The sequence below is a fragment of the Nicotiana tomentosiformis genome, chromosome 1 (assembly GCF_000390325.3).
Source record: "Nicotiana tomentosiformis chromosome 1, ASM39032v3, whole genome shotgun sequence".
Classification (NCBI taxonomy): Eukaryota; Viridiplantae; Streptophyta; class Magnoliopsida; order Solanales; family Solanaceae; genus Nicotiana; species Nicotiana tomentosiformis.
Window position 1 is genome coordinate 157,877,445 of NC_090812.1, and position 72,089 is coordinate 157,949,533.

A 72,089-nucleotide genomic window follows, 5' to 3' on the forward strand; every position below is an offset into this window, starting at 1 on the left:
AAACTTAGCTTTACCTAGGGCCGATGGCAGAGAGCCGGCGATATCCATTCCCCATTTCATGAATGGCCACGGGGATAGGACTGAGAGAAGTTGCTCTCCGAGCTGATGGATCATCGGTGCAAACCTTTGACATTTGTCACAATTTCGAACAAACGCCTTTGCATCTTTGTCCATATCGATCCAATAATATCCCGCTCCGATTATTTTTCGGACTAATGAATCGGCACCAGAATGATTTCCATAAGTACCCTCATGAATCTCACGTAAGATGTAGTTGATGTCTCCTGGACCTAAGAATACTGCCAATGGTTCATCAAATGTCCTTCGGTATAATATTCCATCCGCAGTCAATGTGAATCGAGCAGCTTTGGTTCGTAGGGCCCTCGAATTTTTATTGTCCGATGGGAGCTTTCCGTTCTCCAAGTATTCAATATACTTATTCCTCCAATCCCATGTTAAGCTTGTAGAATTTATCTCGGCATGACCTTCCTCGATCACGGATCTCGAGAGTTGAACGACAGTCCCCGAGCTTATCTCAGCTTCCTCGACCGATGATCTCAAATTTGCAAGTGCATCAGCCTCACTATTTTGTTCTCGAGGTACATACTGTAAAGTCCACTCTTTGAAACAGAGCAAAATTACATGTAGTTTGTCCAATACCTTTGAATTCTATCCTTTCGAACTTCGAAAGTTTTGTTTACTTGATTTACCACCCATAAAGAGTCACACTTGGCTTCAACGACTTCTGCTCCCAAGCTTTTAGCTAGCTCGATACCTGCAATCATGGCCTCATACTCGATCTCGTTATTAGTCAACCTAGTAGTTTTGATAGATTGCCTAATTTTGCTAACCGTAGGCGGCTTTAAGACGATGCCTAGCCCAGACCCCTTCCCGTTCGAAGCCCTGTCTGTGAAAAGGATCCATACCCCCGATGATGTACCCGATTTCAACAAGAGTTCCTTTTCGATTTCGGGTACGATGGTTGGTGTGAAATCGACCGCGAAGTCCGCTAAAATTTGAGACTTGATGGACGTCCGGGGTTGATATTCGATGTATCCACTGAGTTCGACGGCCCATTTGGCTAATCGGCCTGATAGTTTGGGCTTGTGCAAAATGTTACGAAGTGGGTAAGTGGTTAATACCCATATGGGTGACACTAAAAGTATGATCTTAACTTTCTAGAGGCGTTTATCAGTGCAAGTGCCAATTTCTCTAAGTACAGATATCTAGTTTCTGCTTCCCCTAAGGTTCAACTCACATAATTAATGGAAAATTGTGTACCTTGCTCTTTTCAAACTAGGACACCACTTACCTCGATTTTCGATACTGCCAACTACAAGCAAAGTTTCTCGTCTTCTTTTGGAGTATGAAGCAGTGGTGGGCTCGATAGATATCGCTTCAATTCCTCTAATGCATGATGGCATTCCGGGGTCAAGGCAAAATCATTCTTCTTTTTGAGTAGAGAGAAAAATCTGTGACTTCGTTCTGACGACCTTGAAATAAATCAGCCTAAGGCAGCAATCCATCCCGTTAGCCTCTGCACGTCTTACACATTATCCATGATGGCGATGTCTTCGATAGCCTTGATTTTATTGGGGTTGATCTCGATCCCTTGATTCGATACCATGAAGCCGAGGAACATGCCCGAACCGACCCCGAAAGCACATTTCTCTTCATGTTGTATTTCCTTAAAATCTCGAATGTTTACTACAAATGAGGCAAATGATCCTCTGCGCGCAGGGACTTAACTAGCATGTCATCAATATAAACTTCTATTGATTTACCTATTTTTTCCTCGAACATTTTATTTACTAGGCGTTGGTAAGTAGCTCCTGCATTTTTTAGCCCGAAGGGCATCACATTATAATAATATGTTCCATGCTTTCTGACAAATGAAGTCTTTTCCCGGTCTTCCAGGTTCATTTAGATTTGATTATACCCATAATAGGCATCGAGAAAAGTAAGGACCTCGTGGCCGACTGTGGCATCGATTATGCGATCGATGTTGGGTAGTGGAAAAGAATCTTTGGGGCACGCCTTGTTTAAATCCTTATAATCTACACACATTCTAAGTTTGTTCCCTTTTTTAGGGACTACAACTACATTGGCTAACCATTCGGGATATTTCACCTCCCGACTGGACCCTATTTTAAGAAGTTTAGTTACCTCGTCCTTTATGAATGCGTGTTTTACCTCGGACTAGGGTCTTCTCTTTTGCTTCACCGATTTGAACCTAGGGTCCAGGGGTAGCCGATGCGTCATTATATCCGGTGGGATCCTTTTTATATATAAATGGTACCAAGCAAAACAATCTATGTTATCGATAAGAAATTGAATAAGCTTTTTCCTAAGTTCAGGGGTTAATCCCGTTCCCAGGTATACCTTTCGTTCGAGCAAATGCTCGATTAGAATGAATTGCTCCAATTCTTCAATCGTTGATTGGGTAGCGTCAGAATCATCAGGAACCACGAAGGATCGAGGGATCCTTTTATCATCATCCTCGTCAATCTTCTAATTTTCTGGTTGGGTTGAAGCTGACATCTGTGATTGTTATTTGACATCTCGTTCCCCTTTAGAGTCTGACCCCTTTGTTGACGAAGGTGAGGATATCGGAATTGCTTCTTCGACGGCAAACATTTCTCTCGCGGCCGGTTGTTCTCCATACACTGTTTTGACTCTTTTCGATGTTGAGAATTTAAGAACCTGGTGTAGGGTCGAAGGTATAACTCTCATGTTGTGGATCCATGGCCTTCCAAAAAGGGCATTGTACCTCATGTTGCCTTCGATTACGTGGAACTTCATTTCCTGGATGGTCCCGGCCACGTTTATCGGCAGAATTATCTCGCCCTTTGGTGGTTTCATAAGCCATATTGAATCCGTTAAGAACTAGGGTTGCGGGTACGACCTGGTCCTGTAGACCGAGCTGTTCTATAACCTTCGATCTAATAATGTTGGCTGAGCTACCTGGATCAATTAACACACGCTTAACTTTAGTTTTATTCATAAGTACGGATATTACCAGTGCATCGTTATGAGGTTGCATGACTCCTTCTGCATCTTTATCATTAAAGGACAAGGTTCCTATAGGTGCGTAATCCTGAGTTCGATGTCGCTTTTCTCTCATAACTGATGTCTTAGTGCGTTTAAGCACCGACCCTTGAGGGGTATCGACGTCGCCGATGATCATGTGGATGATGTGCTGTGGTTCATCCTGTTCATTTTGTTTGCCGAAATCCCTATTTTTGAAATGGTTTTTGGCCCTGTCGCTTAAACATTCTCGAAAGTGCCCTTTATTGAATAATCGGGCTACCTCCTCTCTTAGTCTCCTGCAATCTTCCATTCTGTGGCCATAGGTGCCATGATATTTGCACATTTGATTAGGATTCCTCTGGGAAGGATCAGTCTGCATGGGTCAAGGACATTTAGTGTCTTTGATGCATCCGATAGACGACACGATGGCAGATGCATCAATGGTGAAGTTATACTCCGATAAGCGTGGTGCTTCCTTAGGTCCGGTAGGCCTGTCGAACCCATTTCCGTTCATCAGCCCCTGAAACCCTTGACCTCGATCACTTTTGTTGCCTTGTCCGGGGTTACGTCTCAATTCATTGATTCTGTGGTTTCCACTATACGGTCGGTATCGGTCCCTGATCGGACCTTGTTCTCGATTAATATCCCTTCTAGCAGCGAGTTTAGACCCCAACTGATCGCCATCGACTCTAATTTTTTATTGGTACCAATTATGCACGTCTGCCCAAGTAATAGCTGGGTACTCGATCAGGTTATGCTTCAACCGCCATGAAGCCATCGAACTTCGTTCGTTCAAACCTTGAGTGAAAGCCTGAACAGCCCAATCGTCTGTGACTAGTGGCAGATCCATTCGTTCCATTTGAAAACGAGATACGAACTCCCTTAGCATCTCCTTATCCTTTTGTCTTACCTTGAACAGATCCGACTTCCTGGTCTCGACCTTTATGGCCCCAACATGTGCTTTTACGAAGGAATTTGCAAGCATAGCAAAAGAATCGATAGAATTAGATGGTAAATTGTGATACCATATTATTGCTCCATTTGACAGGGTTTCACCGAATTTCTTCAATAATATGTATTTGATTTCATCGTCCTCTAGGTCGTTCCCTTTGATGGCACATGTGTAAGAGGTGACATGTTCGTTGGAGTCGGTAGTTCCGTTATATTTAGGAATCTCGGGCATTAGGAATTTCTTTGGGATCGGTTTAGGAGTCGCGCTTAGGGAAATGGCTTTTTTACGAATTGTTTGGAATCTAAGCCCTTCAATATCAGTGGTTCCCCTGGATCTAATCAACCCTGGATTTATGTGTTTCCACCTTTTTGTCGTTTTCCTCGATCCTACTTTCACCTGATTCTATTCTTTTGGTCAGTTCTTCGAACATCTTAGCAATTTCGGGATTTGTCCCCGACTCTTGCTCATTTGACCTTACTATGGCTGGTTCCATTCTGTGGGCGATTTTTCGGAGTGGACTGGGCTCTTGCCTGCTCGGTATCTGGGTTTGACTCTGTAACTGAGCTACTGCTGCCTATTGAACTTGCAACATTTCAAAAATCATGCACAAGCTGACGCAGTTTTCTTCGACGTTATGGGTTATTCTCAGATCGAGTGCCACCATGAATGCTATTTTCAGGTTCAGAATATAGGTTTGCCTCAATGGCTACATGCGAATTAATGTCTAATGGCACTTCACCTCGAGCTTCAACGGCGTCGACAAGCAGCCTTTCGGTCCTGGGCGTCAAGTTGTTATTCTCACCTTGAAGACCAGCTTCGTTGTCGATAGGTAAGGCCATTTAATTGATAGCTCGGCGTTGCTAATCCGAAATCAAAGACGCTTCCGGAAACAAGAGTAAAATGGCGTGTTTTGCAAATTTGTACCAAGTAACCACTGTTATCCTTAGCTCCACGGTGGGCGCCAAACTGTTTACCCGAAAAACGGATAGAGTTAAATTTGTACGTAGTTCTAAGGGAATATGGTATAGCTTGACACTAATCGTAAGAGTAAAATGGAAATATCGAATATTGATTGCAAAGAATGAAAAATAAGCAAAGTTGGAAAGAAGATGATTTATGGATTAAGCAAGATGATTCAATCTATATAGCTAAAAAAAGGATAACTCTTCAATATAGGAGTGTATGATCTCTCAGTTACCATGTATGTAGAAACTTGGTCCTCTACAGAAATAATAACCAACCCATTTATAGTGGAGGGATCCTACTTTAGATACAATTAAAAATACATAGTGGGAGATCCATAATAAATCAGCTTTTTCAAAATTCCTGCCGGGATTCTCTCCCCTAGTGCGGTTTCCACGGCTCTTGTCTATGAGCTCGATATTGACTCGAGCTCGATATCGACTCGAGCTCTCTATCTTAACTCGATTCTGATTCGGAGCCTTGTATTGATTCGGGGACAGTGTTGGTCGGTCTCTGCCTCGTAAGCTCGATAACTTTATCATAGTTCGATTTGGATTCGAGCTCAATAATGATGTCGAGCTCGACATTGATCGGTCCCTATGGCTCGAAGCTTGATGACCTGATTTCGGACCTCAACCTGGTCTTCGATTCAATGCATTACCATTTCGACCAGTTCGTACGAAGGACTAACCGTTTTTTACCGTATATAGAAATGTTTGTTAAAGATATAACGTTAATCAGATTCAACATTTGCAAGAACTCATAATCAAAAATACTTGTGAATACTGAATTACTGAAATAGTATTTATTCCCAAACGGATGAGTTCGAAACCCCAGATCATTATTGTTGAATTTTAAAAAAGCATCTTTCTTAGCGGTGTGAATCATTTTTGAGAGAATCACATCGTGTTATGATATGAAGTTTGCGAATTCAACCCCTTACTTGATCATTCCTAGCCTAGCTAAACAAGAGTCTCAAATTCAAGCCCAGAGTATAGAAAATATTATGGTAGGGTGCACTCCCCATTTTATAGTCTTGCACAACGCAAACTAGAATAAGTCGGATCTAAAAGTGGGTATCGGACATTCTCCATAATCAAAAATATTGGTTTAAGTCATTCTTATTTCTAAAGTACTAATATTTAAATAAAATTGTATATCGTCCACCTAAATGTATTTGCGAATATGAGTAAAACTTCTATTAATTTTCATATTGCGCATACATTGGTGTTTACCTCAAAATTGAATAACAATTGAATTTGTACGCGGTTTAAAGGATACATAATATAATTTAACACGAATAATTAAAGAATAATAGATAAATGAACTAACGATGAAAAAAATAATCAAACCACTCGCAATGTTAAGGACATGACTGATCTTGGATTGCATAATGAGCTCGTCCTCGATTGTGCCCTCAATTTTGTAACAGTCCAGCCCGCTAGGAAAAATGATATTATCCGCTTTGGGCCTGGGCCCTCATGGGTTTAAAACGCGTCCCTAGGGTCTAAAATTTTTTAACTTATATACCCAACATCACTCTTGTGTTTTGCCGATGTGAGACTCTGTCTAAAGTCTGAGGTGTTACATACACCCCCTATTATGGACTCAACGTCCTCGCTGAGGTTTGCCCCATCGCATGGTTTGCCCCGCCTAACCGGGATTTGCCTAAACTCAGTTGAACTCTAACTCACCATCGGCAAGGCTGACACAAGAGTGACTCTGATATACCATCTCTAACAACCCAACCCGCTAGTGATATTGTCTGCTCTAGGCTTGGACCCTCACGGGTTTAAAATGTGTCACTAGGGTCTAATGCTTGTTAACTTTTATTGCCTTAGAATGCATGTTAAATTGTGTCAAATTAAAGGAAAACTTCCCATTTATATAGTATGAGAGTTTCAGCCCTAGTATAAGTCTAAAAAGGTAAAAATCTTCCTTTCCGCTAATTGTTTATCGATAATTGATATCGAGTGTGATTAGCATCGTGACATTCGATTGAGAGAGGGTATCACGGGCCTCTATCTATCATGCATAACCGTTCATCGTGTCTCCCTAGGTCTAGAACTCACACTCGACTCGAGCGCGTCGCTTTTTACCATGTCCGATGTCGGATATACCATGTATTCTTCTGGAGTCTCGATACAAAAGGCCTTTGACCACGACTACAATCTCCCGGTTATGTGCTCCCCCTTCGTTCTCTCATCGAGGTAGACATTGCCCCAATTTTACTCATACACAAATAGTCCCCTCGTTTTTCGGAGAGTAGATTTATCGAAACGACGGGAAGCGATAAATGACCACCGCTTTCTTCTTTCGTACGCCACGACCAAGTTGTTGGGTCAACGAAAGCGTCATATCAGTCACGTCGTTCTGACTTCGGACACAACGTATTTTAGAGAAACTCTAAGGACTCGTTTGGCCATAGATTTTGCGAAAATAAACTTGGGTTTTATTTGACAAACACATGTTTGGCCATAGATTTTGCCTACATTTTGGCCAAATCCCAAATCCCAAAACCATCTCAATAGCTGGTTTTGGGCCAAAATATCACAATTATATTTTTTAAAAATTTCCCCAAACTTTTGTATTTTATAAAAGAGCCCACCATTTATTATTTTGTAATGATGTTGCTTCGTCTTCTCGGTCATCTGATAGTGTATCATGTAGTTCATGATAAAAATAATAATTTTGTATCAAATTTATTTATGGTCATGGCTATGGTTTGCGAATGGTACTGTTGAATATTTGTGATAGTTATAGAACTTGTCGGTATAAGTCATGTTTCATGTTTTTCCAAACCAAACTTCACCCAAAACAAATGTCCAAACACATTTTCATCTTCAAATCAAACTTCACCCAAATCAGATTTTTCAGAATAAATTTGGGAATCTATTGCCAAACGCTAGCTAAGAGTTGATTCCTAGCCTAGCTTAACAAGAGTTTCAAATCCAAGCCCGAAGTATAGAAAAACTTATGATAAGGTGCACTTCCCTTTTTTATAGTCTTGCACAACGCGAACCAGAATTAGTTGGATCCTAAAGCGGGTACCGGTCACCGGGTGGATAAAGTAAAAACCCACAAACCTTCTCCAAAAGCAAAAATATTGGTTTAAGTCAATCTTATTTCTAATGTACTAATATTCTTTTTTTTTAAAAATCGTATATCGTCCACCTAAATGTATTTGTGAATATGAGTAAAACTTCTATTAATTTCCATATTTCATGCTCCTACATTGGCGCATAAATTTTTAATGTCAAAGTGAGATGTCTTGCATCTACTAATGTTCTATACAGATTGTTCAAACAGAGATATTTCCCTTTCATCCTTGTCCTTACTTAACCATTAAAAAGAGAATGTATAATCAAACTCTAGGATGGCTAAGGATAATCACATTCTGTAGTTGTTTTGGTTTATTTATAAATTAATTTGTTAAAATGTTACAATATGAATAATTTGCCTACTAGAGTATCAGGGTTTGCCCTTTTGATTGCGATTATAGAAATTGTGAATAAGTTTCTTTTGAAATGTTTGTCCCACATAAGGTACAGGATCTAAAAAAATACATTTGATGGATGTCCGAGCATTGAGAAAGTAGGACGCTTTCATTGGAGAAAGGCCATGCGGAGATACCATATATGATCAATAAATCTCCGATTGTGAAATCGTATCAAAGCTCTATGGCTAACATGTGCTCTTTGGACTTTTCAAGATCCATAGTTAACTTACCCACTTTGGACTTTTAAAACTTAGCAAACTGAAACATCTTGGTAGCCAAATGAAGGAAAATAACTGATACCCCATTGGTAGTGATGAGCGAGAGCTGATCAATACCTCATTTTATTGGTTCATAAGTGAACAATATTACAAGTAACATTACATGTCGTAGTACTTCCATAGTACATAGTTCCTAATCTATTCTCAAAAGTGCGCATACTGCTCTGATGCCCCGGGACACAACATAAAAAAGTGTTGGCATCTGAAAAGAGCAGTCTAGAAGCTTATTGATGCAGGTGACATTACCGTGCAAAATCCAGTCGCAATAGATACTAGCCAAAGTCCTTTGTCTGTTCATAATGAGATGCATATAGTGGGTATGATTTTTGTTGAAAAGGAATATGAGAACTCTTCTGAGCTCCTTGGAGGGCCACTTGCCGTAAAGTTTTCAGTGCTATCAGTCTCGGTTCTAGAAGTTGATCTTAAGAATGTGTCGGCAAAAGGGACCCAAAAACTATTCGATGAGGTCAATGTGATTGAAATTGGTAATGGTCTTGGTAATATTGATGTGGAACTCAGTGACTAAGATGCCGAGCTTGGTAATTGGAAAGACATTCCTTTCTTGGCTAGCTAGGAAGGAGTTTTGGTGGTTTATTTTGTTGTCATTTCTGTTTATCCGGGTTATTTCAGGGTTACAATCCGGATATTGTCTTGTAACTCAAACCCTTTTATCCTTTTGTTTTTCCTAGTTCGTTTAGTTGTAGTAACTCATCTAGTGTTATCTAGGATTGTTCCAGGGTTGTAACCCAAGTTTATTTTGCTTGTTTTTGTTGTTCACACTTTTTCACCATCAGTTTAATGTAATCTCCGTTTTCTATTATTTCTTGTCCGTTTTGTTTAGTTCTTTTTTTTTTCTTTTTATAAGTCTTTCCATGCTGACTCTAGTGACATGACATTCATGCGTAATTCTCAGCCTGGTCTTAAAAGTTAGTCTAATCATGAAACAATGAAACAAGGTTTGAAGATGACACGAACATTTGAGGGAAATAAGAAAAGATTTGGACATTTTGAGATCATTTAAAGCCCTAATTGTGTGAAACTGGGGCAGATAGTTTGGGAAGTTAATAGGATGACAAGAATTTGTTACAAGAGAGTGCGTCCCAGACAGTTGAAGCAAGCAACTCTGAGTTCAAGTGTACCTCAAGTTACAAGATAAAGCCAAGGGAGATTGTCCCAAACTGATGGAAGGTGTCCATTGCGAAGAAGAAATCACCCAACGAGAGTTTTGTACTTGACAAGGCATTAAAACGATGGAGAGCATATCTGTGATATCAATGTCGATGCTGCAAAAGAAATGTTGTGCATAATCTTCATTTTTCCTCCTCAAGTTGCATGTGTTGTACTTGGCATTTTCATAGATTGGGAGACCCTCTTTCAACTACCCAAACACTTTATACCCGTCGGTACCCTTTTGAGCTTATGCTAATTTCTTTGACCTCCCCTCTTTTGGAATCAAGTTACAGTAGTAAAAAAAAAATCCATGTCCCCATAGGTTTGTTTTAGAAAGTTCATTCCAAAAGAAAAATTCAAAAAAAGGATTAAAAAAAAGAAAAGGAGGAAAAAGAAAGAAAAAGAAAAATAGCAACAAGAAAAAGTATTCTTTTGAACTACGTTCGACCTGATTCTTGTCACCACAAGATACGTAGGCAGCCTTACGGTTCGGACGCACCAAATAAAATATTTTATAATCCCACGAAGTCAAGAGCGGGCAGTTTTCTTAGAAATTCCATTTCAAAAAAAAAAATCAAATTATCTTGTTTAGAAATTGGGGCAAAGTTTAAAATGGATTCCAAAAGTTGTAAATAAATTAACCCTGTTCTTTTAATTATTTTGAGCCTTCATGATATTCTTTCTTTCTAACCTCTTCCAAAAGCCATGTTACAGTCCAAAAAAAGACATCTCAGATAATCTTTGAGAGTGCCGAGATAGACATGCTAGGAGCATATGATGTTTGTAATATGGTCAATGCCTTGCCATCTGCAGAATAGGAGAAGATAAGAAGAAAAGAACAATATGAGAGAGTCTTATTGATGAAAACCCTCACGAGCACCATAAGACGACGGTGAGTTGAGAGAAAGAGCAAAATGAGAGAGTCTTGATGGTGAAAACCCTTCGGGCACTACAAGTCGAATAAGGATCGTGAATCAAACAGGATAATTAGAGCATTGAAGCCCAGTTTCACGACTTAGAGGTACAACAAGATTTGAAGATCAGACTTGCGTGACAGATCATGCCACTTAATCCAAAATGCATGTCATGGTCATTAGAGTTGGTATCTACATTTGATAGGCATCTACTTGGTAATTTTCTTGTTAGATGTCATCTTTTTCCATTGTCCCTTTTCTCTGTTTTTCTTGCTTTGTTAAATCCTCTTGAGTCTGTTTTGTCAGAACAAGTGAGAAATGACTTCAAAATTCTCTACCAGCTTTCCGATTTCACAAAGTGGTGTTTTGGCTAGCACATCAAAGTGGCATAAGTCAGAAAAGAGCAGTATGCGCACTGAGTTGGCGACAATTGACGTGCTTCGGGATTCATGTGAAATTTAAAGGTTGGGTAAATGTCAATTCATGAGCACAATGCAAGAGATAGAAGGTATTGATTCTGAACGGATCAGCGGTGTTTTCTGTGGCAAGGGTTGGCAAATAAAGTGGTTAGTCAATAACAATCAAGGTCTTCCAAGTTGAAATCAAAGTTATCATGCCAAGTGTAGGAGCAATCACCCTCACGATCAAGGCCACAAACCAACCACCATGTTTTAAACTCACAAGTTTTCTTTGTTTGAAACAAGGACGAAGACTATGCCCAAATCAAAGCTCGAAAGCTTGAAACTTTCGGGTGTCGTGCCCAGATTTTGTCAGCACAAAGGCTGTTTGAGAAGGTTTATACCTTTTAGACATCATCCATAGTTGAAAAGAACCGTACCTCCTAGGCAATATCCCTAGTCGGAAGAGTCTTTAGCTTTCTTTGAGTTCAGGGGTCCCGCCTGAAAAATAGGGTCAGTCTTTAATTCTCTTAAGTTGTTAATCTTAGTTTTTCCTTTAGTTCAGGGGACCTGCCTGGAAAATAGGGTCAGTTTTTAGTTCTTAGTTGTTAATCTTTAGCGCTCCTTAAGTTCATGAGTCCCACCTGGAAAATAGGGTCAGTTTTTATTCTAGTCAAGCTCAGTTTATAGTTTTCCTTAGGCTCAATCTCACATCTAGGAGACGCACTTCCTAGTTTGCGTTTTTCAGTTTATAGGAGACGCACTTCCTGGTTTAGGTAGTTTGAGTTTATCTTTAGGAGACACACTTCCTAGTTTGAGTCATTCAAGTGTCACCCCTAGGAGATGCACTTCCTAGTTTGGGGCATTCAGGTTTTATTTTTAGTAGACGCATTAGTGTCAAAATTTTCTTGGTTTTACTCACATGAAATGCACATCCTAGTCAAGTCTCTAGTTTTAGTCTCATCATTTCATCCTTCATCATCGCATAGGTGATTTACAACTTTGCTAACAACTCACGAATCTTCCTAGTGCAAAGTGGGGCAGAAAATTTTGTTTGTTTTGTTTGTTTTGATTGCAGGCACCCACTTGGAGAACGAGGGTCAATATTTCAGAAATCAATTTTAAGTTCAAATCAGAGAACCATCAGGACCCCACCTGAAGAACAGGATCAACTTTTAATTTTCAAGTTCAAGAGGCATCAGGAGCCCGCCTGAAGAACAGGGTCAACTTTCAATTTCTAAAATTCAAGTTAAAGAGGCATCAGGAGCCCGCCTGAAGAACAAGGTCAATTTTTAATTTTCAAGAGGCATCAGGAGCCCACCTGAAGAATTGGGTCAACTTTCAATTTTTAAATTCAAGTTAAAGAGGCATCAGGAGCCTGCTTGAAGAACAGGGTCAACTTTCAAGTTCAAGTTAGAGAGGTATCAGGAGCCCACCTGAAGAACGGTGTCAACTTTCAATTTTCAAGTTCAAGTTAGAGAGGCATCAGGAGCCCGCCTGAAGAACAGGGTCAACTTTCAATTTCCCGTTCAATTTAGAGAGGCATCAGGAGCCCGCCTGAAGAACATGGTCAACTTTCAATTTTCAAGTTCAAGTTAGAGAGGCATCAGGAGCCCTCCTGAAGAATAGGGTCAACTTTCAATTTTCATGTTCAAGTTAGAGAGGCATCAGGAGCCCGCCTGAATAATAGGGTCAACTTTCAGTTTTCAAGTTCAAGTCAAAGACAACAGGATCCCTCCTGAAGAATAGGGGTAACCTCCAGTCTTTTCAATTCAAATCAGAAGTAGCGCGAGCCGCCTGAAGAACAAGATTTGCAAGTTCAAGTTTATTTCAAGTGCATGTAAATCATATGAGGGTTGATTCTTATAGTAAGCATAGGATATGATCACTAAACCACAGTTATCCTTAGCATAAGTAAGTGATCAAATATACTAACATCAGATCAGAGGATAACAAGACTATCTGACATCAAAACCTAATAGCAATAGCAAAGCAGTAAAGCTAAGTAAGAAATGTATCGCAAGACCTATGTCATATTTGTACTATGGTAAAACACTATTGCTCAATAGAGCAGCATGAATAAATTCAATGCACCTACTTTTTTGAAAGATCAACAATGATGTTTTACTTCAACCATGTCTCATTTAACATAAGAAACCTCAATCCCGAGCAGCCAAGTTACTTGTATCCAACAAAAACAAGTAAAGAGATAGAAAGATGCAATGACGTGGAGAATATTTCCAATCAAAAATATTAGAGAGAGAATCTTCACCCGAAGTTTACAGATAAACTTCTCTTTTTAGTTCAATCTTTCATTGCAAAATAAAGGACACTTATATAAACTAACACAGGTAAGTGCAACTTTTTATGCCTCATATACATAGGATATGATTGGAATTTCTTTTGTTATTTGGTATGAGATATATACTATATTTGACTTTTAGGTTATCAATATATCTTAATTGTAAATCATATGAGGGTTGATTCTTATAGTAAGCATACACATTTCAGTTTTTTCACATTAATTAAAGTCCTCTTACTCTTAAATATTTGAAAAGAATCAGGCACAACCTGTCATTCCTGACCATATTGTCGTGAATCTTAGAACTTTAATTGTAATTTCATCTTCATGCTTAATGTTTTCACTATTAAAAATATATTAAACAGTAAGAAAAGGTAATTTCGTTTTTGAAAACCTAGGAATGAAGAATGTTTTTATAAGAAATATTTTACTATTTTAATGAACTTTTTCAGCATGAAAACAAAGATGCTTAAAGAGAAAAAGAAAAAGATTGAAAAAGAGAAAAAAATAAACATATTAATCCTTGTCCTTTTCTCTTTTTATGACGGTCGACTATACAAGACAAAACAAACGTAGTAATAATAATGAATGGTCAGAAATTATCTACGGAAGAGAAAATGTTTACTCTCGAACTTTTCAAAAATATCGTTAGTTGCATGCGGGATCCTCCAAAAGTAATGAATTTTTGAAGGATTCGACACGGTGCGGTAGCATTTTGGAGAATCCGCAACGTAAATTTTGTCTATAACACACAACTAGTATACCATACTTCTTTATATTATCTAAAAATTAATACGTAAAATAATATTTTCTGCAAAGATTATTTCAAAATAAAGTAATATTTGTTTAAGACACCTAAGGTTTTTAATCCTTATGGGCAAAAAATCTCATACTAGAACTGCTAATGTGCTTCTTCTTTTCTCAAGCTCTAATAATTTCTAAAACATGATATTAAGGAATTTAAAGATTTAGCTGTATTTTTCAATTGATTTTCTCAAGCTATGCTGAAACTGTCACTAATAAAATTAGCTACCACATATAATGGATCAATAATTTTTTGAGATTAAAGTTAAAGCCACCCTTAATTATTTTCCTACCATTGTTTACAACTTCAAAGAGGATATTGCAAAAAAATCATTTACAACCTCACAGAAACTTGAACTTAGAAATTTCCATAATTTCTAAAACATTTTCATGATATGAGCAACAGGCATACCTAACACATACCCAGCAATTTACATCATTTCCTCTCTGTCCTCTCTTGCCTCAATTATTCAATGAATAGTTAATTCCATTACGAAGTCTTTGTCTTTTTGTTGGTTAAAAAGTCTTGCTTTTTGAAAAGAAAGAAAGAGAGAGATATAAGGTCTTCTAAGAAGAACAAGTTACGTTTGCTAAAGCACGGACACAGCTAGCATATACTCTGAGCATTCTTTTTCATATTACTCTTAAGATTGAACTGGTAAAACTAAGACTATTTTTAAGATTGAAATATTAATCCTCTCCAAGTTCTTAATCATTTTGTGATTTTCTTGTTTTTCTTTGCAGCTTTCAGAAATGGAGATTGGCTTAGCAGTTGGAGGTGCATTTCTATCTTCAGCTTTAAATGTTCTCTTTGATAGGCTTGCTCCTCAGGGTGAGCTGCTCAAGATGTTTCAGAGGCAAAAGCATGATTTTCAACTCTTAAAGAAGCTGAGGCTGACTTTGCTTGGTCTTCAAGCTGTGCTAAGTGATGCAGAGAATAAGCAGACATCAAATCGATACGTCAACCAGTGGCTTAATGAACTTCAGGATGCTGTGGACAGTGCTGAAAACTTAATGGAGGAAATCAATTATGAAGTTCTGAGAGTTAAGGTGGAAAGTCAGCATCAAAATCATGCAGAAACAAGCAATCAGCAAGTAAGTGACCTCAACTTGTGCTTGAGTGATGAATTTTTTCTTAGCATGGGATGGGACAGTTGGAAGAATCCAAAAAGGTAGCAACTGTTCCCATGTATTTTCAAGGTGATGCAAAACTCTAGTGGCGAGTCAAATACAAAGCCATGAGGGCCGGCGAAGATACTCTCCAAACATGGTCAGAACTGAAGGTCGCCATACGCCTGAAATTCTTCCCCGAAAATGTGGAATACAATGCACGGAGAAAGTTGCGTGAACTCCGCCACACCAGGTCGATGCGGGACTACGTGCGTGAATTCTCCACACTCATGCTAAACATATGGGATATGGGAGACAAAGACAAACTGTTCGCATTCATAGAAGGTTTGAATCCTCAGGCTCGTATGGAGATGCAAAGACAACGGGTAGATACCCTGCCCAAGGCTATTCAAGCTGCAGAGTGCCTTGGGGATTATCAGTTGGAAACTCAGAAGGATAGGCCCCAGCCGCCTGTCCGAGGGGGATACAATGGGAGCTCACCTAGCAATGGTGGTCCCAATAGAAACAGAGGAGATCGAGGTGCATCCAAATCCAAGGCTCCTTCCTCAAGTAGTACTAGTGCTGCATCAGTCAACAACAATCAGGGAAGAAAGCCCCCTTTCAGAATGCTGTCATTGCGGCGGGGAACATTGGAACAATCAATGTCCCAATACACAGATTAATGCTCACCAGATTGTTGAAAATGAGTCAGATACCGATGACTCAGACGGTCCCGAACAAGTAGGTGCCTTCAATGCATTTGTCAGCTCCATTCATGATACCTTGGCGGCAATCGGTGCCGGTAACCCCAAGAAGAACGCATGCCCAATCGTCAAGAAATGGAAAGGAAAGGCGGACGAGAGGCCTCCCACAAAACAAAAGAGGACCTTAATGTTCGTTGACATGAAAGTAAACGGCAGACCTATTCGGGTATTGATAGACATGGGTGCTAGCCACAACTACCTAGCCTCAACTCAGGTGCTACGCCTCGGTCTAGCAGTGCAAAACTACAAGGGTCGTGTCAAGGCTATCAACTCTTCATCTCAGAAAGTGAGTGGAATAGCCAAAGAAGTGCCAATGAAGCTTGGCCCATACAAGGGAATATTCAACCTACACATAGCTATCATCGATGACTTCGAACTGATAGTGGGATTGGAATTCCTCAGGCAGACCAACACCATCCCGGTACCATATGCCAACATGCTCCTAATGATGGGAGACAACGGGGCCAAACCCCGCACCATACCGTGCATACCCATGAAGATGGCTGCTGGAAACATCACAACCATGCAGTTAAAGGAGGGAACCAACAGACTTGAACCTACGGTTCTAGCTGCCCTCAATATCATCAAACAAACATCAGATCATAGGCGTCCAACAGCTCATGGCGCCCCTCATTGTGTGAAGACTTGTCAAGCATTCCAAAAGGACAAGTCGGATCACTCAGCACAAGCGGGACTCTTGGAGCCGCTACCTATCCCACAGAGACCTTGGGAAAGCATTTCCCTGAATTTCATCACAGGATTACCCAAGGTCGGAAATCATGCAACCATCATGGTGGTAGTAGACCAATTTTCCAAGTATTCTACCTTCATCGCATCCCCACAGAACATATCGGAGAAGATACAGCTCGGCACTTCTTCTCTCATGTTGTTAAATATTGGGGTATGCCCAGCAACATCATTAGTGACTACGACCCACGCTTCACTAGCAAATTTTGGACCCAACTTTTCAGTTGCCTCAGATCCAAATTGAGTTACAACTCAAACCATCATCATCAGCAAACATATGATCAAACAGACCAGTTCAATGACAGGCTGGAGGAATATCTCCGCCAATTTGCAACCGGGTCACAAACACATTGGGTGAAGCTTCTAGATGCTGCTCAGCTGTGTTTCAATTCAAAAAAGTGCACCCATACAAACAAAAGTGCTTTTGAAATTGTTACCAGACAGCAACCGCTACTCCCACAGAATGTGAATGCACCAAACATGCCAACATCTTATAGAGCCGTTAGTTTCTCGATAGAATGGGAGCAAACTTTGAAGATAGTGCATAGCTATCTTGTCAAAGCCCAAGACAGGGCAACGAGGTATGCTAAACAAAACCTTTGCTTTGCCCGACATCAAGCAGGGGACAAAGTGATGGTAAGAACCCCGGGGCGGAACTTGGTTGCAAAGAGGACCCAAGATCCTCGCCTATTGCAAAAATACATCGGACCCTTTCTCATTGAAAGGCGCATCGGGAAATCCACATACTAGCTGAACACACCAGCCTAGTGGAAAGTCCATCCAGTCTTCCATGTCAGCCGCCTTTCAGAAATATATGAAAGATCATTTAGAAAGCCACCTCACAACACGAGGGGAACAGACCTTCCAACCAGCAAGAGCCTAATCAATCATCATCATCCTGCAAGTAAGGCTCCGAGGACGTTGCCAACTCATGTGGGGGAGAATGCCATGGGCTGCTTTCCATCATCGACCCATGACCCTTTGGACGCGCCCCGTGGTGTCCCGGCAAGCCTCCCAACGCTTAGCGCCACAGTCGACCCCGTGGTCTCGGCAGCGCCAAGTGACAAGCGCGTATGCGCCTCTGTCGCCTCACCGATAATCAGTGCCAGTGGCTGGCGAATGCAATCAGCGCCGTGCGCACAAACCATCATGTTGCCAACAGCGCCGCACACACAGATAGTGCCCCGCGCGCAGACCCAATGCCAAGCACCAACGCCTAGCCGCTGGCAGATCCAAATAGTGCCGCGCGCACCAACAACAATGCGCGCGCAGACCCTAATGCTCAAGACAAAGTTGCTGCCATCGGACTTGCTTCCATAGAAGACTAAGTCCTTTTCATTGTAATTATAGAGTAGTTTTATTTCATTCATTTTCAGTGTGCTTCTACAGCTTTCTTAGGTCAACTCATGTAACTTTGGTTTATTTTTTTAAGCATTATTAAGGGGGACCAAAGCATTGAAACATTCAAGCATTCAAACAATTCTTTGTACTGGTGTCTCTCCCTCCCGACACCGCATTGCATCTTGTAATAGCTTTCATCGTCAATTGCTCATTTTTCGTTGCTCAATTGCTCACGACATTGGTTTTCCCGTACGGCACTGACAATCTAGTCTAGCGTACGGAGAGGAGCTCAGTTGGCGCATAGCAACCGCACTGACATTAGTTGCTTAGCCTTACGTCGCCCTTCCAAGGAATTTCAGGAAGGCGCCGCGTAACAATACTAATGGTATTATTTTTTGTGGTTAATTTATGCTTCTTTTGGAATGTATTGCTTCTACACTGTTCGAGTAGCATGTCACCAGAATGATTTTTGTTGGATAAGATGAGGTCATTGGACCTAGTATGGATAGTATCGTAATTGATTACAACAAAGTTGGAAGGATAATATTAGAAGTCGGCTTAGAAATCGGCTATAGTTCTTGTCGAAGGAGGGAGAGTTCCATGACTTGTTGGTCTGATAAGTAGTTATGAGTTTCTGTGTGTTTCTTTCATCATTGGCAGTGTACAAAGGTTCATAACAAGATTTTAGTTGATATGAGGTTTGTTACTGGTGTCGAGTTGGTTATCGAGCAGCTATTGCGGTCGGAAGTTATCGCTATGAGTATTTGAGTTATCGCTATCGAGCAGCTCTTAGGTTTTGGCGGAATACGTAGCTTGGTTGAGTTAGAGGGATCCAGTCCTGACGGTTTGGTTAAGTGCAAATGGATGTCGGAGAGTTCTGGATGGTTTCTACCATGATTTGATATGTATATTTCCTACTAATATGTGGGACATGTTACGTATTATGATTTCTTTAGGATGAAACCAAATGGAAAGGTCTTGGCTAATCGAGTATGTAGTTTCTTGCGACTCGGAGTAGGTTTTGAGATTTTTGTATCTTTCATATGATGGCATAATGGGTGCGGCATGTTGTGTAGTATTGAGAAATTGCAGGTGCAAGGTCACAATTTGGTTTTGAAGTGAAGCTCATGAAATTCGTAGGTAGCATAGACAGTTTCAGATGACCAAGTAATGATGTTACTATTTGGTATGGCTTGATGAGGGTATACATTTCGGGAAGGGCAATGTGTTTGATTTATGGAAACTTCATTGGTTCGACGACACTCTCCTGGTTGATCGACTGCTGATGTTCAAGTTTTGCCTTGTAGCACAGATGAATTTTTTTGAAGTATTCCTCGTGGGATGATCGTGTGTGAGAGATGTGTTAGACATTCGGGAGGTGGAGATGGGATCATATATGGTGATTCGTTTGTTCTATGGATTTGAAGACTAGGAGCTCTCAAGAACATATTGTATCATGGTTGTGGACTGTGAAGTCATGGCCGAAGCTAGCCAGATGATAGTATATGTTATGATTCAGTCATTGTGGAACATCATGGCATTATTTATCTATTTGTGGGTGACTAGAGCTGATTTGGGGTCCATTGGTAGGCCCAATTAGGGTGTGTATTATACGCTGAGTCTAATTGGTTGGCTCTATACTGCTATTGACGAGGGATGTGCCATTCGATTGTTGTTGAGCTTATTCGTGTTCTGAAATGATCTGTGGGTTACTCTTCTATGCTATGAAGAGTTGTGAATTATGGGTTATAAGCACACATGGTGCGGTTCTATTGGGTCATTATAACGGAATTTGAGCGAGATGAGTATTAGAGTATTGCATGATTGATGGCGTATTGGTTATGTTCTTTTAGCATTTGTATGGCACTGTGTCATTTTCCTCTCCATGGTTATGGTAATGCACTTTGAGTACTTGATGTCGAATTACGCGTAGTTATTGATTTTGAGCAGGGTGGCTTGAGGTATATGCCATGGATCAGTGTTTGGATGGGGCACGCATTGCAGCGATATTATGTTGAGGTATAAAATTGCGTTAGATTCGTATGATGGTCCTACGAGGTGTGATGGATTTTCAGTATTTCGTTGTGGTAGTACTTGTTAAGCTTGCGAGATAGTTCTATCGTTTTAGTCATTCTTTTTCATGATTTGAGTACATTTGGATTGTTGCTTATTGCTGCACGGATTGCACGAGTTGTCGCTTTAGATTGTGTTGATGTAGCATGTCACCAGAATGATTTTTGTTGGATAAGATGAGGTCATTGGACCTAGTATGGATAGTATTGTAATTGATTACAACAAAGTTGGAAGGATAATATTAGAAGTCGGCTTAGAAATCAGCTATAGTTCTTGTCGAAGGAGGGAGAGTTCCATGACTTGTTGGTCTGATAAGTGGTTATGAGTTTCTGGGTGTTTCTTTCATCATTGGAGGTGTACAAAGGATCATAACAAGATTTTAGTTGATATGAGGTTCGTTACTGGTGTCGAGTTGGTTAGCGAGCAACTATTGCGGTCGGAAGTTATCGCTATGAGTATTTGAGTTATGTGGTATATCATGTGATTGTGTCATGGTCATGGTTATGGCTTGATATAACTTGTTCAGACTTATACAATGTGTATATGCGAAGTTCGGGTCTTGTAGTAATTCCGGATGTTGGAAATTCGATACTGTGGTTTACAGACTAAGGATGGAGTAATGATATTCAGTTGTATGGTGTGGTCGGGCCTAGTTGAAATAGGGTGACGTGGGATCAGCCCCGAATATGTGCATGGTAAAATTATATGGCGGTTTGATGGCCTTGGGAACAACTATTGGCACGTTCGATGACGAACATATGTTTAAGTAGGGGAGAATGTAACGACCCGAACAGTCATTTTCATTTGCAGGAAATTCTCTTCAGAGTAAGTATTTGAGTTATGGTACTTTTGGGATACACAAAGAGGAAATTCAGCGGCTTATGAGCCTTAGGGTAATGTGGATTATGCTAGGGTCTCGCATGGTAAATTTTGATCGAGGATTGTGGTATTATGGCGAGGAGAAGAATCAATTTGAAGGTAATTCAGAAGGAACTTGGAGAAATAGGACAACTTGGTAGTAGGTTGGATTAGCGTGGTAATGGGTAAGATCGGTTCTTGGGTGCTTATGATGTGGTGAATTTATAGACGTGATACGTGGCTATCCTCTTGGGTTTTGGTAGCCTGCGTAGCTTGGTTGAGTTAGAGGGATTCAGTCCTGACGGTTTGGTTAAGTGCAAATGGATTTCGGAGAGTTCTGGATGGTTTCTACCATGATTTAATATGTATATTTCCTATTGATGTGTGGGGCATGTTGAGTATTATGATTTCTTTAGTATGAAACCAAATAAAAAGGTCTTGGCTAATCGAGTATGTAGTTGCTTGTGAATCGGAGTGGGTTTTGAGATTTTCGTATCTTTCATATGATGGCATAATAGGTGTGGCATGTTGTGTAGTATTGAGAAATTGCAGGTGCAAGGTCACAATTTGGTTTTAAAGAGAAGGTCATGAAATTCGTAGGCGGCATGGACGGTTTCAGATGACGAGGTAATGATGTTACTATTTGGTATGGCTTGATGAGAGTATACATTTCGGGAAGGGCAATGTGTTTGATTTATGGAAACTTTATTGGTTCTGCGACACTCTCCTGGTTGATCGACTGTTGATGTTCAAGTTTTTCCTTGTGGCAAAGATGAATGTTTTTGAAGTATTCCTCGTTGGATGATCGAGTATGAGAGATGTGTTAGATATTAGGGAGGTGGAGATGGGATCAGATATGGTGATTCATTTGTTCTATGGATTTGAAGACTGGGAGTTCTCAAGAGCAGATTGTATCATGGTTATGGAGTGAAGTCGTGGCCGAGGCTAGCCAGATGATAGTATGTGTTATGATTTAGCCATTGTGGAACATCATGGGGATATTTATCTATTTGTGGGTGACTAGAACTGATTTGGGGTCTATTGGTAGGCCCAATTAGGATGTGTATTCTATGCTGAGTCGTATTGGTCGGCTCCATACTGCTATTGCTGAGGGATGTTCCATTCGGTTGTTGTTGAGCTTATTCGTGTTCTGAAATGATCTGTGGGTTACTCTTCTATGCTACGAGGAGTTGTGAATTATGGGTTATAAGCACACATGGTGCGGTTCTATTGGGTCATTATAACAGAATTTGAGCGAGATGAGTATTAGAGTATTGCATGATTGATGGCGTATTGGTTATGTTCTTTTAGCATTTGTATGGCACTGTGTCATTTTCCTCTCCATGGTTATGGTAATGCACTTTGAGTACTTGATGTCGAATTGCGTGTAGTTATTGATTTTGAGCAGGGTGGCTTGAGGTATATGCCATGGATCAGTGTTTGGATGGGGCACGCATTGCAGCGATATTATGTTGAGGTATAAAATTGCGTTAGATTCGTATGATGGTTCTACGAGGTGTGATGGATTTTCAGTATTTCGTTGTGGTAGTACTTGTTAAGCTTGCGAGACAGTTCTATCGTTTTAGTCATTCTTTTTCATGATTTGAGTACATTTGGGTCATTCTATTGGGTCATTATAACGGAATTTGAGCGAGATGAGTATTAGAGTATTGCATGATTGATGGCGTATTGGTTTTGTTCTTTTAGCATTTGTATGGTACTGTGTCATTTTCCTCTCCCTGGTTATGGTAATGCACTTTGAGTACTTGATGTCGAATTGCGTGTAGTTATTGATTTTGAGCAGGTGGCTTGAGGTATATGCCATGGATCAGTGTTTGGATGGGGCACGTATTGCAGCGATATTATGTTGAGGTATGAACCTGTGTTAGATTCATATGATGGTCCTACGGGGTGTGATGGATTTTCAGTATTTCATTGTGGTAGTACTTGTTAAGCTTGCGAGACAGTTCTCTCATCTGAGTCATTTTTTCATGATTTGAGTACATTTGGATTGTTGCTTATTGCTGCACGGATTGCACGAGTTGTCGCTTTAGATTGTGTTGATATAACATGTCACCAGAATGATTTTTGTTGGATAAGATGAGGTCATTGGACCTAGTATGGATAGTATCGTAATTGATTACAACAAAGTTGGAAGGATAATATTAGAATTCGGCTTAGAAATCGGATATAGTTCTTGTCGAAGGAGGGAGAGTTCCGTGACTTGTTGGTCTGATAAGTGGTTATGAGTTTCTGTGTGTTTCTTTCATCATTGGCAATGTACAAAAGTTCAGAATAAGATTTTAGTTGATATGAGGTTCGTTACCGGTGTCGAGTTGGTTATCGAGCCGCTATTGCGGTCGAAAGTTATCGCTATGAGTATTTGAGTTGTGTGGTATATCCTGTGATTGTGTCATGGGTCATGGTTATGGCTAGATACAGCTTGTTCAGACTTATACAGTGTGTATATGCGAAGTTCGGGTCTTGTAGTAATTCTGGATGTTGGAAATTGGATACGGTGGTTTATAGACTAAGGATGGAGTAATGATATTCAATTGTGTGGTGTGGTCGGGCCTAGTTGAAATAGGGTGATGTGGGAATAGCCCCGATTATGTGCATGGTAAAGTTATACGAGGGTTTGATGGCCTTGGGAACAACTCTTGGTACGTTCGAGGACGAACGTATGTTTAAGTTGGGGAGAATGTAACGACCCGAACGATCGTTTTGAGCATTTGCACTTCGCTCTGTATTTTGGGGGAACGAGTAGTTCCGTATGATGTATTAGGACTTGTGTGCAAAATTTGAGTTCATTCCAAGTTGATTTGATATGTTTCGGCACGAGTTTTTGGAAGTCAAAAGTTCGAAAGTTCATTAAGTTTGATTTGAGGTGTGTTTCATCGTTTCGATATTGTTATGCGTTATTTGAGGCCTAGAGTAAGTCCGTGTTATGTTATGGGACTTGTTGGTATATTCGTACGGGGTCCCGAGGGGCTCGGGGTGAGTTTTGGGTAGAATTAGATTGTGTTGCGCTCGTTTTTCTTATGTTTCGAAGTCGTTTCTTTAAACATAAATGGTACCACATTGAACAAATGAGCTCCTATTTCTGTTTTGGTTGAAGCAATAGATCCGTATCGTAATTACGGATCCGTAGCAAAGAGAATCATCGAATATGGACATCGTATGAGGATTTCATGGTCATTTTGCTAAGAATTGGGTTGCCAGATTTTTCAGATTAATTACGAAATTGCTGTTGACTTCGTATTTAAAAATCTACACTATTTCCAAATATTGAAACCAACATATCTCCTTCATTATAAGGTCAAATGGAGTGATTCAAAAGCTTATCTTGGCTGAATTTCACAAGGAATCCATTGGAGGCATCAAAAGCAAGTTTTGGGATTATTTGGCAGCAAAATGAGGCAGAAGAGCTGGGCAAAAGTACTTAATATCGAAGGTGTGTTCATTTGGTCATATTTTGAGTTGGGGATCTCGGATTTGGACAATTTTTGGAGGAGACATTTACCATATGGATTGGGGTAAGTGTTCTATACTTGAATTTAGTTATATTTCATGAATCAATCTTCGTTTTTAGCATTTGATTGATGATTTCAAAGTGAAATTTGGGGGTTTTGTCTAAAATTTTATAAAGTAAAATTTTGAGTTTTGAACAACGATTCGGAGTCGGATTTGAGTGAAAATAGTATGGTTGGACTCGTAATTGAATGGGTTATCGGAGTTTATGAGTTTTGTCGGGTTCCGAGGTACGGGCCCGGATTGGGCTTTTTGGCCGATTTTGGGCTTTTGATTAAAGATTCGACCTTTTTCGATTGAGATTGGTTTATTTAGCATTGTTTGATGTATTTGATTTGTTTTGGTTAGTTTCGAGCCGTTCGGATGTCGTAACGCGCGGGATGACATTTTTGGAGCATCGCTTGGCTTGCTCGATATTGAAATTGGCTTGTTCGAGGTAAGTAACTCTTATAAACTTAGTGTTGAGGGTATGAACCCCCACAATATGAGTTAAGTTATTGGTATTAAGGTGATGCACATACTAGGTGACGGGCGTGTGGCGTGCACCCTGTGAATTGGGACTCTGAGGATCCCATGCCACTGTATATTGCCCCTATCTTGTTGTTATCTGTGTCTCTACCATGTGATATAGTAATTAAGATGTCATCCGTGTTAGATATCATGTTTAGACTTATGCCGATACTTTTTGGACCCACTGAGGTTATTTCTGCTGTGGAATTATATGCTTTCATTATTTTATATACTCAGTCATACACACTCATATGCATATCATATCTCAGTCTCTGTTGTTATTCATTCTGATGTTTATTTATGGAATCAGGATGCACGTCGTAGCATATTTATTTATGGGATTGGGGTGCACGCAACAACATGTTTATTTTTGGGAGCGGGCTGCACGCCGCAATATGTTTGATATAGGCCGTGGGCCTCATTGATTTATGCCATGATTGGCTTGATATAACGCTTGGGTTGTAGGAGCCCCTCCGGAGTCTATACACACCCCGAGTGAGCGCAGGTACCTACCGAGTGATGATTGCCCGAGGGACTGTATTTGAGTGATATTTGCCCAAGGGGCTGTATACGAGTGATGTTTGCCCGAGGGACTGTATATGAGTAATTGGGAGGACTGAGTGACTGAGAAGACTGAGTGAATTGATGATCTAAGAGCTTGCATATGGTTTTATCACTGAGTTGCATCGCATTTGATATGCACATTTGACATACATGCATAGAAATACATTTTTCCTCTTGTTATATAGTATGATGTCATTCATGACTTTTTACACACATTGGTATGTGAGTACAGAGAGGTGTTTTTACACTTGATATTTGGAAAGAAAATGAAACTTCTTACTTATTGTTGAAAGGATTTTGAGAAACATCACAGTTTCCAGACTTACTTGTATTTTTGGCATTTTCGGCAAAAGAACTGAGTTTCACTAAAATATTTGAAAAGCATACCTATTTTTCTGAAATTGTGAGCGGGTTGAGCCCCTTTTACTTCTGAGATACCTCTTTACTGCTTGTGCTATGCTGATGTGAACTGTTGTAAAATACCGGTATGAGACCTGACCTTGTGATAACACGTCACTGCTTTCAACCTAAGGCTAGGTTTGTTACTTACTCAGTACATGGGGTCGGTTGTACTGATACTACACTTCTGCATATTGCGTGCAGATGTTGGCTGTTGTTATTGTTGTTTTCAGTGGTTGCTGGATTTGAAGACATACCTACATTCCTGTTGCAGCTGCCTCTTTTGTTCGGGGTAGCCTTAGATTATAAAGCTCTGTTTATGTACTTTTCAGATAAACTATATATTTATTTCATTTTCGCTTTGTAAACTCTATTCTTAGAAGCTCATAATTTGTACTATCAGTCTTTGGGAAATGTTTAAAAATTTAGATAATTCCTTTGTTTGATTGTGTTATTACTATTATTGGAATTGGACAGTTATTAGTTGGCTTACCTTGCGGATTGAGTTAGGTGCCATCACGACTAGCGAATTTAGGGTAATGACAGAAAAAGGGGGACAACATGAGGAAAAGGGGGATCTTTTGAACAAAGAAGGAAAAAGAGCCACCTGATAAGGAGAAAATGGAGCAACTAGGAAATGTTTCTTGGACGGTAGCTTCACCGCGTATTTCCTTCTTTTTTTTTCATTTTGTTTCCTTTATATCAAACTACCAAACCACCTTCTTTAAAAAAAAAAGGGGGGAGATGGAGAAAAATCGGCTGAACATCCATATAGTAAGCTGAAATTCAGAGCTTAGTGAAACTTTTTGAGAACAAAAATCTCTCATAAAATACAAACAGTTCTTGACTTGGTTGCGCTTTTCTCTCCCTCGAGCTTTGTGGAGTTTTAAGTTTTATTGTAGGTTAATTTTCTGGTTCGCTTTGGGTCTTGACTTGCTGTTGGTTGATGTTGCTGGTTGAGATTGTTGTCCACTTTGAATCAAAGTTTTGCATTTGTTTTAGCTTCTGCTTCTAGGTACTTTTTCAGTCTCTTTCCTTTAATTAGTGTAAACTTTTATTTGACTGAATGAAGACATGAAAAATGTTTGATGTATTTTAACTGCTTCGCCACGTTTGTCTGATCCTTTTTATTTGTTGTTTATGTATGAACGGAGAAGTCTCGACTCCATGATTCGGTGTTTATTAGTCTGTCAAGCTAAGAGTATTGAGTTATGAGATTGGTTTGTGTTAGTAATTTATTACTGTCATAAATGCTTAAAGAATTAATTTATTGAGTCTTAGACATCATGTTTGTCCTTGTACATAAAAATTGAAAATCAATGCTATATGGTCAAAGTGAATAGATTTACGGGACTAGGAGTGATCATTCTGTTTGAGCCATTGGATCATTTATTTGGAAATTAAAGTTAGTGAATAATTTAGTTATTTTTCGTTTTCTTTGTTTTTTTAGTCATTCTTAGTAATTTTCTTTCTCAATGAATAACATATGGATATTAATGATGGCCAAATTAAGTCCAGCATCCCGGAACAGATAGCATAGTGGCTGGCTCCTTTTTCACATACTAATTTAGTCTAATAAGTTCAATAAGTGTTTTTTTACTTGATAAATTAAATCACCTTTTAATATAAAATGCGCTAGGCAAATTTTCGGCGCGGATATGAGTATATAATTTTCTTCAAATGTCTCGCTCATACTTGTTGCATTTTTAATGATATAAATAGTAATAATAAGTTAATCCTTGTTATATAATAGATTATACCAGATAACCCGAATTAATTTTAATAAAAGTATTGACATGCTTTAATTAACTTCGTGTAGGCTGGTGCGAGAACTAAGGTGTCGGGATACTCGTCTTGGTGTAAAGTGTAAGCTAGGGTGAGGGATGCTTGTCCTAGTTTGAGATTAATAAAGTCATCAACAATAAAAGCGGACATAGGCAAAACATGAAAAACAAATAAAGCACAGTTTATCCAAAATTAATTCAAGCCAATTTTAGTCAATAAACGCGACCGTTCTAGAACTAGGGGACTCGGGACATGCCTTACACCTTCTCCTCGATCAACAAAATTCTTTACCCGGAGCACCCCAAAAAAAAGTGACTTGGAACACCCAAAAGCTCAATTTCAAGTGGCAGACTCTGTAAATAAAATAATCATTATTCAAGTTTGTCACTTTAATTGGAAAAACTTTTTTAGCCTTTATTCATAACATACATATATATCTTTTTGGAGTAAAAAAGGGGTGTGACAGCTGCAGACGTCAGTTAATAGCAAACATAGCGGTAAGAATTACAAGCTTGAAATTAGGGATCGTTTGGTAGGGTGTATACGATTTTGTCCATTATTAAACCTATTTTCAAAGGTTAAAATAGACTAACTACATTTTTCTAAAGGCCTTCGTATTTTTAATATAGTATAGATAGAGCTCCAATCCAAAGTGACGAAAGAACAATGAGGAACGAGCTTATAGTAATAGAGAAGGCATATGATAGTGAGGCTCTATTAATTGTCTAGAAGGAAATATTAAGCAGGATATTATCATATTACAAGTTTACATCTAAACTCGAGACAGTATTTAAATAGCGGCATGAAAAAATCCCTTTTGTGCAAATCTCGCCCCTTTCTATTTGGCTAATAGATCCAGCATGGATAAAAGGTCTTTTTAACGTCAATTTATATGAAGTTAATGAAAAAATATATTTATCAGTTTATTATCTTATTTTTTTTGTTTGAAAGGACAATTAACGGTGAATCTAATAAATAGTATTCATTTCATCCGTTGGGGTGGTGTATATAAATTCACGCATACTCCATTATGAGGTCTTTGTCTTTGTCTTTCTTTCCTTTTTAATAATTGAAGGGCACTAACGTCTCAAGACAAAAGACCTCCAAGTCTTCTTCAAAACCTTATCATGGTCCCTTTTTGGGTCCATATACTTTGTCTGACATCTTAATTAATCGATTTTCAGTCCTGAGTATAAAAGCAGTCAAGGGAGGAAACATAAAAATTTTACGAAGCGGCATATTACTCACTTTTTAAAAGAAAAAAATTTAATTGATACCCAATTTCTAAAACATTCATGATATGGTAGGTCCAATTATCACTACAATGAGCTGTAAAAGTAAATGAAGCAAAATGCACACTTAACACATACCCTACAGAAATTTATTTTAGGCTCTTTCATTTCTACAATATCTTTCCTCTCTTGCCTCAATTATTCAGCTGAGTAATGAAAAACAAGACTCCATTACGAAGTCTGTCTTTTTTGTTGGGTAAAAAGTCTTACTTTTAATTGCAAAGAGAAAAAAAGGACAGTTTTGCTTCTTTTTTTTTAAATTTCTGTGTCAGCTGTAGACGGTAGTTAAGTAGCAAACATAGCTGTAAGAATTACTAAGCTTGAAATTAGGGGTTGTTTGTTAAGGTGTATAAGAACAACATCGAATATGGTGTATTAGTAATACTGAGATTAGTTATGTTAGATTAGTTATAGTTTTCCTCTGTTGCCTCAATTATTTAGCTGAGTAATGAATAGTCAAGAAACAAGACTCCGTTACGAAGTCTGTCTTTTTGTTGGGTGAATAGTCTTACTTTTAATTGCAAAGAGAAAACAAGGACATTTTTGCTTCTTTTTTTCTACGTGTTAGCTGCAGACGGTAGTTAATAGCGAATATAGTTGTAAGAATTACAAGCTTGAAATTAGGGGTTGAATGATAAGGTGTATAAGAACAGTATCGAATATGGTGTATTAATAATACTGAGATTAATTATATTGAAATTAGTTATGCTGAAATTATTCCTTATCTATTGTTTGATTTGGTGTATTAAAGATTTTGAAAAAAAAGTCATGTCTTTATACATACTTATCTATGTGCTAAAAATCATAATATTATCAAGCGTCATGATTGTTATATATAAGAGTAGTACCGTTCAATACATATTGGTTTTAGCACGGAAGTGATAAAATTAAGACTATTTTAAGATAGAAGCATTAATCTCCAAACTGAACTGGCCCAATTAATCTGCATTTATGTCGTGTTCGAAATTTCCATGTTCGGACTAATTTGTATTCACGCTATAAAAAGCCTCGTATGAATATTTTAGCGCTTACTAGTAAAGAGGACTGCATTCTAAAACTCGAAACTAAAACATTTAATTTAGTAAAGACCGAAGGAACTTTACTACTCCCTCCTACTTTGGATTGTTTTTGTGCAATCCATCTCTTCTTTTGTAGGATTCTTTTAAATTATTTTTTAATCCTTTATACTCCACTACTCAAGGATTGATTGTGGTTCTCCGTCTAAAAAATAAATGCTTGATATAGTTTTCCAGTTATTCTCACGAGTGTGACTCAGATTTCCATTCATTACCTTAAATTCAAAGCAATATACGATTACATCGATCTATTTCAGCCCAATAGTTAAAATTGGAAGGCTCACCCAACGCATACCCCAGCAATTTACATCATTTCCCAAGTAGCCTGTCCTCTCTTGCCTCAATTATTCAATGAATAGTTAATTCCATTATGAAGTCTTTGTCTTTTTATTGGTTAAAAAGTCTTGCTTTTTGAAAAGAAAGAAAAAGAGAGATATAAGGTCTTCTAAGAAGAACAAGTTACGTTTGCTAAAGCACGGACACAGCTAGCATATACTCTGAGCATTCTTTTTCATATTACTCTTAACATTGAACTGGTAAAACTAAGACTATTTTTAAGATTGAAATATTAATCCTCTCCAAGTTCTTAATCATTTTGTGATTTTCTTGTTTTTCTTTGCAGCTTTCAGAAATGGAGATTGGCTTAGCAGTTGGAGGTGCATTTCTATCTTCAGCTTTAAATGTTCTCTTTGATAGGCTTGCTCCTCAGGGTGAGCTGCTCAAGATGTTTCAGAGGCAAAAGCATGATTTTCAACTCTTAAAGAAGCTGAGGCTGACTTTGCTTGGTCTTCAAGCTGTGCTAAGTGATGCAGAGAATAAGCAGACATCAAATCGATACGTCAACCAGTGGCTTAATGAACTTCAGGATGCTGTGGACAGTGCTGAAAACTTAATGGAGGAAATCAATTATGAAGTTCTGAGAGTTAAGGTGGAAAGTCAGCATCAAAATCATGCAGAAACAAGCAATCAGCAAGTAAGTGACCTCAACTTGTGCTTGAGTGATGAATTTTTTCTTAGCATAAAGGAGAAGTTGGAAGGCACCACTACAACATTGGAGGAGTTGGAAAAGCAAATTGGTAGACTTGGCCTAAAGGACTATCTTGTTTCTGGTAAACAAGAAACTAGAGTGCCTTCAACATCTTTGGTTGATGAATCTGAAATCTTTGGCAGGCAAAATGAAATAGAGGAATTGTTGGGCCGTTTATTATCTGTTGATACAAATGGTAAAAGTTTGAGAGTAATTCCTATTGTTGGAATGCCTGGGCTTGGCAAGACAACACTTGCTAAAGTTGTTTATAATGATGAGAAGGTTAAAAACTATTTCGATTTGAAAGCTTGGTTTTGTGTGTCTGAACCATATGATGATTTCAGAATAACAAAAGGTTTACTTCAAGAAATTGGCTCATTTGACTCAAAGGACGATAACAATCTTAATCAGCTACAGGTCAAATTGAAGGAAAGCTTAAAGGGAAAAAAATTTCTTATTGTTCTGGATGATGTTTGGAATGACAACTATAATGCATGGGATGACTTGAAAAATAATTTTGTTCAAGGAGATGCAGGAAGTACAATCATTGTGACGACACGTAAGGAAAGTGTTGCCAATACGATGGGTAATGAGCAAATTAGCATGGATACTTTGTCTAGTGATTTCTCTTGGTCTTTATTCAAAAGACATGCATTTGACAACATGGATCCTAAGGAACATCCAGAACTTGAAGAGGTAGGAAAACAAATCGCAGCTAAGTGCAAAGGTTTGCCCTTAGCACTAAAGACACTTGCTGGCTTGTTAAAGTCCAAATCAAAGATTGAAAAGTGGAGAAGCATTTTGAGGAGTGAAATATGGGAGCTGCAAGACAAAAGCATATTACCAGCGTTGATGTTGAGCTACAATGATCTTCCCGTGCATTTGAAGCAATGCTTTTCCTACTGTGCAATATTTCCGAAAGATTATCCATTTCAGAAAAAACAAGTCATTCAGTTGTGGATTGCTAATGGTCTAGTACAAGGGTTGCAAAAAAATGAAACAATTGAAGATTTAGCCAACCTATGCTTTCTCGAGTTGCAATCAAGATCACTTTTCGAAAGGGTTCCAGAGTCTTCTAAAAATAATGCAGAGGAATTCTTAATGCATGACCTTGTGAATGATTTGGCCCAAATTACATCTTCAAAACTTTGTATCAGGTTGGAAGAATACCAAGAGTCTCATATGTTGCAACGAAGTCGACACCTATCATATTCAATGGGATATGGTGACTTTGAGAAATTGAAACCTCTCGACAAATTGGACCAGCTGAGGACATTGCTTCCAATCAACAGTATAGAGCTCTATGGTCCAACTCTAAGTAAGAGGGTGTTGCATAATATATTGCCAAGACTAACATCCTTAAGGGCACTATCATTGTCTGGTTATGCGATTGTGGAGTTGCCGAATGTCTTGTTTATTGAATTAAAGCTCCTAAGATTTTTGGACCTTTCTTGGACAAAAATAGAGCAGTTGCCAGATTCCATTTGTGTACTCTATAACTTACAGACACTTCTCTTATCATTTTGTGAATTCCTTGAGGAGTTACCGCGGCAGATGGAAAAGTTGATAAACTTGCGTCACCTTGATATTAGCTACACTCCTCGCTTGAAGACGCTGCTACATCCGAGCAAGTTGAAAAGCATCCGTGTGTTATTGGGAGCTAAATTTCTTCTAGGTGATCGCAGTGGTTCGAGAATGGAAGATTTGGGTGAACTACATAACTTGTATGGATCTCTATCAATTCAACAGCTGGAAAATGTGGCGGATAGAAGGGAAGCTTTGAAGGCAAATATGAGAGGAAAGGAACATATTGAAAAGTTATCATTGAAGTGGAGTGTAAGTATTGCGGACAGTTCACAAAATGAAAGAGACATACTTTGTGAGATGCATCCAAATCCAAACGTTAAAGAACTCAAGATCATCGGATATAGAGGGACAAATTTTCCAAAATGGCTAGCTGATTATTCATTTTCTGAGCTGGTTAAATTGTCTCTTAGTAACTGCAAGGACTGTTATTCCTTGCCAGCATTAGGACAACTTCCTTCTTTGAAATTCCTTACCATTAGAGGGATGCATCAAATAACAGAGGTGACTGACGAATTCTATGGTAGTTCGTCCTCCAAAAAGCCTTTTAACTCTCTTGAGCGACTTCTGTTTACAGAGATGCTGGAGTGGAAGCAGTGGCACGTACTAGGGAATGGAGAAGAGTTTCCTATACTTCAGTATCTTTCAATTAAAAATTGCCCCAAGTTGATTGGAAAGTTGCCTGAAAATCTTTGTTCTCTGACAAGTTTGAAAATTTCAAATTGTCCGGAACTCAATCTGGAGACACCTATCCAACTTTCAAGTCTAAAAAAGTTTGAAGTTGAAGGTTCTCCTAAGGTTGGAGTTCTTTTTGATGATGCTGAACTGTTTTTGTCTCAACTACAGGGAATGAAACAGATAGTTGAATTATGCATAAGTGATTGTCAGTCTCTTACCTCCTTGCCTCTTAGCAGTATGCCAAATAGCTTGAAGGAAATAAAGTTAAATTATTGTGGGAAATTGAAATTGGAGTCATCAGTTGGCGATATGATTTCTGGAGGAAGTAACATGTTTCTGGAGGAATTGGAACTTGAAGGATGTGATTCTATAAACGAGTTGGTCCCACAAGCAAGCTATTTGAGTGTAAGCAGTTGCCACGGCCTTACCAGGCTTCTGATTCCCAACGGAGCTGAAGATCTCATAATTTATGGATGTGAGAATCTTGAAATATTTTCGGTGGCTCAAACGACGTCGTTGCATACTTTGGATATTAGCAACTGCGATAAACTGAAGTCGCTGCCAGAACATATGAAGGAACTCCTTCCATCTCTTAAGGAATTGGAACTGTTTAATTGTCGAGAAATAGAGTCCTTTCCTGAAGGAGGACTGCCCTTCAATTTAGAAGTCCTTAAGATCTGGGATTGCAAGAAACTGGTGAATGGGCGAAAGGAGTGGGGTTTACAGAGACTCCCCTGTCTCACAGTGTTAAACATCATCCATGATGGCAGTGACGAAGAGATTCCTGCTGGTGAAAATTGGGAGTTGCCTTCCTCTATTCGAACTCTTTGGATAAAAAATCTGAAAACATTAAGCAGCCAAGTTCTCAAAAGCCTCACCTCTCTTGAATATCTAGATACTTTTAATTTACCTCAAATTCAGTCACTGTTGGAAGAAGGGCTTCCCTCATCTCTTTCTCAGCTAATATTATCTGGCCATGATAAGCTCCATTCACTACCGACCGAAGGTCTTCGGCGCCTCACCTCGCTTCAATGCCTAAATATTCAAAACTGTCATCAACTCAAATCTATTCCAGAATCAGTGCTGCCCTCCCTCTCTCTGCTGCCTATCTGTCATTGCGGTAATCTCCAACCTCTTCCAGAATCAGCGCTGCCTTCCTCCCTCTCTAAGCTGTATATCTATGATTGCCCTAAACTCCAATCTCTTCCAGTAAAAGGGATGCCCTCTTCCATCTCCCAACTATCTATTTACTGCTGCCCATTGCTCAACCCACTCCTAGAATTTGAGAAGGGGGATTACTGGCCAAATATTGCTCATATTCCCACCTTACATATCAATCAGGAATACCTGTGATGATTAAAACGAAGGTGTTCTAACAGATGTAAGTTTTTCTTTTTCTTTTTTTCTTTTCAAGTAGCTTTTTATTTTTCGTTACTTCTCTTTGCTTTTCTGTTAATTCTTTTCCTTTACAACTCCTTACTCAGTTGGTGAAAGGAAAGTTGTGCTGAAATTCTCTATTGAATAGGCAATGACCTCAACTGTGATCTGTCATCAGAATGTAAGTGAAGAATCATACTTCTCTTTTGTGTGTAATTTGCCGGCATTAGTTCTCTTTAATCAGTCAGTGAAAAGGGCTAGTCATTTCTCTTAAGTCATCCACTGCTCTTAACTGTCAAAACGTTTTACATCCATTGTTTTGTGTATAGCTCAGATTGACACTAAGCTATACGTTTTACACGTTTTATGAAACTTGATTTGCTTCGAGTAATTCTTTCTCTACTGTGGATTAATCTTCATAGATTTGATATAGTAGTTTAAGGCTTCACTCTCTTACGGTTTATTTGTTTTAACAAAATCTTCTTCTTAAAGATTTTCACTTGATTGCACCACTTCCAGGTTTACTTTCCAACATATCTTAACAGATCGCAAATGCAATGTTTGACGAATGAAAACCAGTTTGCTAGGAGTCTCTCTAATGAATCAATAAGTATTTGTACTCTTTTCCAGTTAAACCCGACCATGAGCAACTGATATTCTTGTCTTGATTAAGAAGAATGATTCATCCTACTGTGTGAAGTTTCATTTCCAGTAGAAACTAGAAAGAAAGAAATTTGATGGTATGTCAGAATGATGTAGCTCCCCACTATTATAGATGTTCAATTTGCTTCCTATGACATGAATTATGTTTTGCTCTTCATTAAACACAGAGCTCTATGCTAAAGCTCCATATAGAAATTATATTTCAGTGTGTGTGTGTGTGTGTATAATCATCCGAAAGTTTTAGGAAATAGTTAAACTTGCATTGTCAGGAGTCGACAGCAATACCGCTTCAGATATTGTCTCAGCTAGATTGTTTTTTTCATTAATGTAAGAGTAATTTTGCCTAACTGATAGCAAAAAGAAGTGTCCCTTTTCAGCATTCATGTGATGCTAATTTCTCTCTCTTTCTGTAGTTATTTTTCAAGTTTTTACTACTTACCTTTGCTTGCGTGTTAATTCCTTTTATTCGTTATATCTTGTTAAGCAGTATGTAGCGTCTATTTGCACTGTGAAGCCGAGGAAGCGTCTTTGCTCCAAATGAAATTTGAGGTTAGCTGTCAAAAGAGTTACTTATATGTTGCAACTGCAGAAATCTTTATACATTATGACAAAAACTTATTATAAATAGGATTTAATAATTTGCTCTAGAAAGTAGTTAGCAAAATGTCATATTGATAAACTACTCATCTTTTACCCTGCACAGATAATTGCAATTCATGTATTCTTGTCATATATCTCATTCTTCGTCTTACTTGATTAATTTTAGTTCATGTATTCCTTGAACTTTCATCTCAATAGAAATTCATGTATTCTTGTTCTTTCCCCTATTCAGTGAGTTGAGCAAGGAGGAGGTGGTTTAGAGTAATGCACATGTCCACTATTGAATGCGAAGCTCTAACAGAATTCAAAGGTATACGCGACACAAAGTTTGTCTCCTATCTATAAAAAATAGAAAAGTTTGCTTCCCAATATGATTATCGGATATCAACTTAGCAATTATTTTTATCAGGATTTGGGTAACAATATGCAAGCTATTACCGCTCTTAGCTCCATTGGTGATTGGAAAGTTGTGCTGACATTCTCAATCGAATGGACAATTACCTTGAATGTGGTCTGTCAGCAAAGTGTAAGTGAAGAAAATTACTACTTCTCTTTGATCACTATTAGAAAATATTGTGCAAAACTTTAATAATTTGCTCTAGAAAGTAGTTAGCAAAATGTCATATTGATAAACTACTCATCTTTTACCCTGCACAGATAATTGCAATTCATGTATTCTTGTCATATATCTCATTCTTCGTCTTACTTGATTAATTTTAGTTCATGTATTCCTTGAACTTTCATCTCAATAGAAATTCATGTATTCTTGTTCTTTCCCCTATTCAGTGAGTTGAGCAAGGAGGAGGTGGTTTAGAGTAATGCACATGTCCACTATTGAATGCGAAGCTCTAACAGAATTCAAAGGTATACGCGACACAAAGTTTGTCTCCTATCTATAAAAAATAGAAAAGTTTGCTTCCCAATATGATTATCGGATATCAACTTAGCAATTATTTTTATCAGGATTTGGGTAACAATATGCAAGCTATTACCGCTCTTAGCTCCATTGGTGATTGGAAAGTTGTGCTGACATTCTCAATCGAATGGACAATTACCTTGAATGTGGTCTGTCAGCAAAGTGTAAGTGAAGAAAATTACTACTTCTCTTTGATCACTATTAGAAAATATTGTGCAAAACTTTAATAATTTGCTCTAGAAAGTAGTTAGCAAAATGTCATATTGATAAACTACTCATCTTTTACCCTGCACAGATAATTGCAATTCATGTATTCTTGTCATATATCTCATTCTTCGTCTTACTTGATTAATTTTAGTTCATGTATTCCTTGAACTTTCATCTCAATAGAAATTCATGTATTCTTGTTCTTTCCCCTATTCAGTGAGTTGAGCAAGGAGGAGGTGGTTTAGAGTAATGCACATGTCCACTATTGAATGCGAAGCTCTAACAGAATTCAAAGGTATACGCGACACAAAGTTTGTCTCCTATCTATAAAAAATAGAAAAGTTTGCTTCCCAATATGATTATCGGATATCAACTTAGCAATTATTTTTATCAGGATTTGGGTAACAATATGCAAGCTATTACCGCTCTTAGCTCCATTGGTGATTGGAAAGTTGTGCTGACATTCTCAATCGAATGGACAATTACCTTGAATGTGGTCTGTCAGCAAAGTGTAAGTGAAGAAAATTACTACTTCTCTTTGATCACTATTAGAAAATATTGTGCAAAACTTTAATAATTTGCTCTAGAAAGTAGTTAGCAAAATGTCATATTGATAAACTACTCATCTTTTACCCTGCACAGATAATTGCAATTCATGTATTCTTGTCATATATCTCATTCTTCGTCTTACTTGATTAATTTTAGTTCATGTATTCCTTGAACTTTCATCTCAATAGAAATTCATGTATTCTTGTTCTTTCCCCTATTCAGTGAGTTGAGCAAGGAGGAGGTGGTTTAGAGTAATGCACATGTCCACTATTGAATGCGAAGCTCTAACAGAATTCAAAGGTATACGCGACACAAAGTTTGTCTCCTATCTATAAAAAATAGAAAAGTTTGCTTCCCAATATGATTATCGGATATCAACTTAGCAATTATTTTTATCAGGATTTGGGTAACAATATGCAAGCTATTACCGCTCTTAGCTCCATTGGTGATTGGAAAGTTGTGCTGACATTCTCAATCTAATGGACAATTACCTTGAATGTGGTCTGTCAGCAAAGTGTAAGTGAAGAAAATTACTACTTCTCTTTGATCACTATTAGAAAATATTGTGCAAAACTTTGTACGGTAGTTTCTTCCAATAGATCAGTTAAAAGAACTAGTCATTTCTGTTATCAATTAAATCATCTAGTGCTATCAACTATCAAATAGGTCCATTTTGTTATAGCCGAGGAGACACTAGTTTTGTGTATTATACAGTTCAGCCTTGATTTGCTCTGAGTAAAGTTTTGCTGCATTAACATTCATTTTCTCTACCAAGTTCTTCAGCTTAAAAAATTTCACTTGATTGCACTACTTTCAGGTTTTCTTCCAAACTATCATGACAAATCACTAAGTATTGTTTGACCGAACGGGAAATATGTTGCTAGAAGTCTGTCAAATCGATCAGTAAGTTTTTGTTCTCTTTAAATTGAAAGTTTCTCCAAGTTGATTGGGAAGTTACCTGAAAATTTCAAAATGCCCTGATTCCTGAACTCAATTTGGAGACACCTATCCAACTTTCAATTGCAAAGAAAAAAATGAAAGTTGGTTCTCCTAAGCTTGGAATTCTTTTTGATTCAAAATGTCATGTTTCATTCCTCTTGATTAAACACAAGTTCATTTGCAAAGAAAATTTAGATATATCATTTGACACTTATTTTTAGAGATCAGTTAACATCACACGGAAGATCTTACACGGAATAACATTTTGTTTGATGCTTCTATGATTAAAAATTTCTCATACCAAGTTTCCTTTCCAATCGCCAATAGTCACATGGATTTTTCATTTCAACATGATGTAGCTCTCTGATGTGGAGTGTGGATGAGTTTCTATTTGTTTTCAAGATATCAAATTTCAATGCTGATTGGACTCAAAGATAAAACTAAAGCAGTTTTATGTGAATTTGACAGTTCCCTACAGAAGGTAAATATTAGCATCAAGTATGGTATGTTTGGATAACCATCTCAAATATAAAGAAAACATTCTGGCTGCAGTTGAAGTTTCACATTAAAGGTCTGTTTCTCAGTTTGAGAAATAAAAAAGGCTGTGCGAATATTAAGTCTTATGTTGAGCATTGACGGTTTTGCCTAAAATTAAAGGAATAGATCATGTCCTGTTTGTGCATTTACAATATCATCTTCTTTGTGACACAAACTTTACTAAAGGCGAGTACATACTCAGGATTGCTTTAATCAGCATTTAAATTGATTGACGATCACCTCATCTGGTATGCTGACTGAAGTTCTGCCCTCTTATTAACTTGCCTGTGATATCCTTTCCCTGGTAACTGGATGCACTGCAAAGAAGAAGCAAAGGTTCTAATACAACTGGTCAGATATATGAAAAAGATTAAAAGGTCCAGATAAAGGCAACCTCACTTTCTCAGTAAGGTAGCCAAATTGATAAGATTGGATAAGATTTTGATTGTCTGCTTCCGTTATTTAAGCACGTGTTATATCAAATTGATTTCAAGTTCATGCGACTGTATTTGATAGCACAGACTAAGATTTTATCAGTATAGCTATAGCACAATAGTTAAAACATCAGTTTTTGTTTTGAATATTCAGAGGTTTGGACTGAAGATATAAACATTACGTTATATCATGCACATATATGTCAGCCAGATGTGCATAGTCATTTGAAATATGAGTCAATCTTACTTGACAATTCTTTTAGGACAAGTATTGCTTGAAGTTTCACCTCAACAGAAATTCATGTTATTTTTTGTTGTTTCTCTTTTTACAGTGAGTTGAGGAAGGAGGTGGTGGTTATGGAGTAGACATTTATTTGGATTGATGGTCACCTCATCTGGTATGCCACCTTAAGTTATATCCTCTCATTAACATAAGCTATTTTGCCAGTAAACTCGCCTGTAATATCCTTTCTATGTATTTCTCCTTGTTTGTTTACTAGTTGTTTTTTCCTGTCACACAATGTTTATTTGTTTCCCCAGTCGCCGGATGAGGGTTGTTCATTCGATTTCAGTCCTTTGAAGAAGCAAAAGTTCGAGTACAGTTGGAAAGGCAAGGAAACATATGCTAGTTGGAATACTTTCAAGGTTAGATAACAAACATATACTGGCAGTAGTTTTCAATTTACTCGTTAGACTTGACAGCATAACCAAGAAAGAGCCATCTCTTATTAGTTCTTTTGTTTCAGTTGATGCATATTAGCTGTTCAAAATATGATGCAGAATAACTTGGTATTCTATTTTGAGGATTTCCTCCTTTGCTTTTCTACTAGCTCGATTTGGCCGTTGATACATTGCCACTGTTGCAGTTGTTCAATTTTCTGTTCGTTGTTCTTAAACCCCAGTCAATTCATGGAAGAGCATGAATGGTCGGAAACATGCAATCTGTATTTCACAATCAGGTACTTTTTTCCCAATTCCTTTTAAGAAGACTTCATCAAGCTTGGAAAGCAAAATATATGGATGAAGATCTCCAAACTCAGTTCTTTTTCATCACGTATTGCTTTGTTCATTTTATCTTTGAGTTTCTAACAACCCTGCATTTGATAGGTAATACTGATGAATTTTCTCATTTTCCGAACTTCTAGAGCATAGTTGAAAGGATATTAAATTGTCACCTTCCAACTTCATTTTATCTGTTTGTGTTTTTTTTCCTTTCCCTTTTTGAGTCAACCTCATGTGGAAGATTAAAACTTGAAAATCAGCATTAATTTGCATCAGAAGTTAGGAAACAGAACGGACGTATCATGATGTCGTTGAAACTATGCTAGATCTTGAATAATTGAGAAGACTTCAGTTGTTGATTAATCGTTAAACCAAATAACTTCGAAGATGAAATTGCAGCTTGGCTCCCTTGATGTTGCTTTGTTCTTCTAGCTTCATTATCGTAAAAAATTGACTGTGAGCTATGACATATTGAAACTTCTTGACTTGGCAGTAAGTTTAGGAATCATTTTCGTAGCCAGATAAAACCATGATTGTTGATTACTTGTCTAGAGGAATCATTCATGTATCGCTAATCAAAATATTATGTTCAATGCTGATTGGCTAAGTGTTCTAACATATCCTTTTCTTTTGTTTTCAGTTTGGTTTTTCTGAGTTGCTGAGAAGGGAAAGCTGTTGAGATATTTAAGTTACTTTGAGAAGGGACTTTCTATTAGGCCTTTCTGCTCTGGTTATGTTTGGCCAATGGAAAGCAAAAAACGACATAATTATTGGACTTTCTCTATTGAGTAATCTGAACTTCTGGATGTGAACGGTTAGAGCAAACTGTAAATGCACAAGAAAGAGAGGAGATTTTGAATGTCAATAAGAAGAGAAAGTAAAGTTTCAATGGTCTCTTATTTTCTTTCCTCAAGTTGGCTAGTGAAAGCTGTGCAGGCATTCTTTGGAAGTTGGACCTATACTCTGTTTTTGCTGGCTTCTCCAATGCCTCCAATGGTCAAGCTTAACCAAGGTATGGTTTGACATCTGTACTTATCAATTTGACGAGTTAGGCCCAAGGTTCATTTCATCGCACAAATAAATGTAATATTGTTACTGGTGGATTGTTAAGATAATTATTCAAAATAGAACCAATCCTGTAGTTGAAATAAAGCAAATTGAAGTTGAACTAGATAATGCATCTCATTCCTTTTCTAGTTTGGGGGCATTTGGCTTTTGACTCGGAAGAGAAACAAGATTAACCCTTTAGTTGTAGGGGGGAAACTGATAAAAGTGTTTATTTCTAATCTCTACCAACTTTTACATACTGCTTCAGCAAGTTAACTCATGTTGTAAACTTTATTTTAGGTTCTGCCATATGTAGCAAAGAGAATAAATAAGGATCAAGCTTTGGCCGATCAGTTGAGAATAATTACAACGGCTGGCCAAATATGAAAAAGATATGCACTAATTCTATATAAAATATGTATATGAAATATTAATATACAAAAAATATACATTTCCCGGCAGCTATACAGTGTAGATTTCGCAAAACGTTTCCAAGTCCAATTAGATTCATCTCATACTCTCCTCAGAAGAGAAAAAATGGCCTCGTGCCTCACTAAAATTGTAGTCGTCTTTGTTGTTGCTATTCTTACTAGTTCTTGGATGGCTCAAGCAGGCGATCCATATATCTTGACTGACTTCATTGTTCCTAAAGATCAGACTGGAGAGACAATGGATGGGAATTTCTTCACCTTCACTGGCATGCACGGAAGTTTTGGCAGCATTATCACAAACTTCAAAGTGACAAAAGCTAACAAGGCAAAATTTCCAGCTTTACTTGCTGTCCTTCAGTTCTCTTGCACGGGTGTCAACCCGCCCCACACCCACCCTCGTGCAGTCGAGCTCTTATTCATGGTGCAAAGGAATCTTCAGGTTGGTTTGAGGGACACTAGTACTAACAAGGTCTACACTCGGACTTTACAATTCGGAGACTTGTTTCTGTTTCCAAAAGGACTAGTACATTATCAATACAATTGTGATTGGAATAAATCAGCTATAGCTGTTTCTGCAATTGGTAGCGCAAATGCTGGAACTGTTTAACTTCCTACAACATGGTTTGCTACTACTGTCGATGATCAGATTCTCGCTAAGTTATTCAAGACTGATGTTGTTACTGTTCAGAAGATCAAGGCTGGTCTCTCATCCTAGGATCTCATTTTACTCGTCGAATTTCTAAATAAAACTTCACCTCGGAATTCAGTGCAGAAAAGATTCATATGTAATGTTTTCATTCTTTGTTTGTTTGTTGGTAATCTTATCACTATGATATTGGCTGTTCATTTTCTATTCATTTGTCTTTACAAGTTTCCTATTAATATGCAACTTTTAGTCTGCTGTCTAAATCCAAAGAGGTTATAACAGTTGACCAAACAGCCACTCGTTCTTATTTTTCCTTGTGTCCAACCAAAAGAAAAAGAAAACACATTTCCCTTTTCCCTTTATTTCTATTAGGCCTTTATGCTCTGGTTACGTTTCACCAACGGAAAACAAAAGACGACATAATTATTGGACTTTCTGTATTGATTAATCTGAACTTCTGGATGTGAACGGTTACAGCAAACTGTAAATACACTGTAAAATGTACGAGAAACGAGGGAGATCCTGAAGAGAGAACGCTAAATGTTAATGAGAAGAGAAAGTGAGGTTTCAATAGTCTCTTATTTTTCTTTCGTTAAGTTGGCCGGTGAAAGCTGTGCAAGCATTCTTTGGAAGTTGGACTTGTACTCTGCTTGTCACTTCAACTCTCAACTCCTTATTTAGGCGACTTCAACTGAATTCATTGTTTTTGACTCAAATTACTTATCATTGCCACTTAACTTTGATAGCTGAATATGGTGTTAGAGATTATAGCATGTTGCTTCTATGGTGTTTCTTACTTTTTGTAAGTTAATTTCATCAGCTACCCTCCATAGATTGGTTGAGCAATAATGCATCAAATTAAGCTCCGATATTCTAAAATGGTAAGCACTAGTATGACATAAGGACAATAAGGGGTCATTTGTGATGTATAAGGAAAATAATCATGGTATATAATTTATCCAATGTTTGGTTTAGATTTTGAATCATGTATAACTATTCTTCGTATAACTTAATAGGTTGCCAAAATGTTGATTATAGACAATTGTCCATACAATAATATTATCTCAATTCCATACAAGTTCGGGTTGATCACATAAAACCTCACTGAACATCTTGCTCCATTAGTATATGAAATTAATGACATAAAAAATAAAGCGAACAACCAACTACTTTACAAGTTACATTACACTTGAATCTTGATAGTGTATAAATCTAATGGTATCTGATATATACAAATTAAATTCATATAAGAATCACATGTAAAAGTATAGGACTAGTTAAAATTCAAGGAAGTAGCTGACATAACAGTGAGATATCTATTTTTTTTCTCATCGAAAACATTCATCTATTATGTCATAAAGGACGAGATATGTCCAAAGGAGCGTGACCTCATTTACAATCCAACTTGAAAATATACTTTCCCAAGAAATACTATGTACTAAAAACACTAAGAACTGTGCTAAGCTGCGAGCAACAGAATTAAACGTCTTAGGAATATATACAAAAGAAACATGTTCAAGGTTTGCATTCATGTTCCAAATATCTTCACAAGCCACTTCAACGTCCTAAGAAACCTTCACACTTTTCTTCAACATATCTTTTACATACACCATTAACTTGATTCATTCTCTTTCTAAGAATAATACTCACAGGTAAAGTGTTAAGCACACATCTTCTAAGAAAATGTTTATGCTTATTTTTAATATTCATAGCCCATAAATAATTTCAAAAAGCTTTAGGGAAAGAATGACAACTAGATTGAGCAATATTCCTGTTATTCTCACTTAGTTTGCTTATATATTTTGCAGTATAATAACCAGATCTAACTTCATAGTTACCGGATTTGGTATAGTGTCATATAAATTTATCTCTAGAAATAGTGGTAGGTAAAGGGATTGTTAAAATAGCATTTATATCATCTTCACAAAAAAATCTATTTAATTCTCCCAATTTCGAAGTCCCGGATTCTAAATTTATAAGCTGTCACTTTAAGGTAAAAGTTATCATTAACAGTACTTTTATAAATATGGTGATAATGGGTCGTATTTGAACCCTATCTTCTGCCGTTTTTAAGAGAGTAGATAAATCTTCAGCACAAATCAAAAATAAATATGGTGATAATGGGTCACCCTATCTTAATTCCCTTGTTGGCTTAATCCAATCAGTTACTTCGCAATTAATATTAAATCTATAACTTGTTGAAATAATACACTCCATTATCCATCCCACAAATATTTTATCATATCCCATTTTTAAAAGCATTTCCTTAGCAAAAATCCTATGCTTTGGATATATCAAATTTCATAGCCATAAATTTTTCTATTTCTCTTCTTTTATTTTTAAGCAAATGCATAAACTCATGAGCAAGCACTACATTATCAGTAATTTGTCTATTTCCCACAAAAGCTACTTGATTTGGGGAGATAATCATACAAAGAAATTCTTTCATTCTAGCCTCTAACACTTTAGCAATAATTTTATAAGCAGTTGAACACAAACTTATAGGTCTAAATTGAGCTACAGAGATAGGACTTTTAACTTTAGGAATCAAAGTAATTAAAGTTTGGCTCCATTCTGGAATTAAATATCCTAAATGAAAGCTAACTGCTGAAGACAAACATCCTTACCAATAATATGCCAATATTTCTGGAAAAAAGTGGAGTCATTCCATCAATACCTGGAGCTTTTAAGGGATGCATTGAAGAAGTAGCCTTCTTAATTTCAGCATCTGATACATCTCTTATTAGTCTCCTATTCATTGACTCATTAATAAAAATTGACACATAAGGAATAATATGCTCAAGATCTGATGGTCTAGTAGATTTAGAGGGTGTTTGGCTAAGCTTATAAGCTGATTTGCACTTTTCGGCTTATATACCCGCGTGTTTGGTAAAGTTAAAAGTACTTATAAGTGAGGTGCTTATAAGTCAAAAATAAGCCAAAAGTCATAAGCTGGTCACTCCAACTTATGAATTTTTAGCTTATAAGTATTTTAAGTTTGACCAAGATTTTTACTATTTCATCCCTAAATTATTCCTTTTTAAAACAAAACTCCTATATCGATATTCACCGCCTCATATTTCTTCAAACTTAAACCCTCCGCCTCTTCAAGTCTGCAATTCTCGTTGACAATATTTGAGGTAATCAAATTCTCTGTTCATTTACATATTTTGTATCTATGTAATTATGTACTAATCTTTGAATTGTAAGTAATAAACGAGGACATATCAAATTTTTGGTATATTGATGAAGACAAGAGATAAATTATTATTATTATTATTATTATTATTATTATTATTATTATATAGCTTATGATTATATGCTTACCATAAAATAAATTATATTTATCACAAAATTATCTTATCCAATCACATTTGTATTTAAAATAAAATGAAAAATATAGTATTTTGTATTTGAATCGATCTAGAATCTAAGATTTTGAAGAAATTACACCCTTATACGTGTAAACAGTTCTAAGGTTATTTAAGTTATCTTAACAGAAAAAAGCTTATCAACATTTTTTTACTAAACATTGCAGCAACTTATTATCAATTTCAGGACTTGCATCCAAACACGTAATTATTTATTGATTAAAACGGTTTCAGCAAAAGTATTTTTCAACACTTAATGCGTATCAGCTACTTTAAATCAGCTAATCCAAACGGGCTCTTAAACAGGTTATTATAAAAAAAATTTACTATTTTCACAATACCTAATTGATCTGAAATTTAGCGACCATCATCAATTTGAAAACCCTTAATGGTATTTCTCCTTCTCTGGATATTAGACATATGAAAAAAAGATGTATTCTTATCTCCCGCTTTCAACCATAAAGCTCGAGATTTCTATTTTCAATAAATCTCTTTATCCTTATATGCTTGGCCTAAATCTTTTCTTAGCATTTTTAGTTTATTTATATCAAGCCCACTCAGATTTTTCCTAACTTCCTCAATCATCTTTTTTATACCTAAGATTTTTTTCCAAGAATTAATTTTCATTACCTCCCATAACTTCATTTACAATTTTTTAATTTAAAATAAAACTTAGATTGTTCAAAGCCATTAGCATTATTAATATTTCAAGCTCTCTGAATCTTGCTAGTAATATCCTCCTTGTCACACCATCTTTTATCAAAATAAAATCTTTTCTCTTTTCTTACAAGACTAGCTTCGGTAGAAATAATAAGAGCTACGTGATCTGAATAACATTTGCATATCAAATTTAGCTCTCCAATTAAGAGATCCTAAATCTGTATCAAGTCGTTCTTGAATCACACCCTCATTTTCCCTATAACACCACCAAGTCCATGACTTTCTTTTATAACCTAAATCAATTCCATTTAGTTTCCAAATAAAATTTTTAAAATCATTAAAGCACCAAGATTCTCTAGCCCGTCCTCCAATTTTTTCTGACTTGTCAATTATATCATTAAAATCACCAGCAATAATTCAAGAGGAACCCCATATAGTAGATTTAGTTACGAGTTCATCAAATAGTCTTCTTCTAGTAACTCTATTAGTATTTAGATAAAGAAAAATACACCAACATTCACATTCGTTATCGCTATCATTTATGCCCATTTGATTTTCTCCTTGGCTTCCATCAAAATAAGTATTCTTCTTAGACAAACGTTTCCACTGTTTGTTTAATTTTTTTTTCCTTGCTCATTCACATTAAAATTCATGTTGTTTTCAGGAGATGCAGCTATTTTATCAATATCTGGAAAATTCTTTGTAAGATGTGCATTGGACATATTATTATTCAAGAAGGATTCCACACAAACCTGATTTTTACTACCTTGCGCATTGCCCATTTTCATCTTTTCGATGCCATCAGTTGAAGAAGCAACAACAATTCCAGTTTACTCTATGACTATTGTATTATATTTTCTTAAAGTATCCTCGTCAATATAATCCCCTAATCCCTTAAGTTGAGATAGCAGATAATACATCAATATATATATATATATATATATATATATAATTTAGACTGTCACAAATGCAGGTGCTATACTCGGAGTTCCTTGTCAAACTTTTTGACATGTTTTCACGTATAAAAGAAAATTCATATTAAGGAGACAAGAAATGGCCCAGTTCTTATGGCTAAAGAATAGTCTTTTTGTCAAGCTTCTTTTTAGTTAAAATACTTTTTTGCCAAAATTAAGGTGTTTGGCCAATTTTTTAGAAGAAAAAAAATATTTTGAGTTAAAATAGCAACAGTTTTCGAGTAGCAAAAAAAATAGTTTCTTCTCAAAAGCACTTAGAAATAATTTTAAAAAATTTAGCTAACCACAAATTATTTCTCACCAGAAAAACACTTTTCAAAATAAGCAAACTTTAAAATCTTGGCCAAACAATCTAGAAATAAATCAAAACGGTTCTAAAGGGCAAAAAGTCATTTGGCTATGTCGACCAAAACGATTGCAAATTCCATCTGATGTTGGTATAGCACTAAGATGTCGTTTGGCTTGTTATATTGAGATTAGTTATATTGTGATTTATTGTTATGATATTATTCGTTATTGATTGTTTGATATGTTTTATATATATATATATATCATAGAATTGTCAATTTTACTGTTTTATCCTAAGATAACTTACTCTGAGATCTAGATTACTATTGCACCCTCTAGTAGGTATAAGCTATCCCGATACTATTTTTAATCTTGGATAACTTATTCCATAATTAATAACCAAAGGAGGGATAAGGCGAAACTGAAAGCGTATCCATCATACCAAACAACCCCTAAGAGATGCTTAACTATTAAGAGTCGTTTGGTATGGTATATAAGGATAGTGAGTACCAAATATAGTGTTTTAGTATTAATGCTGGGATTAGTAATGTTGAGATTATTCTTATCGACTGTTTGATTTGGTATATTAAAAGTTTTGAATGGACACTTTAATTTTTATACATGCTTATTCATATATTAAAAACTATAGTATTGCTAATGCCAAAATTTGGTATGTATAAAAATAATAATAAATATAGTAAGGGGCGGATCCACGTGGAGCGTGTGCTTTTGATGTTGTAGTGTTGTTTCATTTTAAAAAACTGGTATTAAATAACAAATAACCACCGTTTTGACATTAATAATTCCCTCAATACTTTTATTCCTCTCTTTTAATTTTATTTGCTTCAGTTTAATTTTTCTCCTTTCCATTTCTACTTTCTTCCCCAGTATCCTGACCCATTCTTCTTCTCCAAAAATGAATGGCCCTTTTCATTTTCTTCTTTTCTTTTTTAGTGCCTTTGCTTTTTTTTTTTTTTTTTTTAATTTCTTTCCTCCAAACCTCATCAACTCTAAGCGGTCGAAACTCCATCTTTTTTTTTTTATCGTAGAAGAAAATTCGTAATATGGTTTAAACTTTTCTGTAATTAAGTAAAAATGTTCAATTTATATGCAATCTAAAGCTAATAGTTTTGCACTGAAGGTTGATTTTGTAAATAAATGTAATGTAAGCAATAATGATATTTGTTTATTTATTGTGTATTTAGAAAATAAAAATCGCGAGTCATAACCGTGAATAAATTATCTGTTTCAACTATAATATTATTTATAGTATATTTGTTAAACATTTTTACCATCGTATTAAATAGTTGTGCACTTATACGTTGTGACCATAACAAATGTGGATAAAGAGAGCGGAGCACCCACGACTACAAAATTCTGGATTAAGGTGCTTGAAATTGGCAGCATATAAGATGAGAGCTAAGCTTCTGTCCAGCTCATCAGATTGTTTTTCTTTATCTCTTGAGCTGTACATAGTTTATACTTTGATAATAAAATTGTTTAATTGCCAAAAAAAATACATATAAGTTATACATAGGTTGAAAACACTACCAAATAAAAAATTAATAATACAAAAATGAATAAATATAGTATTTCTCCTTAATACATCCTACTAAATGACCCCTTAAATTATTAGGCAATTGTTTTGTTCAATGCCTTATTGAAGAGGATAAAATCTAATTAATTGATGGTAATTTTATAAATACAGGGAAAAACAATGCAGTATAACCTTAATTATTAGACTTCTCACCCTTAGTGGTGCAGTGCTATCGGGACCCACCCAATATTATTTATATATATATATATATATATTAATTTACTACAGACAGCCAAAATCCTGACTTTGTCTGTGTTAAAATTTTAAATCCACCACTGCTAGGTTAAATAATGTATCCAAACCCTCCTTTTGGTTCTATGCAATTAATAGTCTCAACATTTTCACAGTTAAGATTCTTCATTAACACTAGATTATAGAAATTTAATATTCTTGAGAGACGACATTTATTCCTTAGGGAAAATCATCCAAAATTTTAAAAATCATTACGGTTAACTTATTTGTCCCACAGCTGCTCCAATTGACTTGGAAATGTGCCTAACTTTTAATAATTTTAATAAATAATAAATAAATATTTTAATAAAGCAAGTGGTGTACGAGCCAAGATATAAATCATTGAAATTTGAGATCTCTCCCTTTTGTCATCTAGTGTCCCAAATAGCTTAACATACTCCACCCCCTTAAGTTATTGGGGTTGTGGGGTAGGCAATCCCCGTAAATACAGCATAACTTACATAATATGTTGCTTTGTGATATTCCCCCGGTTAATAGTCGTGGTTACTAAAAATAGTTGTCTTAAATTATTTATCATTTTAAAAGTTCAAGACAAAATTAATTATTTTTTCTTTTCTACCCTTAGTAGTAATTGTTCTCGAAGATGGAGATAATACATAAACAGAATAAATATTCAATGAAAATATAATAAAACAATAAAGAAGAAAATTGCAAAGAAAGAGAGAGAATTCTTATTGATTTTGGGATGAATTACAATGTAATAGAACCCCTATATTTATAGGGAAAAAGTGACTTACCCACCAGGTAACAAACCCTAGAATCTCTCTAAAATATAGACATTCACATTAAATACAATTCTATTTATAACACTCCCCCTTGAATGTCTATTCAACAGATAATGTGCCTCGTTAAAACCTTAACTAAAATAAAACCTAGTGGGAAAAAATTCTAGTGAAGAAAAAAGAGTACACATGTTTAGAAATAGGCCTTTTCGTTGCCTCGTTAAAAACCTTGCAAGGAAACCCCAGTGGGACAAAACCTTGTAAGGGAAAAAGAGTACAACGCGTATTAACTCCCCCTGATGAGAGCATCAATTCACATCCTTGAGCCTTTGCATTCCAATATTGTGCACCATCTTCAAAAGATTGTTGGTAGAGATATGATAAATAAATCAACCATATTAACTTGAACGAATTTGTTTCACCTTGAAATCATCATTCCTGATAGAGATGTATTGTCTTCATATGATCTTGTTGGAATCATTATTTCAATATCTTCATATAGGGTAAAGACTCTTGCTATCGTATTATCATGCTTATAGTTATAGCAAGATACCTTTATGTATAAATTGCACTTAGGATGTGGTCATTCACGACCAAACAATTCTCCAAAAATTGCATATGCTATCAGCATTTTAAATCGTTCATGGATTGCCATATAAGTATAGTCAAATAAGCCATATAAATAGACTTTAGATTTGTATCAAGTTCTCATGTCATGCCAGACATATAAGATACATGAAAGTGATTGCACACACCATTGACTTTATACTTTTGAGTGTTTGAATTACATGTCCAAAACTACATGTCTTTCATATGAAACCAATTCTATTTGAATTGTGTCTCTTCTATTTGGATAATATTTTTGGGTCTGTATTCAACAGACTCAAGATCCACATCTATACTTAGCGCTATCATAGATGTCGATGACGAACATTTTATATTGGTTCCAATATTGTTTTCATAGAGATCTCTTCATTCATATTTTCAGGTACCTGAACCTCTCCTGAGATTTTATGAAGTGTTATGTCATGTGATCTTCTAGATCATTTGCCTCCTTATTATGATCATTTTGATCATTTACTCCTCTTCTTTATCAAAAATTTTATATGAAACGGATTTGTCTATACGTTTTAAGCGTACCATAGAATTTGTCCTTCTAGGACTTATTCTAATAGGAGCATTTTAAGTGAGAATATAGTTACTTTCTTTGGGTCAGCGAATGCGTCTGGCATGATTTGCAATATATTGCAGATGAATTATCTTTTTATGAATTTCCAGTTCATATTATCTTATTCGAGGATCTAGATGTACAAATGATAATTCATTCCACGTAAATTTTTTTTTACCGTTTATTCTTGTCTCCCCCTCATGTTAGAAAAAATAACTTTCTTCCTCAATTTTGGAAACCCATCTTTGTGCATTATGGTGTTAATCAAAATATACACCGCACATCAATAATAATAAGATGAAATTATTTGATTCCTGGCCCTGAACCACTGATGAGGGGAGAATGTAATATACTTTCGTACATAACGTATATCAAACTGATATAGATAACTTTGTTCTCATAAGCAATAGTTTAGATATTAAGTGGAGGTACTCAATAAGTCATTTTGCTAAACCAACTGTGATGTAAACCAACTTATCAAGATGAACTATCTTGAATAAAAAATTCGGAATATGCTCTAAATTAAATTATTGAGCAGTTACCTCGCAAATACCAGGTTGCAGGTTAGTAATATTCTCACATGTAACCATTTCATAGATGCATCTTATGTGGTATACATGGAAGGTGAATGAGCCCATATTCACCTTTGATATTTCCAACATTCATGGGATTCAATCCCAATTTTAGTTGGTATATTAATTAATGAGAACATGCAACATAAGAGAATTCATAAGGAACTTTCTAGTTCTTTAATATTTACCCATGTGAATTCTCTTTTATTTTTGTACATCATGCTTAAATTAACATGGCTAAACCAATTATATAAACTTGATAAATTATCAGTATTGATAAACTTTAGGTTTACACCATGACGTGTGCAATTATGAGTAAACTTCAAGTTTATTATGATATAGGTTCTTATATCAATAAACTTCTACTTTATTGTGGCATTCTTTTATTTGCGTAGTACAAACTGGAGAATAAAGCGGGTAGCTTTTCACATGCATATTGCCCCGCTACAAGTTGTAGTAATAGAAGATATTAAATCTTTCCTTTATTTATAGTCTCAATATAGCCAATCGCTTTCGCGAATACTTTAGAAACTCAATAAGTTTCTTTGAGACTTACTACGACACAATATCTTATTGATAATCAATTTTATTTCTCCAAAATAGTAACAATTGACTCTTCTGGATATCTCAATTAATTTTGTACTACCATATATTCATCAATATCCATATGGTGAATATCTCTTTTAAAGAGAAAGTTATACCATTATGGTTATGGTCAGAATTCTATACAAGATATGTTCCTTGCATTACTGTTGCACTTTAATAATCACATCGCCAAAATATTTTGGCGTATAATAGGTATGCGACCAATGACTATTCATGCCATAATAATGATATTATTTTCTTATTTCCCCTCAAACCTCATTCTAGAGGTGTGTGTGGTATGTTCACTACCACTAACACGTTCACATTCTTTCAAGAATGAATATGTATTTATAAATCACATGTTATCACATTCACATCATGAATGGACCATAATCATCTATATGTGCTTTACAAAATCTCATATTAAATCGATGACAAATATTACTTTCACAAAGTGAAAGATTATTTTGAGAATCCTTATTGTTCTCATTATCACAATGATGACGATTCTAATTTCATCTATTGCCACGTCCACATCCATTGATACATTCATAGTAATAATTTTGTCTTCTTTCAGACTTATCACATACTGCTATCATATTCTCTTAAGGGACTGAGAATGAAGCAAATTCAATGAGACGGGTTTCCAATTCTTTGGCCACAACCATACATGAATTCGATCATGGCAAGGCATAGAAACTTTACCACTTTGGGTGGTTATAATTTCTTACAAACTCTATTAGAGTTATAATCAAAATTTATTGTCTTTGCTTGTATTTAAAATCAAATTATAGAATTTCAAGAATTTAAAAAAGAAAAATAAGATAAAATACTTACCTTAAATCCAGAATTTTATCATGAAGGAAGTTCATAGAACAATTGACAATCATTATGCTCAATCCCAAAGCTTCTACTCAATTGGTTAGAGTCTCGTGTTGATAACATGTAATAAAACAATAAAGAATAATATTGCAAAGAAAGAGAGAAAGAGAATTCTTATTGATTTTGGGATGGATTATAGTGTAATAGAACCCCTATATTTATAGGGGAAAAGTGACTTACCCACCAAGTAACAAACCCTAAAATCTCTCTAAAATATAGACATTCACCTTAAATACAATTCTATTTATAACTGAAAAGAGATTATATCTTAAGGCATAAATATGGTTAGAATAGTCCAATCCCTTTCCTAATTAATATTTCTTAAGGAACGTGTAAAAGAGAAACACGACACATAATATGAGACGGGGGAAGTAACAACGTTGTTTGAAAGTACAAGAGGGGGTAAATTGTGGACTATTAAAACTTAGTTGACTAAGATTTAGTTTAGTCGACAAGTGTTCGTACAGTACACAAATAAGATAGAGATGAATGCAATGAATCTGAAGGCAAAATAAGACACAACAGTTTTTATACTGGTTCATTACTAGTGTGGTACTTACGTCTAGTTTCCCTTGGGTCACAAGAGTTCTTTTAGATCTTGATAAAAAATTACAACAGTTATGGTTTTGGCTCGTTTACCACCAATGATATTTAGCAAAAATAATTCTGGATGTTGACACAACTCTCTTTTGTGTTCTAACTCCTTCTATATTTTATGACACTTGTAGACTCAAGAATACATTGTTTGTATTAAGATTTAGAGAGACTTAGAAGACAGTGTTTGTAATTACGCACTTCACTCCTTGAGTTCGCCAATGTTCTTATAGGAAAGTATTGCTGTGTGTTTTGTGTTTGATTCCAACAAGGTGTCTCTGATTCTTTCAAGGGAGATGAGTGTTGGATTCGAACAGGGTGTCTCTGATTCCTTCAAGAGAGATGGGCTAGAATTTTTTAAACCATGGAGTGCTCTGTTCCATGCCGAGATGCTTCATACTTTCTTGAAGAGATGAGCGCATTTCAAATGGTCTTCATTTGGTGGGGTGGATTAATTAATCCAAGGAGTGCTTCATGTTTTATTAAAGAAAGAAGCACCACTTTCAATTTTCTCCCACTATGATGTGTTTTCCACCCAAATTGTGTCACATTTCTTTCGTTCTTTCTTCTTGATCTTTTTAACTTGAGTTTCTACTGAATCTTCTAAGATTTGGTTTCCTTTTTGATATCTTCTTGTCCTAGCATCAGCTCCTTCTGTTTATGCCTTGATCTCTACAGTCAAAGTAGATAGGTATTAGTTTTGCACAATTGTCATCATTGAAACTTAGTTATAACAATCTCCCCATTTTTGATGATGACAATAAAGAGAGAGTAAACAAAGTATACTTCCCTTAGAGTTGTTGTGCTCATTACTGCTCCCCCTGAGTTGTTGATTTATTGCTCCCCCTGAGTTGTTGATTTACTTCTCCATATTGTTGATTTACTTCTCCATAAGTGTTCTCCCCCTTTGACATCAATCAAAAAGGAAGGTGCAAGCCCTGTATATATAACAATATGCACACTAGTTAGGGAAACATAAGTAATGCCTTCAGCAGAGGCATAGAGTGATGGTTCAAACATACCAATGCAAAAATAAGTCTTTCAAACAAAAGCAAGCACAAAAGATTGTTTTAACACACACAAATACGCCTTAATTTCTTCTTAGGAAGTACTTAAGGGTATTGATCACTTTGGTGCAGAAGGATTCATAGGAGGTTTCAACATCTTTGACGAGTTTGTCTATTTTTTCTGACATGGAGTTGAATGCCCTGGTTCCTTGTCTCCGTGTGGCTCCCATATCTATCCTAAGCTTGGCCACATTTGTACCTGTTGCCTTGGTGACTTCTCTGATTTTGTTAACCTGCTCTTTATCTCAACAAGCATGAGTCTTACACTATCTAGATATTGTTGAATCTGCGGAAAATCTTGAGAGGCAGTTGACTGAGACTCTGGTGGTTCAGTGGGAGCTTCAATTTGTACTGGTACACTTTCAACTTTGGCGCGCTTGACCCATCCATCATCACTTAAAGTGTAACCCATCATAGAGAAGATTGTCTTATCATAGGTACTGGTAATGTGCTTGGGTGTGAAAGGTGCCAAGTCAACCTTCGTAACTCCAAGAATATGTAAGATAAGTAGGCCATAGGGTAGACAAGCAGCAGAAGAGGATATATCTCTGATACTCTCAAATATGTATTGACGAATCCATACAAACCAGTTGAGTCTTTTGTTGTTCAAAAGATAGTAAAGAACAAAGATATCTCTGGTAGATAAGGTGCTAAGGGACCCAGTTCTAGGAAGTAGAGTGGTGGCTATCATGTGGGCCAGAACCCGGTGTTCAAACTTTAGATTTTTGGGACCAATGTCGGGAGGATGATCAGACAGGAAGGCTTTTGCTTCTTCTAAGGAAACTTTAAATTTTTTTGGCCAGGAAATTTGCACAAAAACCTCATACCTGTTAAACTTAGCAGAAAAAATCTTCTCAAATTGATAAGAGTCGAGAATAATTCGAGTTCCTCAAACCATGGATTTCAAGTCATCTTTATCATTCACAAATAAATTTGCATAGAACATTCTCACAGGCTCTTCATATACAGAGCTCTCAATAGTATCGAATAGAGAGGAAAGATGTTGAAAATCAAAACAACAATCACATCACAGTGGAGATTTTTCGTAAGAGAGAGACTTACAGTGCATCCATAAGCCATAGATTTTGACTTATAGGACTCAAACCTTGATTTCTCGTTTGGTCCATAGAAGATTAATTTGTCCTCTGGCCCAAATTCAGTACTCTCCGCTTTTCCTTTCTTGCATGCAAATTTTTTAGGGGTTTGCTCCATGGGCCTCTTTCCTGCCTTTTTCTGGCTAATGGGAAGGTCCTTAGAAGATTTACTGCTTTCATTTTCAGTTTTGATAGGGTCTGAGTCGATGGATGATTCCAAATCTATAGTTTCTTCAGGGTTGAGGGTTTTCTGAAACCTTCTGCTTCGTTTGGTGGCAGTGAAAGATGATAGGTTTCTTTTCACCATGGTGAGTGTTTCTTTGGAGAGGATGAAGAGTGAGAGGGAGTAGGAGGATTCTTATCTAGACTTTGGAAGGCTGAAGAGTTGCATTGGTTGAATGAAAGGACGGATTCAGAAGGAAGTGACTCTTCTGAGGAGATGTTTCGGTGATACTGATGGAGGTGTAATAATTACACTTATATCAAAGTAAAAATAAAACTTATAAGAGGAAAGTAAAGTGTTTTAACCATATACAAAAGATTTTTTTTATAAAACATACATGATGCCAATCTTTTTCCGCAGTAGACAAAATCTTTCTTCTAAAAGAGGCTTTGTAAAAAATATCAGCAAGTTGAGATTCGGTACTAATAAATTCTAATGCAATATCACCTTTAGCAACATGATCACAGATAAAATAATGCTTGATTTCTATATGCTTTGCTCTGGAGTGATGCACATAATCTTTTGCCAAACATATAGCACTAGTATTATCACAAAATATGAAAGTCGCGGTAAGAGATAAATCATAGTCGAGAAGTTAATGCATGATCCAAAGAACTTGTGTATAGCAACTTCCAACAGCTAAATATTCTGCTTCAGTTGTTGACAAGGCAACACAATTTTGTTTCTTGCTATGCCAGAAAACTAGTGCATTTCCCAACAATTGGCATGTTGATCGAGGCCAAACCTACACTACTATAGAGTAGCGAGAATGGTTGATGCAGTTTTACCCAACGAAGTCGGGATCGATTTTCATAGGGAGTTAATTTGTCTTGGAGTTAGGTATATAACTAATCTAGATGTGCGTGTTGTTCCTAATTGCACTTCCAAACATTGTTGCGATTGATTCTATTCTAATTATATACTATTGTATGCTAAGTGTCACGACCCAAAATTCCCACCTTCGGACCATGATGGCGCCTAACATTTCACTTGCTAGGCAAGCCATCGTTAGAATAATATTAACCAATTTTTAAACAATCCCTACATTATTAATAATCAAGGAAACAAAAGCGGAAGCAAAGTTTGAAATATAGTGAAATAATCCAAAAACAATAACGGTGTCTAAATATGTAATGACTCGGCCGGTTGTTTTGAGAGTAATAGCCCCGATCCCCTATTAACTGCTTTCCCCAAATCCTTTTATGCTATTGTGACTTGCCGGGATGATTAGTTTTGAGTTTCGGAGTGTTTTGGGACATTTAGTCCCTAAATGAGAGCTTAAGCCTTAGGATTTGGACCGTAGTCAGAACTGTATGAAGACGACTTCGGAATGGAATTCCGTCAGTTCTGTTAGTTCCGTTAGGTGATTTTGGGTTTAGGCGCATGTTCGGATTGTGTTTTGGAGGTTCGTAGCTCATTTAGACTTGAAATGGCGAAAGTTTTTGAAGTTTTGGGCCGGTAGTGGAATTTTTGATATCGGGGTCGTTTTCCAATTTCGGAAGTTGGAGTAGGTCCGTAATTGTGATTATGACTTGTGAGCAAAAAAACAAATTGAGGTCAATCGGACGTGATTTGATAGGTTTCGACATCGGTTGTAGAATATAGAAGTTTCAAGTTCTTTACGTTTGAATTGGAGGTCATGAGGGCCTCGGATGTGTTTCGGATACTTAACGGGTGAAAGCTTGGAATTAGAGGAATTTCTAATTTTTTTTGCTGGTTCTGGTGTTTTCGCACCTGCGGAGGGGAGTCCACAGGTGTGGCCTCGCAGAAGCGAGAAAGTTGAGAGTTGGCCTGGGGTCGCAGGTGCGAGGAAGTTCCACATCTGCGATGCCTGCAAATGCGCAAGGCTGTTCGCAAATGCGCAAGATGCGCAGAAGCGGAAGGGATGCCCGCAGGCGCGCGCGCGCAGGTGCGGCCCTTTCGTCGCAGGTGCGAAGACAGAGGGGGTCAAGTGAGTTGCGCAGATGCACACGTTTTCCACACAAGCGCACCCGCAGGTACGAGCCCAGGTTCTGCAGGTGCGGAAATACCTGGGCAGTGATTAAAACTGAAGGGCTTCGCGGTTTTTATCATTTTTGGCTTTGCAAACTCGGGTTAGGGAAATATTTGAGAGAATATTCGAAGCATTTTTTGAGGTAAGTTCCTTGTGCTTATTATTGGTCAATAATCTTGCCTTGCCATGTATTTTCCCACCTAGTTAATGTATATTTAAGGTGGAAATTGGAAGTTGGAGACTAGGGATTTGGAAGTTTGAATTATGGATTGGAGGACCATTTGGTGTCGGATTTTAGTAAATTTGATATGGTTAGACTCGTGAGTGAATGAGCTTTCTAGTTTCGTTAATTTTGTCGAGTTTCGAGACATGGGCCCAGGGGCTGGGTTTGATCCAATTTCGGGTTTTGGCCTAAATTTGTAGTTTTTCTTGTGGCATTCATTCCATTAGCGCGTATTGATGGTATTGTACTGTTTTGAATAGATTCGGGCCATTTAGAGTCGGATACTCATGGAAAGAACTTGTTATCAAGTTGATTTGAGTGGTTCGAGGTAAGTGGCTTGCCTAACCTTGTGTTGGGGACTTCCCCCTTAGGATATCTTGATATTATTTGGTGTGTGGGCGCTGTGTACATAAGGTGACGAGTACGTACACGGGCTATTATTTCAAAATTCATGTTTAAACTTTTTAAATCATAAATTGCTTCTCTTATTAATTTTACTAATATGTTTAATTGTATAGTTTAGACTAGAAAAACATGTTTACGTGTTTTAACTTCCTAATTGACATTCTGTGCGTTATGTTTAGTTAAGTCTTTATTTGCCTTATCTGTGTCCAGTATAAACTGTATAACTCGATGTTATACCTATCATTTCATCTTGCGTTGCATATTTAAATTGGGACTACGGACGTATTCTGGGAGATCCCCCAGTACTGCATATTTACTTTGGGACTACGGACGTATTCCGGGAGATCCCCCTATACTGCATATTTACTTTGGGACTACGGACATATTCCGGGAGATCCCCCAGTACTGCATATTTACTTTGGGACTACAGACGTATTCCGGGAGATCCCTCTCTGTACTGCATATTCATTTGAAACTACGGGACGGTATCCCGAGAGATTTCCCACTGTGTTCACCTTGTTTTGTGACGATGGCTTCCTTTAACTGTTAAAATTTTGAGAATTTCTTTAACTATGTTACCGTAAATTCTACTTATATCTTTTACTTTTTAGTTTATTATATTTACTCCGGTAGGGCCTTGACCTGACCTCGTCACTACTCGACTGAGGTTAGGCTTGGCACTTACTGGGTACTATTGTGGTGTACTCATGCCCTTTCCTACACATGTTTTCGTGTGCAGATCCAGGTACGAGCTATCACCCTTGGGGTTAGTGCGTGATGCTGATTCTAGGAGACTTCAAGGTACTTCTGCTTACGTCTGCAGATCTTCGGAGTCCCTCTCTACTCCCTCGTCTAGAGACTTTCCTTATTATCTTCAGACTTTTGTATAGAGCTACATAGATTATAGCAGCTTGTGACTTAGTGATATTTTGGGTTTTGGGAAACTATTTTGTATATGCCGAGTGGTGCTACTCTTTGCTATTTATAATATGTTGTTTACCTTTAAAATATTGTGTTTTCTTTATATTTTTCGCAATATTAGACTTACCTAGTCGTAAGGACTAGGTGCCATCACGACCCCTTACGGAGGGATAATTTGGGTCTTGACAAATTGGTATCAGAGCACTAGGTTCGTAGGAGTCGTGAGTCACAAGCCGGTTTATTAGAGTCTCGCGGATTGGTGCAGAGACGTCCGTACTTATCTTCGGGAGGCTATGTAACTATTAAGAACAATCATATTTCTTTGATTTCCTTGTCGTGCGAGTTATTGACACCAAAAAAAATAATTCTAAGATTCTATTCTATTCTTTCTCACAGATGGTGAGGACCCGCAATGGGAGGACCAACGATCAGCCACCTGAGCCCCCTGCTAGAGCCGCCAGAGGCCAGGGTCGGGGTAGAGGACGACCACGCGGTGCAGCCCGAGCACCTACGAGAGCTGCATCAGAGGAGCCCCCAACAGCTCCAGCTGGAGAGCCTGCGCCAGAGATCCCTATTGCTACCCCAGCCCTCTAGGAGACTTTAGCTCAGTTCTTGAGCATGTTCAGCACTCTGGCTTAGGATGGACTATTTCCGATAGCTCCCGCTACATCTCAGGCCGGGGGAGGGGCACAGACTCCCGCAGCCCGCAACCCTGAGCACAGGGTCCAAGTTGATCAGGCCTAGAGTATATTCCTATGCCCCCATTGGCTCCGGTTTAGCATAAGATCAGGGTAGCTGCTTCTGAGGCAGATCAGCTCAAACTTGAGAGGTACAAGAAGTACTACCCACCTACTTTCAGCGAACTAGCTTCAGATGATACTCTGGGTTTTCTTGAGGAGTGTTATCGTATTCTCCGCACTATGGGCATTGTGGAGACGAGTGGGGTTTCTTTCACCGCTTTCCAGCTGAGGGGAGCAGCATATCAGTGGTGGCGTGCCTATGAGCTGAGTAGTCCGGACGAGGCCGCCTCACTCACTTGGACTCAGTTTTCAGAGATATTCTTGCGTGAGTATGTTCCTCAGAGCCTCAGGGATGTTTGGCGCACAGAGTTGGAGCAGTTGCGTCAGGGTTCTATGACTATGTCGGAGTATGCAGTCCGTTTTAGTGGGTTATCTCGCCATGCACCGGCTCTGGTTGCTACAGTCAGAGAGAGGGTTCGTTGCTTCATTGAGGGACTCCACCCCAGTATTCGGACCAGTATGGCCAGGGAGTTGGAGATGGACATCACTTATCAGCAGGCAGTAAGCATTGCCAGGAGTGTGGAGGGCATGTTTGCCCGGGATAGAGAGGAGAGAGAGGGCAAGAGGTCTCGAGAGACTGGTCATTATTCAGGAGCTCGTGCACCACCAGCACGCTACGGTAGGGGTTTTGTGAGTCACCCTGTTCATTCAGCTCTTCCAGCAGCTAGCGGTGTCCCAGAAGGAGCCCTATTATGCACCGCCAGTATCCAGTATGCCTCTTACTCGAGGTGCTATTACCGGCCAGTCCAGCATGCTAGGTCCGAGTCAGTCTCAGCCGCCGCGTCCTTCGAGAGGTTGTTTTGAGTGTGGTGACACTCGTCACCTGGTTATAGATTGCCCCAAAGCCAGGAGGGGTGCACCTCCACAAACTTATCAGCCTCCACGTGCTCTACCGGGTCCTCCGGCCATTCTTCCTGCACCAGCTGCTACCCCACCTCCTCAGCCAGCTCGAGGTAGAGGTCAAGGTTGCCCTAGAGGGGGAGGCCAGGCCAGGTACTATGCCCTTCCAGCCCGTTCAGAGGCCGTTGCTTCAGATTCAGTTATCACAGGTATCGTCCCCGTCTGTCATAGGGATGCATCGGTATTATTTAACCCAGGATCTACGTATTCATATGTGTCTTCTTATTTTGCTCCACATTTGGGGATATCTCGGGATTCATTGAGTTTCCCTATTTATGTATCTACTCCCGTGGGAGATTCTCTCGTTGTGGACCGCGTATATTGGTCGTGTTTGATTGCTCTTAGTGGCTTTGAGACTAGAGCCGATTTGTTATTTCTCAGTATGGTAGATTTTGATGTTATCTTGGGCATGTACTGGTTGTCGCCCCATTATGCTATTCTTGATTATCACGCTAAGACCGTGACGCTGGCTATGCCAGGTTTGCCGAGATTAGAGTGGAGAGGTACCTTAGAGTATACTCCCCGCAGGGTCATTTCATTTCTTAAAGCTCAGTGAATAGTTGAGAAGGGGTATGATGCGTATTTGGCCTATGTGAGAGATGTCAGTATTGATACTCCTACAGTTGAGTTAGTTCCATTAGTGAGGGACTTCCCAGATGTGTTTCCAGCTGATCTTCCGGGCATGCCACCCGACAGAGATATTGATTTTGGCATTGATTTGTTGACGGGCACTCAGCCCATCTCTATTCCTCCATATCGTATGGCTCCTCCTGAATTAAAGAAGTTGAAGGAGCAGTTGCAGGAGTTGCTTAAAAGGGGATTCATTCGGCCCAGTGTGTCACTTTGGGGTGCTCCGGTCTTATTTGTAAAGAAGAAGGATGGTTCTATGCGTATGTGTATTAATTATCGGCAGTTGAACAAGGTTACAGTGAGGAACAGGTACCCATTGCCTCGTATTGATGACTTATTTGACCAGTTACAGGGTGCCAGGGTGTTTTTCAAGATTGACTTGCATTCTGGCTATCATCAGTTGAAGATTCGGAGCCGGATATCCCGAAGACTGCTTTCAGGACCAGATATAGTCACTATGAGTTTCTTGTCATGTCATTTGGGCTAACCAATGCCCCAACAGCCTTTATGCATTTGATGCACAGTGTGTTCCGGCCTTATCTTGATTCCTTCGTCATCATATTTATTGACGACATCCTGGTATATTCCTGGTCTCGGGAAGATCATGAGCAGCACCTGAGGACCGTGCTTCAGACTTTGAGGGAGAAGAAATTGTATGCAAAATTTTCTAAGTGTGAATTCTGGCATGATTCAGTGACATTCTTGGGCCACATAGTGTCTTGTGATGGTATCAAGGTAGATCCGAAGAAGGTGGATGCAGTGCAGAGTTGGCCTAGACCGTCATCAGCTACGGAGATCCGCAGTTTCCTTGGTTTGGCGGGGTATTACCATCGCTTTGTGGGAGGATTTTCATCCATTGCAGAACCTATGACCAGGCTGACCCAGAAGGGTGCTCCGTTCAGGTGGACCGAGGAGTGTGAGGAGAGCTTTTAGAAGCTCAAGACAGCTTTGACTACAACCCCAGTATTAGTATTGCCTACAGGTTCGGGGTCCTACACTGTCTATTATAATGCCTCAAGGATTGGCCTTGGAGCGGTATTGATGCAGGACGGTAGGGTGATTGCCTACGCGTCTAGACAGTTGAAGGTGCATGAGAAGAATTATCCAGTTCATGATCTTGAGTTAGCAGCTATTGTTCACGCCCTGAAGATCTGGCGTCATTATTTGTACGGTGTTCCCTGTGAGATTTACACTGATCACCGGAGTTTGCAGTACTTGTCCAGGAAGAAGGACCTTAATTTGTGTCAGCGGAGGTGGTTAGATCTACTTAAATACTATGATATCACTATATTATACCACCCGGGGAAGGCCAATGTAGTGGCTGACGCCTTGAGTTGCCGGGCAGAGAGTTTGTGGAGTTTGGCATATCTTCCGGCAGCTGAGAGGCCCTTAGCCTTGGATGTTCAGGCCTTAGCCAACCAGTTCGTGAGAGTGGATATTTCAGAGCCTAGCCGGGTATTAGCTTGTGTGGTTGCTCGGTCTTCTCTTTATAACCGTATCAGGGAGCGCCAGTATGATGATCTTCATCTTCTAGTTCTTCAGGACAGGGTTCGGCGAGGTGATGCCAGAGATGTGACTATTGGTGATGACGGTGTGATGAGGATGCAGGGCCGGATTTGTGTGCCTAATGTATATGGGCTTCGGGAGTTGATTCTCGAGGAGGCCCACAGCTCACGGTACTCCATTCATCCCGGTGCCGCGAAGATGTACCAGGATTTGAGACAGCACTATTGGTGGAGAAGAATGAAAAAGGATATAGTTAGGTTTGTGGCCAAGTGTCTCAACTGTCAGCAGTTTAAATATGAGCATCAGAGACCGGGTGGATTACTTCAGAGGTTGGAGATCCCAGAGTGGAAGTGGGAGCGGATCACCATGGACTTTGTGGTTGGATTTTCTCGGACTTTGAGGAAGTTCGATGCTATTTGAGTGATCGTGGATCGTGTTACACCCTGTGCGTCCCAAGGTGATATAATGAATATGAGACTTGTTAATCATGATTTAAATGAATTTAAAGTCATAATATGACTATATATGATGTTTTGATAGAAAATATTAAGTTTGAGAAAAATCGGATTAAAGTTGCGGAAACACCGATTAAGGATTTGCCATGTAACAGAGCATTTTGAGAAATAATTTGCGTGTACTATATGATGTCTTTTTGGTACATATTATATATCAAATTGCAGGTCTTGGAATTTAGTTTCCAACGCACTTAACCGTTGGTTCATATGACACCCGGATAAAATGTTATAAGCGTTGGAAGAGGGGCCAATCATAGGGTGCCAAGTACCACGTTTTTTTGACTTTTAAATAAATGAGATTTTTACATCCATCTCGTCTCTTTCTCCAAAATTCCAGAGATCTCGCCCAAATAACATCCCTAACCTTACCCTTAAGCTCTCTACAAGATTTTCAAATAATACTAACATCCCGGGCACGAAATCAAGAACCGAGAACATTAAAACGATCCCTACGACGTAAGTATCGCTATATCGTCTCTCTTTTTCTTTGTAGTTTGAGTTTTGGAATGTATTTAATAGTTAATAAAAATTCCTAATTTCTGTATTTTAGCTTTAGAATATCAAGAAAGGTTGATAAATTCATTTTCTAATAGTTAGAACTCACGGGACGGTGATCGGAAGCCATGAGTTCGAGTTATTTGACTTGTAGTGGACTGTTTTGTGGGCTGTTTCGTGTTGCCTTTGGGCTGTATATTTTTCTACTGTTTAATGGAGTTTTGGAGGATAAATGGTGTGGAAAAACACCAATTATTGACGGAATGGTGGGCTGGTCGTTCATCGTTACATTACTTTAAGTTGTTTTACACTACTTTGGTTGTCGTTTTATGTATGAAGTGATTAGGGTGTGTGGGCTATTTTGTGGTATATTATGATGGAGATAAGGTTGGAAAATGATGATCACATGTTGTTATTGTTGTGTTCTTATTGTTGTTGGTATATGGTATTGGAGGAGGGCCTAGTTACAGGGGAGATGCTGCCCAAATTTACGTAAACGAACTACTAGTTTAAGTTGCGGACTTGCCTTTACTCAGCACTGATTTTGAATCTCCTTATGATGTGGTAGATTGAATTGAGTTGTTTGAAGAATTTCTTTGAAGGTATTAAGGACTCAACGGAGTTAAGGTATGTTAAGGCTATCTCATTTTTTTTTCTAGCATGATCCAAATGATACAAACTAAACGAGCAAATATGCAACTTTCATAAATGACTCTATTCATAGAAATACTAGGGATATCTATATTCTTGATTCCCCATGTGAATTATTATTATATCCTCTGTTCATGGGTCTCAGAAAAATACGTATTTGATAAAGTTTGTCCGAAAGACATTGATATTATGATATTCGAGAAATCTTATTAACGTATTTCTTATGCATTTCATGCATTTATACATGTACATTGACCCATGACCAGAAGGCGTTATATACGCGTATATTATATGTATATGGGATATGGAAAAAGGCTAAGGAGTTATATACGCACCACCACCTGATCAGCTGGTATACGTTGATGATTTTGCCCACAGTGGTTGAGATGATATGATGGGATGCCCTCAGAGTCTTGACGATGTTATGAACGCATATACCCATGCATGGTATGACATTTATACGCACATGCATGACATTATAAATTTTCATGATTCATAGAGCTATTCAGAATTTCAGGTTGAGTTCTTTACTCCATGTTTCTTCCATGTCTTTTATATACTATTGTCATGCCTTACATACTCGGTACTTTATTTGTACTGACGTCCCTTTTGCCTGGGGACGCTGCGTTTCATGCCCGCAGGTCCCGATAGACAGGTTGAGAGTTCTCCTAGTAAGCTATCAGCTCAACAGAAGGTGTTTGTGCACTCAACTTGCTCCGGAGTTGCCTATGTGGTCAGTATGATTTGAATATGTATTGTTTGGTATGGCGGGGCTCTGTCCCGACCTTTATGATATTTATGTACTCTTAGAGCCTTGTAGACAGATGTCATGTATACGGATATTGGTATGGCCTTATAGGCCAGTACCTAATATGTATATGTCGGTATATCAAGTTGGGTCACCCTATATTGAGTATTTCTTCATGTTTTATTCAACTTATCTCACGACAGCCTCTCCGGCTAAATTACCTATGATAGTATGATACGAAAGATACGTTACGTTGGTACTCGATTGAGTAAGGTGCTGGGTGCCCGTCGTGGCCCATCGGTTTGGGTCGTGACAAAAGTGGTATCAGAGCAGTTCTGTCCTAGGGAGTCTACAAGCCGTGTCTAGTAGAGTCTTGTTTATGGGTGTGTTGTGCACCACACTTATAAGCCGGAGGCTACAAGGCATTTAGGACCGGCACTCTTCCTTCTTACTCTAGATCGTATGGTAGAGCTCAGTTGTAAGAAATTCAAATTCCTAAATTCTATTTTATTCGTTATACAACGACATCTACATTCAGAAAGACAGTTGGTAAGAGATTGAATGTGGTTGTGGAAGCGTTGAGTCAGAAGAACTCGATTTTGCGCCATGCTTATGATGAGTAAATGTAACGCCTTCAGTAGATTATGTGTGTACTACGACGTGTGAGCTTCTTGAGAAGGATCCCTAAGGCATGAATATCTATCTACCCCTATGGTAAAAAGCAAAGAGAGAATCAGAAGGTAGATACAAGTTTCAACAAGTAAAAGAAGCTAGGTGAAGAAGGATACGAGGTACCCAGTTAGTGAAGATTATTTGTATTTACAATTCAGGAAGAGAAATATAAGCATTCTGAGTTACTTTCAATAATAACAAAGATATATTCACTTGACAACACCATTTCAGTTATGCCCTGTGGGAGCTAACAAATATAATTAAAGAGAAGGATGGGATATCAACATCCAGCTGGGGTTAGAGTAACCCAAAATTGTGGATAGATTGTTATCATTAGCTCACATTTCCAAGAGATTTTGCAAACGTGGTAATGGTTCTCCTTGTGAGACACCCAGATGGTGCACTCTAGAATAGTACAATCAGATATGAATATTAGAATGATCAGAAATTTCAGAAGATTGGCATTGGAATCCTAGAAGGGATAAATATTTACCTTTGTATGGCTCTCGTTCCTAGTAAAGAGAGAGTGTTAGGCGACCCGAAGAGCCAGTAGGTTAAATCAAGGGGGGCTAAAAGTGAAAGAATTTTTGAAGAAGTTTTCATAATAAGGTGATAGACAGAAATATTATCCGGAGAATAAGAAGAGAGTAAATGAAGCATTATGAGTAAGATGTGATAAATGCATGATAACGGTAAATCAAAATATGACAGGACTACAGATTCTATAGTCAAGTGAAGGAAAAGATAAGAAGTTACATGCCTTGAGACAATAAAAGAGTATAAGCCATAAAGTCATGTCCCCATTTCGAGAAATGACTTGGTGACTCATACGTGATTACCAGAAGGAAAAGTTAGACCCCTAGAGTAATAGAAATTAGTATGGGCTAGTGAATAAGATAAACTGAATTTGATAATAGTTGACATCGTGAGAATTTCAGAGGTCACATTCTGACGATAATTGAATGGACAATAGAAGAATAACCTTTAAAGGTAATTCAGGAAGACGCTTCCCTAAAATAAGCGCTGTGATCAGAGTTAAGCTTAATGGACTAAGTGTGACAGTTCCACTAGGTGTCACCTTTGTGTGTAAGGAATTAAATTATCCCTGGTACAGAAAGGTTAACGCAAGGCAAGTACGAGTCCGTGAAGATGTGAAAAGACACCAAATATGAAGATATGAAACATTTATAGGTAAATCTTCATAACAATAAATGTTAGTACTCCCCTAAATGGGGGAAGATAGTGTGATATGGTATTAAGTCAGAGTTATGTGGTTAAGGTAACTATGGAATAGTAAAGGAAGAATGTGGTAGAAAGGCAAAAGGAATGAGATTGCATTTATTCAGATCCTACGGATATGATACGACTCCAGAACATTATGTAAGAATGACGACAGGGAGAGGCAGAAAGGGTTCCATCACTAGATATTATTGATAAATAAGTGCAAATGAACGCTGGATACATAAGGAGCCAGTGTGCGGGGTAAGTTAAGACAAAGGATATAACCTAAGAAAGATTACGCAGAATATAGATATGAGAATGGACTAACGTGTAGTTAGTAGTTGATTGAGGAAGAACCTAGACATGGCTAAATAAGAGGATACAAACAAATCACCAGGTTGTGCAAGATCAACATAGCGAAATCCAACATAGGGAATTCAGTCTCGCAAATATGATGACATCGTAATCCTTGAGAAATATTCATATAGGAGTTGGGGTTGTTAAAGGTGTCGTATAAGTGTTACGAAAAAACAAAATTATGCCACTTAGAATACAGTCCAAAATATTTCAGTTCAGAATCAACCTTACGATTACAAGGGCGCGGAGGTAAGTAATTAAGGATAATTATAGGTGAGTAAGAACGTCAAAAATTCTTTCGATTGTACGATGTAATAAGATCGCAGCCTTACAGGAGTCAAAGAGTCCCCCCTAAGTCTACAAAGAAAGACTAGTTGAGGAAATAAGAAAGAAGGTTTCAACTTAAGCGTAGTGACATAAAGAAGAAATGATCTTGTAACAAAAGTCTCACTACAACATTGTATGCACTCCATAAGAAAGTGGCACCTATCGTGGCTCATGAACGAAAAAAAATCAAAACAATGATATTTGAGATCATATGAGTTACAGGAAATTCCAATAATTGTGGGCAATGAGATAAGCCATGTATTCATGTAACAAGTGGCAGAACGACCATGAAAAGTAATCACTTATTTTTAAATACAACTAAGAAAGCACAAGAAGAATTATCTGACACGCGATTTAGAGTTAGTCGTAGTGATTCATGCACTAAAGATATAGAGACACTATTTATATGTCATTCACGTTGATATCTATACGGATCATAAGAGCCTTCAATATATCTTCAATCAAAAGGAATTGAATTTACGCCAAAGGAGATGGTTGGAGCTACTGAAAGACTATGACGTTGATATTTTATACCATCCGGGGAAGGCGAATGTAGTAGCCGACGCCCTCAACCGTAGGTCTATGTCTAGCTTATCATATTTATAGCCAGAGAAATGTGGGATAGCCCATGAGATTCATCATCTAGCTAGTCATGGAGTTTGATTACTAGACTCAGGTGATACCAGAGTTATTATTCAGGACACGACAACATCCTCTTTAGTAACTGAAGTGAAGGAACGCCAGTATGAGGATCCTGTGCTAGCTCATTACAGAGATACATCCCCTCAAAAGGAGAATACACCATTTGCAATTACAGGAGATGGAGTCCTCAGATATCAAGGTCAATTATGTGTTCTAATGTGGCAGGGTTGCTGTGCCAGTAGGTTATGGGAGAAGCTCAGTATTCTCATTATTCTATTTATCCAGGAGCTACGAAAATGTATCATGATATTAGGGGAATATACTTGTGGGACGAAATGAAGAAGGATATAGCAGAGTTTGTTGCTCACTGCCCAAATTTTCAACATGTTAAGATTGAGCATCAGAAACCCAGTGGATTATTATAGGCTATAGAGATTCCGACTTGGAAATGGGAAGTGAATAATATGGATCTCATCATAGGCTTGCCTCGTACCCAACGTAAGTTCGATGCTATATGGGATTGTCATAGACTTACAAAAGCAGCCCATTTTCTGCCCGTCATGACTACTTATTCAGCAGAGGATTATGCAAGGCTTTACATTAGGGAGATAATACGACTTCATAGTGTCCCTATATCTATTATCTCAGATAGAGGTGCTCAGTTTACAGCTAATTTCTGGAGGTCCTTCCAAAAATGATTGGGGACTCAGGTAAGTCTTAGTATAACATTTCATCCCCAGACAGACGGTCATGTTGAACATACTATTCAGACATTACAGGATATGCTACGGGCTTGTGTGATGGACTTCATGGGTAGCTGGGATGATCATCTTCCACCTATTGAGTTTGCATATAATAATAGTTATCATTCCACCATTCAGATGGCTCTATACGAAGCTCTTTACAGACCAAAGTGTAGGTCTCTTATAGGATGGTTCGAGATTGGGGAAACTAAGTTAGTAGGACCAGAGTTGCTACAACAGGCAGTTGAGACGATTAAGCTTATAAGGGAAAGGCTATTAGCAACACAGAGTCGTCAGAAGTCCTATGCAGATAATCGACGACGAGACTTGGAGTTTTAGGTAGATGACTGGGTATTCCTAAAGGTATCACCGATGAAAGGCGATATGAGATTCGGTAAAAAAGGAAAGCTAAGCCCTCGGTACATTGGACCTTATAAGATTATACACAGAGTAGGCCAAGTAGCATAAGAGTTAGACTTTCCTTCCAAATTGGAGTTTGTACATCCAGTATTTCATGTGTCTATGCTCTGTAGGTTTATTGGAGATCCCTCTAAATTCATTACAGTTGTCGATGTTCAGGTTACAGAGCAGCTATCATACGAGAAAGCTCCCATTGCTATACTAGATAGACAAGTTCAGAGATTAAGAACTAAGGTTGTAGCTTCAGTTAAAGTACTTTGGATTAACAATAATGTGGAGGGGATGACTTGGGAAGCTAAAAAATAAATGAAGACTAGGTATTCTCACTTGTTTCCCCCTTCGTAGGAGGATCATACTGAGACATCACAGCCTTTAGGTACGTATATGGTACTTGATTCTTATGTTAGTTACTGTTATTGGTCATGTGAAGCCATTGGTGTTATTGATGATTGTGGCCCTGTCTAGCTTTGTATTGTTGGGTTTTTTGCGTGGCAAGTTGGTAGTAGTACCATTACAGAGGAGACTCTGCTAAAATTTCTATAGATTTCTGGGAGTTTAACATTCGAGGACGAATGTTTCTAAGGGGGGAAGATTGTTACACCCTGTACGTCCCAAGGTGACGTAATAAATATGAGACTTGTTAATCATGATTAAAATGAATTTAAAGTTATAATATGACTATATATGATGTTTGGATAGAAAATATTAAGTTTGAGAAAAATCGGATTAAAGTTGCGGAAACACCGATTAAGGATTTGCCTTGTAACAGAGATTTTTGAGAAATATATTGCGTATACTATATGAGGTCTTTTTGATACATATTATATATCTAATTGAAGGTCTTGGAATGTAGTTTCCAACGCATTTAACCGTT

The 72,089-nt window shown here is 37.7% G+C and overlaps 2 protein-coding genes across 19 annotated transcripts; both read left to right on the forward strand.

Annotated features, from left to right (window-relative positions):
- Positions 1 to 14,846: 14,846 nt before the first annotated feature.
- On the forward strand, positions 14,847 to 26,650 carry LOC138904149 (putative disease resistance RPP13-like protein 1). Of its 3 annotated transcripts, XR_011413384.1 has the most exons (3): positions 15,005 to 15,405; positions 25,083 to 25,170; positions 26,412 to 26,650. XR_011413384.1 is itself a non-coding variant. In XM_070192654.1 (2 exons), the coding sequence occupies exon 2, from the start codon at positions 15,064 to 15,066 to the stop codon at positions 15,484 to 15,486; it is 423 nt and encodes a 140-aa protein (XP_070048755.1). In that variant the 5' UTR covers positions 14,847 to 14,968; positions 15,055 to 15,063; the 3' UTR covers positions 15,487 to 15,501. The 3 variants fall into 3 exon arrangements, 2 of the variants coding, with proteins under 2 accessions (XP_070048755.1, XP_070048756.1); XM_070192654.1 differs by lacking the exons at positions 25,083 to 25,170; positions 26,412 to 26,650 and adding an exon at positions 14,847 to 14,968 and having other exon boundaries at positions 15,055 to 15,501; XM_070192655.1 differs by lacking the exon at positions 25,083 to 25,170.
- A 4,090-nt stretch (positions 26,651 to 30,740) lies between these two features.
- Positions 30,741 to 42,738, forward strand: LOC104095083 (putative disease resistance RPP13-like protein 1). 16 transcript variants are annotated; one of them, XM_070192666.1, is made up of 18 exons: positions 30,742 to 30,896; positions 30,983 to 35,030; positions 35,134 to 35,207; positions 36,177 to 36,238; positions 36,522 to 36,599; positions 36,699 to 36,815; positions 37,076 to 37,153; positions 37,253 to 37,369; positions 37,630 to 37,707; positions 37,807 to 37,923; positions 38,184 to 38,261; positions 38,361 to 38,477; positions 38,779 to 39,848; positions 40,204 to 40,269; positions 40,444 to 40,516; positions 40,738 to 40,830; positions 41,514 to 41,885; positions 42,534 to 42,738. In XM_070192666.1, the coding sequence occupies exon 2, from the start codon at positions 30,992 to 30,994 to the stop codon at positions 35,000 to 35,002; it is 4,011 nt and encodes a 1,336-aa protein (XP_070048767.1). In that variant the 5' UTR covers positions 30,742 to 30,896; positions 30,983 to 30,991; the 3' UTR covers positions 35,003 to 35,030; positions 35,134 to 35,207; positions 36,177 to 36,238; positions 36,522 to 36,599; positions 36,699 to 36,815; positions 37,076 to 37,153; positions 37,253 to 37,369; positions 37,630 to 37,707; positions 37,807 to 37,923; positions 38,184 to 38,261; positions 38,361 to 38,477; positions 38,779 to 39,848; positions 40,204 to 40,269; positions 40,444 to 40,516; positions 40,738 to 40,830; positions 41,514 to 41,885; positions 42,534 to 42,738. The 16 variants fall into 16 exon arrangements, with proteins under 16 accessions (XP_070048771.1, XP_070048767.1, XP_070048770.1 ...); XM_070192669.1 differs by having other exon boundaries at positions 38,779 to 39,381; XM_070192671.1 differs by having other exon boundaries at positions 38,779 to 38,864.
- The last annotated feature ends 29,351 nt before the right edge of the window (positions 42,739 to 72,089 follow it).

What these genes read in the sequence shown, in the direction of transcription:
- LOC138904149 (XM_070192654.1), top strand. Translation starts at nt 15,064, where the DNA reads ATGGAGATTGGCTTAGCAGTTGGAGGTGCATTTCTATCTTCAGCTTTA.
- LOC104095083 (XM_070192670.1), top strand. Translation starts at nt 30,992, where the DNA reads ATGGAGATTGGCTTAGCAGTTGGAGGTGCATTTCTATCTTCAGCTTTA.